This window comes from Pithys albifrons, unplaced genomic scaffold, assembly GCF_047495875.1.
Source record: "Pithys albifrons albifrons isolate INPA30051 unplaced genomic scaffold, PitAlb_v1 scaffold_43, whole genome shotgun sequence".
Lineage (NCBI taxonomy): Eukaryota > Metazoa > Chordata > Aves > Passeriformes > Thamnophilidae > Pithys > Pithys albifrons.
Window position 1 is genome coordinate 277,550 of NW_027286058.1, and position 72,089 is coordinate 349,638.

Below are 72,089 nucleotides of genomic sequence, written 5' to 3' on the forward strand. Positions count from 1 at the left end.
TCTTTCTCCAGCGATTCAAAAAGCAACAGAGAAGCCTAAAAAAGACCTGTTGAACTAATTTCTTTGTAAATTTGGCTTTTATTTAATAGTTATAAAGTGTTCTAAGCTTTTAATAATTTTGAGAAAAGTTTCTATTTTTGTCTCCACAGGTTGAAGTCAGCAATGGATAAGAACAACCAGTTTCCTCTGACTGAATCAAGATCAGTTACCAGAACATTTGAGTGACTGATTAAGCTTTTAATTTAATCCTTCAGATTCAAAATTCATAACACCTAATAGTAATTGATGTGTTTCCATTTGTTAGTATTAAGCATTTTCAAAAACCATCTTTTTAGGAGTGCCAAAGTGAATTAAAACATGTAATGGTTTTAGTTATATAGCATTAGATTGGTTAAGATATGGTCTTTTAAATACATGAATGCATATTTACCACAAATAACACTAGAATTACGAGACTTATTAATGTTAAGATCTGTTTTTATGAAAATAAGACTCAATGCAACATAACTGGTTTATAGAAATAATGTCGTGTAGTGTTGTTATATTTCTGTTAAGGTTTTTAAGTTTTTCTTGATGCATCAATGACAATGCCGGCGAGAATGTTTTTTCATTTGTTTCATTTTTTCATTTGTTATAGATAATGATGTTAAGCAGATAAAATAATATTTTTCTTTTGTTAACATAGTTAAGTTGTTAAGCTAATAAAATAGTATTTTTAATTTGTTAAGCAAATAAGGATTTTAGGTAAAATAGAATAGCCTTTTAAATTGTTAAAAAGTGTCCTAGTTCAGCAGGTGGGACCAGTTATCACTGTGTGGGGGTGATCAAAGCTGTGTATTCTACCCCCTCTATTAATTTACCAAGAACAATGGACCATTTGCAGCAGCTGCCCAGGGAGTCATTAGCACCTTCACACCCAGCCTGGGGGGGTGTGGCTGCTAATGGGCCAGCAACAGTTCAGGGATACCCCATGACTCACAGAGTTAATCACCCATTGTGTGAGTCCTCGCCCTGGGGGAGGGACTGGGTGCTCCCTGAGGGTACATAAGTGGTGGGTAAGAAGACCTCAGGAACCACTTGTCAGATCCAGAGGAGCAGCAGGACCTCGACAGGAGGAGACCACCACTCTTGACCAGACTACAGCCATCACCTGCACCAAGAGGTGTTTTTTTTTCACTTCCTTTTGTTCTGGACTTGGGGGAACCACAGGGGTCTCAGCACAAGGGCTAACAAACCCCTTTGGGTTTGTGCCCCAGAACACTGGGTTATACTGCTGGGTTTTGTGACTTAAAACCAATTTATCCTGGTGCCATTGTATTTATTGTAATATTATTATTAAATTGTAGCTCTGACTTATAATCTCTCTCGTGGTGAGTTCATTTCCCCTGCTGGTTCACCTTTAAACCAGCACATCTTTTGGCGCTCAATGTGAGGCCACAAGAGAGAAGTCAGAATTGCAATTCCATTTTGTGTATTTGGATACAGAAACTCCCTGACTACCATGTTGCTTGATGTATTCAGGTGGATGGTGTTCATATTTCGACATATGGGGAACCATGTGCCTATTTTGATGCTCTCTTTAATACCAGGGAGAAGGATCAAAATTGCTTTATTAATATACTATGTTTATGTTGTCATAACATCAGAAGCAATGAATTTCATTGTGAATGTATATTGTCTGGTTTGCCTGTCCTGGTTTGGGTTGTTACCTCTGGGGCCTCATTAAAAATAGCACCCAGACTGTGGGGAAAACAGGCGGAGATGGTTACTTCCACCTTTTCACCTCTGCTACAACAATCATTGAAAATATTGAGCTTCCTTTTGATGTTAGGGACAGCATAATCTTACTGTTAGTGCTGTTAGTGTTGCTTTGTCTCCTCTGTACTGTATACACCATGTTTAGGGTCAGAACTGGGCTTTCTAAGGAGGCTTGCTGGAGGCCTGCTCTGGGAGTGGATGATGTTGAGTGGCACGGGAAGTGGGAAGATATGGGCCAGTATTTGGAGACCTTCTCTCCTCAAATGATCTGGAAATTCACCCCAGAACAACTGCAGGACCCTGCCAAAATGATAAGCTATGTGAAAGGAAGATGCTCTGACAGCCCCAGAGATGGGCAGCTCACACCAACCTGCTAGGCCCTGGCCACTGCCTACCGCACTGTCTTGGTTTGAGGGGAAAAAACCAAAATGTTTACCAAAAAGTGGGGGAGGGGCCTCCTCCACGATAATCACACCACTCTTTATCAAATTTAAGAAAAGGAATTTTAATTCAAGAAAGATAACTGCTATATATATATATATATATATATATGTAAACAGACTAGTGCAACCCACTTCCCCAACTCCACAAGAGAAAGAAAAAAAACCAAACAACAACAAAACCCAGCAGGTTTTCCTCCGGGAGGAAAAGTTATACTTAAGTGTCAATGTCACAGCCCGGCTGGCTGCAGAGTGAGTTTCAGTCCCTTTCCAGTGAGACGGACAAGCAGTGAGCTTTCAGATGGACTCCGTCTCTTCCCCCTGTGTTCCCCGTCCAAGAGCAGAAAAGCACGAGCAACCAGAAGCAAATCCAAGGCAGGCAGCAGCAGCAACGCGGCCAGAACCAGTCAGGGGCAGGCAGCAGCAACCACATGGCCAGAAAGCAGTCCGGGCACAGCGGCAGCGAGACAGCCAGGAAAGCCCCAGCAGTAACCAGCAGGGCAGCCTGCCTCCTCGGAGCCCCCACTCCCGCGTTCCGCCGAGCCAAGACTGGAAAAGAATATTCAAAAAAAACAAACAAAGAAAAGACAAACCTGCCCCCACCCAAGTGATCAACAGTTAACTACTTCTTTTGTTAACTGCTGGCCTGGGCAGTTAAGTGGCAGGGGAGAGAATTTACATAATAATCCCAAACTACAACACGCACACTGCTTGATGTTGTACAGCACCGTCAGGAGGAGGAGAAAAGGAGCAAATTCACAGGCACCATGTCCACCCAAACCATGGCTGAGCCAGAGAGGAAAAGAGATACATCAACCAGCACCATGCCCACACAAACCACAGCTGAGCCAGAGAGAAAGGGAAACAAATCAACCAGCACCATGTCCACACAAACCATGGAGGAGCCGGGAGGACAACAGAAACCGATAGCAGTTGCCCCTGTCCAGAAAAGAAAATCAAAGACCAAATCAGTTCGTATAGTGAATGACGAGGAAGAGGCAGGACCTTCACCTCAAGCAGAAGAAATGGAGCCAGAAATAATCACCCGGTCCCTATCCCTGGGAGAGCTGCGTGAGCTCCGGAGAGAGTTCACATGACAGGCAAATGAGTCCATCTTGACCTGGCTACTTCGAATCTGGGATGCTGCGGCCAATGATACAATTCTAGATGGGAGTGAGGCGAGGCAGCTGGGATCCCTGTCTCGAGATGTGGTCATTGATTAGGGCATTGGAAAGAGGCAGAAAACTCTCAGCCTCTGGTGGCGACTGTTGTCAAGCGTGAGGGAGAGATATCTTTGTAAGGAGGACCTCCACGTACAGCAAGGACAGTGGAACACGATGGAACAAGGTATCCGGTGCTTAAGGGAATTAGCCATACTGGAGATTATCTTTTCAGAGGACGAGAAATTCCCTAAAAGTCCAGATGGTGTCCAGTGCACATCCCAGATGTGGTTAAAATTTGCACGACTTGGGCCAGAAATGTATTCTCGCTACCTTGCAACATTGCAGTGGAGAGAGGGAGAAGACAAGGTGGGTGCACTGGTCAGCAAACTCAGGATTTATGAAGACACTGTCACTGCTCCATTACGAGCCCACGTCTCAGCTGTGGAAACAAAACTGGCTGAACTGGAAGAGAAGATTAAGGAAGGACTCTCCCATATCTCTCCAGAACAAACGAGAGTCTCTGCCATCAGAAGCAGGCGTCTTCCAGCTAAGGAGAAAGGGTACACTCCACGCGGCAATCTGTGGTTTTACCTCCATGAGCATGGAGAAGATATGAGGAAGTGGGATGGGAAACCCACCTCTTCCTTAGCAGCATGGGTACATGAATTGCAAAGAGGCACAACTACCACAGGGAATTCTTCAAGGTTGAAGGCTGCTCCAGTCTCTGGTGGGCAAGATTCCAGACGGTATAGCAGTGATGATGTCAGGTCTGATCCTCTTGAAGGAACCTCCTGGTCATATTCACAAGGAGAGCGCAGTGAATACCATGACCAGAACTAGGGGGGCCCTGCCTCTAGCCAGGTAGAGGAGAGGGATAATCGGGGTTATTGGACTGTGTGGATTCGGTGGCCTGGCACATCACACCCACAGAAATACAAAGCTTTAGTTGACACTGGCGCACAATTTACTTTGATGCCATCAGGATACGTCGGAGCAGAATCCATCTCTATTTCTAGGGTGACAGGGGGATCCCAACAGCTGACTGTACTGGAAGCTGAAGTCAGCTTGACGGGGAAGGAATGGCATAGACACCCCATTGTGACTGGTCCAGAAGCCCCATATATCCTTGGCACAGACTACCTGAGGAATGGGTATTTCAAAGACCCAAAGGGACTGTGTTGGGCCTTCGGCATAGCTGCTGTGAAGACAGAGGAAATCAGACAGTTGAGCGCCTTGCCTGGCCTCTCAGAGGACCCTTCTGCTGTGGGACTGCTGAAAGTTGAAGAACAATTGGTACTGCTGGCCACAACAACAGTGCACCATCAGCAATACCGCACTGACCGAGACTCTGTGACCCCCATACACAAGATGATTCGTGAGCTGGAGAGCCAAGGGGTGGTCAGCGCACTCACTAACTATGCAATTAGCTTTTGTAGTAACCATTTGCACTTTGCTGGGGACACCCCCTTGTCGTGGGGGAGAAGCTTGCATGCCCTCATGAGGTTGAGAGCTATGCTGGAGGTGGTTTGTGCCGCCGGTAGGGTCTCCCGTGCCAGACAGGTCTCAGCTGAAGGGTCAGACAAAGTGTGTCCACGGGCAGGATGGGCTCGCTAGCCATCTGGCAACCATCCTAGGAGAAGGACAACTCCAACCCCAAACCCGGGCAGATGGAGCTCGCTTAGCCCTGTAAGGCCATCCATCTAAGAGAAGGATACTCTAACCAAACCTACGTCCTGAGGTATTCACTGTCACTGTCCAAGCTCGCTAGGCCGTGACAGATGAACCTTAGGAGTAAAGGGTGGGGCCAGTTCTGCGCACGCTGTGCCTCACCTAAAAAATCCATTGCGCAGGCTCGAAGGGTTCACCCACATTGCAAAGCCCTGTAGCGACAGGCGAGGGTCGAAAATGGCAGGTGATAGGAAGCAGCTGGAAGCCACAGACCCAACCCCGCATGCAGGCGGTTCAGGATATTGGTCATTCGAGACTTGACCCCGGAGATGACAGTCTCATGGGGTTGCATCCGGAACGACCAAGCATCCTTTTCTAAGGACAGCACTGCTTGCTCCACATGGAGAGGGGTCTAGAAAAGGTGGCCTAAACAAAGCTCATCTCCACACCCGGTTGGATAACCGCGGCCAACCGGCATCTTCCATGCAGTCAAACAAAGACAAAGAGAATTGAAAGGCATACACCTGCCTGCAAAGGTGTGTTCAAACTAACACTCGCATGTTGGAACATCAGAACCATGCCTGATACTGGGGATAGTCGACATCCTGAGCGTCGTTCTGCTCTAATTGCCCACAAACTGTCACGACTAAACATCGACATTGTTGCTCTCAGTGAAGTTTGTCTTCATGAGGAAGGCAGCCTTAAAGAACATGGTGCTGGCTACACTATTGATCAGGCAAACCCCAAACCAAAAGACACCTTTCAGGAGTTGGCTTCATGATTAAAAACTCCATTGCCTCCAAACTTGAAAATCTGCCGACAGGTCATTCCGATCGCATTATGTCCTTATGCCTCCCTCTACACAACAAACAACATGTTGTTCTTTTTAGCGTTTATGCCCCAACTCTCCAAGCTGACCCAGCAGAAAAAGACAAATTCTACACCAACTTGCGCCGCCTCACCCAAAAGGTTCCTGCAGATGATAAAATCATAATCCTTGGTGACTTCAATGCCAGAGTAGGTAAGAATTCTGAAGCCTGGAAAGGAGTCCTGGGCGAGCATGGCGTTGGAAACTGCAACAACGGACGCCTCCTGCTAGAATTTTGTGCAGAACAGCAGCTCACCTATCTGGGAAGTATCATTTCCTCAGACCGTAAGATCAACAAAGAGATAGACAACAGACTAGCAAAGGCATACAGAGCCTTTGGAAAACTCCATAAAAGAGTCTGGTCCAATAAACACCTGAAGAAAAGTACAAAGATCAGTCTCTACAGAGCCATTGTACTGTCTACTCTCTTATATGGGTCTGAATCCTGGGTCATCTACCGCCACCACCTGCGGCTTCTTGAACGCTTCCATCAGTGCTGCCTCCGTTCAATCCTAAACATCCACTGGTCTGATTACGTGACCAATGTGTCTGTTCTTGAACAGGCAGGGATCAGCAGTATCGAGGCCATGCTGATGAGAACACAGCTGCGCTGGGCAGGGCACGTCTCCAGGATGGAGGATCACCGCCTCCCGAAGATTGTGCTCTATGATGAACTTGCCACCGGCTGCCGCAAGAGAGGAGCCCCAAAGAAGAGATACAAGGACTCCCTGAAACAACATCTCAGCCTTGGCCATATTGACTGCCACCAATGGTCCACTCTGGCCTCCAATCGGGATTCATGGAGACACACCATTCAGGACGCTGCTGCTTCTTTTGAGACTGCACAGAGAGTCAGTCTTGAGGAGAAAAGACAACGCAGAAAGAACCGTTCCTCACCAATATCACATAAAGAGACGTTCCGCTGTGCCTTTTGTGACCAGACCTGCCTATCCCGTATCGGCCTTTTTATCCACCAGCAGCTTGCAGCAAGTGTGGGTAGTGCCCTTCCCAAATCTTCGTTCGCGAAGCCTGGCCATGATGAACCATTTGCAATATTAGCTAGGTAAAAGAATTTACCTATGTTAAAGAAAGTGGAGGGAATGATGGGAGGGAGGGGAAAGGGGGAGGCCTATGCTTATTTACTTGGGTTTATGATGCTAATTTTGTTTATGCTTATTCTACTTATGCTGATTTTGTTTATGCTTATTTTGTTTATGCTTATTTTCCTAGGACTTATGATGATGCTTATTTTCTTATTTTACTTATATACTTATTGTAGAATTTGCTTAGTAGTATGAAGTTCACTGTATCAAAACTCACACACTGTCCTTTAAAGTGTCATACCAAGAGGCCCAGAGCTTCTTGGACTAATTAAAACAGTCAGGATACCCCACGATAAATCAGAAAACATGTCAAAAGAACAAGACAAGTCCAATTAGACCAGCTACAGTTGCCAACAAGACTGGTTTAAACCAGTTTTGAGCAAAAGATAGAAAGTTCACAGGATGAAGATGTCTTACTTCATCCTCAAAGACCACCTAGGACCCCCGCCCCAAATTCTCAAAAGTGCAGGCGCAAGAAGAAGCAGCATGGGGCGGAGAAACTGGAAATCAGTTCCTGAGACTCATTATAATAACCCTGCCTTCTCTAAGAAAATAATGTTTATGCATGAAAGAAAAATAAATATGTATAACTTACTTGCATATAAACCCATTGTTAGCTCAACTAGGCATGCATGTTTTTGGAGGAGTTATCCCCCATGCGCCCGGGCCTGGAATAAACGTACCTCTCTATAACCTGACTGGATATAGGATTTTTTTATTCCGCAAAACAACTTTACCTTATACAGTTGGTGGGACAAAGGCTTTAAGCAAGTTAGCCCTGAATAACATTGCAGTAGTAGCTGGTAGTCTAAACAAAACTGCAGTAAAATACAAGCCAATCTGATTTAAAGAAATTCCAGATATTGATAGTAAAGCACAATTTTATTATAGCCTGGCCATGGCCAAGGCCATGCCGGAGACCCATGCCCCCAGTACGTGTCCACCGGGTATACAAAATTCAGCCCTTTTAAGCAATTAGCTCTAAATATTATCTGTTACAGGCACTCTGTAGATTTGCGTCATGGAATTATACATTCTGTTGTTTATGTCTTATGTTGTTTACTGTTCTTCACCCCCCCTTATGTCCAGGTTCTGCTTCCCCCCGCCCCTCTGTGTTAGAAAGCACTTCTGATGTGCTTTGAGCTGCTTCTCCATTCAAGCAAGTCCTCTTATCTTGGTTGCACATATTCAAGTTAGCTCTAGTTCTCTTTTTATCTTAATTGTCCACTGCTTGGGCTGGCCCCACTTGCAAACAGTTACATTACATTACATTTTGCAAAGTCCCAGCAAATTCAAAAGCTAGCAACAATATAGTTAAATTTTAAGCCATATTATTTTGCCTTTGTTTCAAATCCTGTTTGAAAGTGAGATACACTAACCCCTACCTATATGTTGTACCTCAGTTCTGACCCATCCCACACAGCAGCAATAACCTCGAGCCCCTTGGGCCTGGCCCAGCCGTGTTTTATCTATAAACTCTACAACAATTCCAACATGCTGGTGTCTGCTCCATACGGTCCTTTCCCTCCTGTATGGGGAGCATGAGATGGAAGGTGCTGGGCCTGGGGCTGCTCAGAAAGCCAAGATCCTGATCAGAGGGAACCTTGGGATGAAAGCACAGTGTGTTAGCTACTGGGCAGCGTGCCCAGGGGGTTGAGAGAGAGGAACCCTTTCCTTCTGTGTTTCATCCTCTTGGCATATCTCACCAGATGCTTCCTCAGATTCCCTGAGTCTCCAGTTAGGAGTTGTTTTCCCTGTTGCATGTTTCTCCAGTAACATACGTTCCAAAGTGGAGGTGTGGGGTTCTTCCCGGGGGAAAGGGTGCCCCAGCACTTACTGACTCCCTCCTTGGCAGTGGCAGGAAGGTGATGAGGTGGGACACTGCTGAGGAATGCTCTGTGGCAGGGCCAACTCCCCATGTCGTGCTGGTGAGCCTGGAAAGACAGGAAAGTCAATGGGCTGGCTTGAGAATGGCTCATGGCAGTCTGCACCCCTTCAGGCGCCTGGTGCAGCATTGGGAATCAACTGCTCGGTCCCTTTTAGCTTGTGACAGAGAAAATAGCACTTCCCTGCTTCTCCCTGTGCTCTGAATAGCTAAATCTGTCACAAGCCTCTTGTTTTCCTTTTGTGAGAAATAAATAAACGGGTTTTTTTCCCAAGCAGGAGAATTAATCAAAAGTTACTAACAAAAACAGGGAAATGCATGCATTTTTAAAGGTTTTTCTCTTTTTATTTAGTAATCTGTAGGCGTACCGTGAAGTTGTAAGGTTCCTGTACATGTCTGGGCAGGTACCAGGGAAACATGCGAATGGGAACAAGGTATTGTGAAATAAATGTAAATAAAGTAAATCCCCCCACCACGTGGCAGCCATAGAGGCTTCCATTTTAATCTAAACTCCACCTCTTGACATAACATAACCAATCAGAGGCGAGGGTACACCCTTTTGGTGACGTGGACGGGGTGGGATTTGGTAGCCTTTAAGAGGGGGAAAATTGAATTTTTGGGTGTGCTTTGGGGATTGGATTTTAGCTAATGCACCCAAACATGTGTTTGTGAGTAAACCTTTCTGACTGTCTATTTTTTGTTTCACGAACTCTGTTATCATTGTAAAAAATTAATAGAGAATTTTTCTCACAATTTGATCCCTGGTTTTTGTGTCTCCCAGGCAGCAGCAGGGACGTGTTTCTGGGGCAGAAGGCTGAGTGTGGGGTTTGGAAGCCTCTGTGAGAGCAGCACCTGAGCTTAAGAGGGGCCACCAGAGATGAAAAGAGGAGGTGAAGGGACTGGAAGATGCCCATCCTCTGGCTCAGCTCAGCTGCAGCAAACTAGGACACTGGCTCTTTCCCCTAGGTGGTGATTAAGGAATAGTTTAGCTCCTTGATGTCCTTTGGAGAGCACACCTGGGGTACAGCTTTGCAGGGCTGGATTTGATGTGAGGAAGGCAGTGCTGGGGGTCTGAGAGCCTGTTTGAGCCCTGGGTGGGGCAAGATAGGCCCTAGGGGGTGAGGTTGTTCCTGAGTGCCAGGCAGGAAGGGAGTGTGGATGTGACCCAGAGCCCCTTCCACGTCCAGGTCTGTGTCTGCTGAGGCTCTGCCCTGCAGGTGCTGATTTTAGAGGGCTCTGACCCAGGTGGGCTTTTAAAAACAAGCCTGGCTGAAGGGTCATGCGCAGTTGAGCAGCTCCCTGCTGCCTGCAGAGGGAGGAGAAGAGTTTTTCCAATCAAAAAACCAGCTCTTTATCCCACTGCCTGGTAGATTTCAAGCTCAAGGAGTGCTTGTGGCCAGCAGGGAAGCTTTCCTGGACTCCTGCCATCACTGACTAGGGAACCCATCATTGTCACCCTGCTGGCTCTCAGACCCTTTCCCAATGTGCTTCCCCATTCTCTCTCTGTCACCCTGTGCTGGCCTTCCTAGTGTGAGAAATGCTCACATTTTACCAATAAAATTTAGAGGGGACAAACTCGTAAAAGCAAAACTAAACTTTTATTTAACAAATTCAGCTGAATCGGGTGTGTCCCCCTGGCCTAGGAGACAGACCCAGAACAAAAAGAAACAGAACTTTTTATACCCTTTCCCCGGCCGAAAGGTCCCTGCCCCCTCTTCCTATTGGCTGGGAATTGGGGACTCACAGCCTAGCCCGGTTCGCCTGCCTGTCCAAGACCCCCCACCCCCCTCCAAAGGCGGGAAAACCCGTTGGAAACTAAATTACCCCCTAACTATTCTCTTACAGTTCCTTTAGCTTCAGCAAAACCCTAATTCTGTTTCTAACACTGGGTTGGGTGCCAACCTTAGTGCCCTTCCCCATCTCTCTGGAGCTACACTTTGTTTTAAAGTTTTGTTTAGATTGTTCGCCTTGATGTTTGTAGTAAGTTGCTTGTTGAATAGAAAGCACTCCTTTAGACACTAGAAAATCCTGTGCAGGGGACTGGTGACAAAGGCAGCATTCCATGGAGAGACATGGCCAGGGCAGAGTGTACAGTGCTGCTTGAGTCATAGAGCTGTGTCAATGATCCAAGAGTGTCTGCCATACCATTCCTGGCTGCATCAGAGGTACGCAGGAAGACTAGTGTTAGTTCTCAAAGTGTAACCTGTCTTCCTGCCCCTTATGAGGGAATTGTCCCCTGGGGCAAAGCTACAACTTAACGTAGTGCTTGTATGACAGTGTCCACAGAGCAAGAATAGTTTAGTTAGCTTTGAAAGAGCAATGTCAAAACAGCCAGAAGATAAGCAAATACTTCTATTTAGGCCTTCGTTTATATACTGATGACAATAACCCTTGTAGACAACCCCCCCCATGCTGTGATCTTCTTTTATATTGTTAAATTGTTGTCTTCCCCAGTTTTATTTAGTTCCAAAGTTTGTAGCCACTAACCAAACAGAGAGAACCCAAAAGGACAACTCGAAGGAGAGAAGAAAAAAGAAAGAAATACAGCTCATCTGCATAAGATGAACTCTGACACCCAAGACCAGTGAGCAAAAAGCTAATCCATGTTGGACAGAACTGCATTAAAGCTTCAGCAAAAAAGGAACATAAAAAGAAGGGGTGAATTTGTTAGAAACAGAATTAGAGTTTTGTTGAAGCCAAAGGAACTGTATTGATAAAGAAGAGAATTGTGGGAGGGGGTTAGTTGAGTTTCCAACTGTTTTTCATGCCTTTGGAGGGGGGATGGGGGTCTTGGGCATGTAGGCAAACTGGGCCAGACTGTGAACCCCAAGTCCTAGCCACTAGGAATGGGGCCAGGGACCTTTTCGCCCGGGAGAGGATATAAAAAGTTCTCTTTCTTTTTGTTCTGTGTCTGTCTCCTAGGCCAGAGGCGATTGGGGGGACTTATGTTTATTTTACTTATATCAATTAATAACATTATCAATTAATAAGCATAACTATCATAGAATTTGCTTAGTAGTATAAAATTCACTGTATAACATACAGCAAAACTCACAAGGTACAGACCTGTCCTTGAAGATGCCATACCAAGAGGCCCCAGAGCCTCTTGGACCAATTAAAACAGCCAGGACACCCTGTGAAACGAAGATAAATCAGAAAACATGTCAAAAGAACAAGATAAGTAGAGAAATTCGCCAATTAGACCAGCTACAGTTGCCAACAAGTCCTGTTTAAAGCAGTTTTGAGCAAAAGGTAAAAAGTTCACGAGAAGAAGAGTACTGACTTCATCCCCAAAGACCACCAGAAACCCCTGCCCCAAATTACCAAGAGGAAAAGCGCAGGCGCAAGAAGGAGTTGCACAGGGCGGAGAAAATGGAAATCAGTTCTTGAAACTCATTATAAAAACCCTGCCCTCTCTAAGAAAATAATGTTTATGCATGAAGAAATAATAAATATGTATAACTTACTTGCATATAAACCAGTTGTTAACTCGACCAGGTGTGCATGTTTTTGGAGGAGCTTCCCCCCTGCACCCAGGCCTGGAATAAATGTACCTCTGTAACCTCGCTGGATAGAGAGTCTTCTTTCTGCAAAACAGAGGGACACACCCGATTCAGCTAAATTTGTTAAATAAAAGTTTAGTTTTGCTTCAACGACTTTGTCCCCTCTAAATTTAATTGGTAAATGTGAGCATTTCTCACACTAGCACCTAGGAAGGGGCTCAATACGGAGTGAAGATCAGGTCACAAAACTGGGTATTACTTGGCCACAGGGTAACGTTTTTGCACACTATTCCCGGCCCCAGCACAGGACTGCAAGCCGCAGTAGTCACAGACAAGCTGATCCAGACAGGCGCGGTGTGGCGCCGAAACCAGGGGACGTCCGAGTTAACCTGGGCTCCAGCCGGCCTCAGGGCCCCAGCGACTCCTGTTCACCAGGAGAGGAGAAGGGCCGGGGCAGGCAGAGCACCTTCGCCAGCCGGGGCGGGAAGCTGAGGCGCCGCTGGAGGCGGGGTCCCGACACTACCTCCTCCACCCCAGCTCAGTCCTGCCGATCTTTCTGCTTCTTCCCTCCTTGGCCGTCTCTGGCTAGAACTCGGCAGCTGCTATTGGCTTAGCGGCCTCATCCGGGCATTCGGCGCAACGCTGTTGCTCAGCTCGATCGTCCCAATATGGCGGAGGTGAGCGGGGAAAGCGGGCTAGGGCGTCGGAATTCGGTTGGTTCCCTGTGGGGTCCTGCTGCTAGTAGCCCCCCTGCGCCCGCCTCACCATCCCCTTAAGGCGCTTCTGGGACGGCTCGGCGGCGCGGGGTGGCCGGCGAAGCGGCCGGCAACGCCTGGGCACTGGGAGCCTACGCGACTAGGCCGCACGGCGGATGCTGCGCAGCGCGGATCCCGAGTTTGCTGCCCGCGGGCGGTCGTCAAGCCGCGGCCGGGCGTGCGGTCGCCGCACCGAGCCACGGGGGGCGGGGGACGGGCCAGTGGCGGCGCCGCCGCAGCGTGGGCGATGGAGAAACGCTCGGCGAGAGAGAGGAGGAGCGAGCCCCGGGTCGGCAGCGGGGAAGAGGCAGCTGGTCCGGCTCCCTCTGCCGCTGTCTGCCCCTGTCATGTCTCGCCGGGGTTGGAAGCAGTGGGAGCACTGGGTCAGGCGCGGCTCCTGGGGAGCTTTTGCCAAGGGATGAAGAAGAAAGGAGAGCGGCAGGCAGGGAGCAAGTGAGAGAAGGAGGGGTGGGAGAGGGTGAACGCGATGGCGGGGCCTGGCAGGGGAAGGGACCAGCCCCGGGGGTGGAGGGGGCGTGAAATGGAGACCCCTACCTGCTGCTGGGTTGGAGGGAGCCCATGTCTCACCTCGCTCTTTCCTCTCCCCCCAGGCTTCCTTTGGGAGTTCGAGCCCAGGTTTGTCTTCGCCCACCTTCTGCCCCAGTACCTAGTCTGCTGCCCCCACGGCTCTGTCTCCTTCGTGCTCCTTCCCAAACTTACCTCCTGTTGCCTTGTAGCTTTCCTAGCGTTTCATGTTCATGTAACTAACCGCTTGCCTGATGTTTAAGAGAAGGAGATGTGCTCTGTGGAATTCTTCCCATACTTCTGGTCACAGTTAGTAATTGGTTGCTCGGAGCCCAAAACGAAAATAAAGTTTTGTAGCACTTTTAAGTCAGCATCTCAGTAAAGCCATGTAGCCTGGAGAGAGATCCCTTCTCCTGTTGCTGATAACTGCAGGATTGTGTAAAGTTTTGATTTTTTGATAATATCAGAAAACGTTTAAAATCATAATGATATGTAATTGTTAAGGATTTAACTGCTGTTAAGGTTCTTTGGAATATTTACACAAGGAAGCGTATTTAACATCAGCAGAGCTATTCATGAAAAATATTTGGGCAATGCGTTTGTTTCTGTGTACTTGCTCTCTGCATTGGCTGAATACTAGTATGTAAGAACTAGAAGGGGAAACGAGAGGTTTCTTTTCTCTATCACGAAAGCCTTAAGAAAGTGAATACTGAAGAACAAAACAACCTTGCATTTCAGTAATTTCCATTGTAGAACACAGATATTGCCATGCAGAATCTTTGCATTTTTAAAACTTGTTGAATCTAATGATAACCTTTTTAACAAATGCACTTAAAATAACAGTATTTTTTGATGACTTATGAGTATACTTTTGGGTAATGAAAAAGTGTCTGTTGGACCACAGAGCTGTCACAATGACTTGTGATCCATTAGAAGTGTTTTGTAATTTCTGGTATATTTCCCTCTATATTTCTTGAAAGTCTGCTATGTTTGTTCTTCCTTTTTTGATCAATTGCTAAGAATTAGTTTTGTTAAAAGATCTCATATGTGAGTAATCTGAAGTGAGTCTCGCTGCTTATTTTGCTATTAGGAAACTTCTTTGCAACCTAAGTTAGCTGTTTATCAGTGAAAAGCTATGCTAGTTACCATATAAATCATATAAATAGAATCTTAGTCTATAAATCAGTGTCTTGCAGCATCTGAAGTCTTGTGACATGGATGTTATACTTTAATGATGATTTCAAGGATCTTTAAAACAGTCTTTTATTCAGTAAAATATTAATTTGAGATTGTAGTTTCTGAAACTTTGTTTCAGTAGTTTAGATACTTTTCCCAAGTACTCTATACTGCAACGGAGAAAACTGCACCTATTACTTACAAATACAAAAAAGGAAGGCCAGCTAAAATAGTTGAATTTGTCAGGTAGTTAAGAATTTGTTTCATTTATTCTATTGAGAGTTCTGACCCTGTATGTAAAAACTTTATTTTTTTTTTGTGATGTAATTTCATATGTTGGTATAGGAAAAAAAATTACTCAAATTAGGGTTTTTTTGATAGTTGGCTCTTTATCGTCTGAGGATCATGACTTTGACCCTTCTGCTGAAATGCTGGTACATGATTATGATGATGAGCGAACTCTTGAAGAAGAGGAGGAAATTATGGAAATAAACAAAAATTTCGGCTCTGAAATTGAAGATTTAGAAAAGGTAAGAGTGACTTGCTCTCTTCTAAATGTCCATATATGTTGTAGCTTTTTAGTGAAAAGATCGCTCAACCTGTTCTTTAGTTTGTATTGTATAATGCAGTTTCCTGCAAAATACCTTCAATGTTTGTTTTTTTTAAAAATATTAAAAAATTGTGTTTGGTTAGGATATAGCAGTGCATCCTCACAAAAAGGCTAACTTTAGATTCTCAAAATTATAAGCGCTATGTTAAGTTCAGATTCTTCTTTTTCATTTAATAATCCTTTCACTTTGGAAGAGAAATTACTGAAGCAGGTTTTAGAGTCCTATCATCTAATATCATTTATCACTTTTAAGTTTTATAAGTTGGAAATAAGTTTAAATTGTATGTTGAGTGACAACTAGCTGTGTTTCATTCTATTGGTCAGATTTTGGTTTTCCAATCTGGAAACAGTCCTGTTTTACACATTTTTCACATTCATTTGCTACATAAATTGTAGTTATACATCTCAGTTTCATCAATTTAGCATTTTCTGGGTGTGCAAAATGACCAGTGTGCTCCTTGGCTTTTCCTATTCCTTGTTACACTCTAATTACATGTTTTTTTCTGTTTATACCTCTTGTTTGCCTGTGTCATTGCATCACCCATTTTAAATGCCCGCTGAATGCTGAATATCCACAAACTGATGCTGTTTGCATTACCATTCAGTGACCCACTTACACCACCCAGCATAACTGCAGATTTTGATCAACAGAGTTCCAGGAAAGTGTAATTTTTTAGTATTAAATAGGAGGCTGTGCTTTTGTAGTCCATTTAAAAACAAATTTTCTAAACTCGTGGTTTTTTGGTTTGGTTTGGTTTTGCCTTGCTACCTTTTGCAATTATATTTCTGCTGATTATGAACTTGCTATTATAATACCGAAGCAGCTTGCCAAGTCTGGTGGTTAAAATGGAGTTGTTACTCCATAAAATGATCTTATTGCTTCTATAAAAGAAAGAAAAAGAACTGAGAGACACTCATCTTAAACGCTTTAGTACTTTATGTCCCAATCCTGGAAAGACTTGGACATGAATTTACATTTACCCATTGTGAAAAGCCTTTGCAGGACTAAGACCTTAATTGATTAAAGAAAACAAGTAATTTAATCAGTGTACAATTTCAACAGGAAATTTTTTAAGGTAATGTAACTTTTAAAGGTATAAATTATTGGAAAATATTTCTAATTATTCAATTACTTGAATCAGGTAACTAAAAAAAATCTCTACAGTTTGTTTTATTAGTTATGTTAGGATTCAAGTGTGATGATATTTAGTAAAATAATTTGATCAAAAGCTGTTGGAAAAAACAAGTTATAAACCAAGCCTTTCTCTTGATTTTTGCTTCTGTACCAATAGCTATTTTTTCACCTATTACTTTCTGTACTGGTCTTGGCTGGGGTAGATTTAATTTTCTTCCTAGTAGCTAGTATGGGGCTATGCTTTGGATTTGTGCTGAAAACAGTGTTGATAACACACAGATGTTTTAGTTATTGCTGAGCAGGGCTTACACAGAGTCAAGGCCTTTTCTGCTTCTCACACTGCTCTGCTGCTCAGAGACTGGCTGGGCGTCGGTTGGTTAGTGGTGAGCAATTGTTTTCATTTGGATCACTTGTTTATCTTGGGCTTTACTTCCCCCTTCTTTTTTTTTTCTTTTCCTTACAATTTAAAAAAAATATTATGTCCTTTTAAATATTAAACTGTCTCTATTTGAACCCACAAGTTTCTTTTCACTTATCCAATTCTCTTCCCCCCATCCCATGAGGGGAGAGGGAGGGAGGGAGTGACTGTATGGTGTTTAGTTGCCATCTGGGATTAAGCCACAACAGTCCTTTTTGGTGCCCAATGTGGGGCACAAAGGATTTGAGATAACAGATTTGACCATAACATATTAGGAGGAATTTATATCTGTTAACAGTTGCTGGTCACAATATTGATTTATCTGCTCTTGATATTAACTTATCTGATCTGTGCCATCCTCTATTTTTTTTGCTGTACATGTTAAAGATTGGTATTGGCTTTTGCAGTTTACTGTGCTCTCTAGTGCTTAGTGGTGTTTTGCCTGGGAGATTTATTATTATTAAAACACTGGCCTTGAGCTTAATCTGGTATTTGGGCTCTGTACTGAAGCCATTGCTATACTTCGGGCACCATCTCATGGAGACAATTAACAATTATACTACTTCTGAGAGATTTTTTGTGGAGGTAATACAGAATGGCACCTTCACCAACTTCTTTTGTCATGTTTTCTCCCTTGTTACAATAACACTTTGGTATCTTGAACATCCTTGAGTAGTCTAAATACTTCTATTTGTATATCTTAGGAATATTGTTTTAGCTTTTTCTAAGGTTAACAAGCTATTTAGGAATATGACCCAGGACCTGTGGCAGTGTGGTTATGGGTGGCAAGGCACGTGGGAGAATATGGGCAGGTATTTAGAAAGGTTTGTACCTCCAGTGGTCTGGAACTTCATTCCTGAAAAAGTGTGGAATCCTGATGAAGTGATAGAATGGGGTGGGGGGGAGGGGAAGATGCCCTGGCTATTTCAAAGAGGCAGAAATAATGGAAGCAGAAGTCAACTTGTTTAGTAAGAGATAAAGAATTTTCTCCTAAGAGGGAACAGGAGAGCAAATCAGAAGAGGCAGCCTGAAAAAGAAATATTAGCAGTATATGAAGGAGTTAAAACTGCTTCAGAAGTAGTTGGTACTGAAACACAGCTCCTTTTGGCACCCCAACTGTCAGTGCTCGGCTGGATGTTCAAAGGGAGGGTCCCCTCTACACATCATGCAACTGATGCTGCATGGAGTAAGTGGGTTGCACTGATCACCCAATGGGTTTGAATGGGAAATCCTGACCGCCCAGGAGTTCTGAAAATGATTGTGAACTGGTTGAAACTTCATAGTGTTGCCAGAGAAGGTGACTTGTGCTCAAGCCCCCACTGTATAATAAACTACCAGAAAATGAAAAGCAATATGCCCTGTTTACAGATGGGTCCTGTTGTATTGTGGGAAAACATCGAATTTGGAAAGCTGCCATATGGAGTCCTACACAACAAGTTGTGGAAACTGCTGAAGGAGAAGGTGAATCGAGTCAGTTTGCAGAGGTGAAACCCATCCAGCTGACTAAAAATATTGCTGAACAAGAAAAATGGCCAGTACTTTAAACTGACTCCTGGATGGTGGCAAATACCCTGTGGGGGTGGTTGCTACAATAGAAGCAGAATAACTGGTAGCGCAGGGGTAAACCTATCTGGGCTGCTGCATTGTGGCAACATATTGCTGCCCTGGTAGAGAACCTGGTTGTGAAGGTACGTCACATAGATGTTCATGTACCCAAGAGTAAGGCCACTGAAGAACATTGAAACAATAAGCAGGTGGACCAGGCTGCTAGAACTGAAGTGGCTCAGGTGGATCTGAACTGGGAACAGAAGGGTGACTTATTTATAACACAATGAACCCATGACACATGAGGACATTTAGGAAGGAACGCAGCATACAAATGGGCTCATGATTCAGGGGTTGACTTTATGCCACTGCATAGGTTATTCATGAATGTTAAATGTGTGCCATAATCAAACAAGCCAAGAGTATAAAGCCTTTTTGGTATAGAAGACAATGGCTGAAATATCAGTATGGGGAAGCCTGGCAGATTGCTTATATATCACACTACTATGAGCCTGCCATGGCAAACACCATGTGCTTACAATGGTGGAAGTTACTACAGGATGCTTGGAAACATACCATGACCCATGCCACTGGCCAGAATTCTATCTTGGGCCTTGAAAATCAAGTTTTATGGCAATACTGCAACCCTGAAAGAATTGAATCAGACAACAGGACTTCTGAAATAGCCTCAGAGATACCTGGGCCAAGGAGCATGGCATTGACTGGCATCCCCTGTCATGCACCAGCCTCCAGGAAAATCAAATGATACAATGGATTGTTAAAAGCTGCACTGAGAGCAATGAATGCTAGGACATTCAAGCATTAGGATACACATTTAACAGTAGTCACTTGGCTAGTTAGCAGTAGAGGATCTGCCAGTCGACCTGGCCCTGCCCAGTCAAAACCCCTGTGCCCTGTGGAAGGAGATAAGATCCCCATAGTACATATAAGGAACTGTCTGGAAAAAAACAGTCTGGGTTATTCCTTCCTCAGGAAAGGGTAAGCCTATTTGTGGGATTGTTTTTGCTCCAGAACCTGGGTGCACTTATGTAATGCAGAAGAATGGGGGAGTCCAATGTGTACCTCAAGGTGATTTAATCCTGGGTGAAAATAATCCGTCATTTGAGTTGTATGATGGCAGTGCTACATGATGCTGTATGTCACCACTGCTGTGACTCACATATCAAAGGTATTATAGCAGGTACCTCTTGCTGCTAGCCAAGCTAGAGGCAAGAGGAGAGAGATTCATTGCAATGTTAAAACTTAAAGTCTAATCCAAAGGGAACAGGGTTGAGGAATATAATGGATATACCTTTTAATTGTTGTAACTCATTATTTGAGTTGCATGTTATAGGAATAATTATAACAGGAACCACCTGAACCTCGAGGACAAACCTCCCAAGCAGCAGATGCAGTGCAGTAGTGGCCTGACCTGAACTGGCTTTAGTGCCCAGTGACTCCATGAAACACACCACCTCTCCTGTCCGGAGTGACCACCAGAACAGATGGAGCCCAAAGTCATGTGTTGGGATTTCATATGCTCTTAGATCTAAAGTGTGAGTTGTGTATTGAACTTGTTTCTGTACTTAGCGTGTTGTAGCTTCAAGGACTAGTTAATGAGGTCAGCAGCTCCTGCCACCCTCTCAACAGATGTGTGTAATCGGCCAATTAGAGCAGGCATTCTCATGCAAACAGCATTGTTAACCAATTATCAGTGCCAAGGTGGCGGAGCTGCGGAGGAATTCAGCTTTTGAAGTGTATAAGTTTTGTGAGTGGATGAATAAAGTGGCCTGTTGCAGTAACTTCTGTGAAGTCGTCTCAGCAGGTCACAAACCCGTCTCCCTCCGTTACAGTCATGGACTAAGTTAATTCAATGAACATTTTATAGGTATTTATGGATATTTTATAGATATTTATGGAAAATTTACAGACATTTAACAGGGGGAAGGAGTGGTTAATTAGGATATATTGCAATAGAGTGGGACCTGAACATGATATAAATGGTATGGAATAAGGGTTGGAGAATGTACTGGTTTTGGCAGGGATAATTTCTTCACAGTAGCTTGTATAGGGATATGTTTGGATTTGTGCTGAAAACAGCATTGATTACATACTGATGTTTTCCTTACTGCTGAGCAGGGCTTACACAGTCAGGGCCTTTTCTTCTCGCATTGCTGCACCAGTGAGTAGGCTGGGGGTGCACTAGAAGTTGGGAGGGAACACAGCTGGGACAGCTGACCCCAACTGACCAAAGGGATATTCCAGACCATATGACATCATGCTCAGCATATGGCAGAAGAGAATGTTGGCAGGGGGGCTGCTGCTTGGGGACTGGCTGAGCATTGGTTGGTTGGTAGTGAGCAATTGTTTTCAATTGCATAATTTGTCTTTCTTGGGCTTTATATTCCTCTTTCATGTTTTGTTTTGTTTTCTTGTGGTCTTTTTTTCTCCTATTTTCCTTGCATTTAAAAAAATTATTTCTTTTTAATTATTAAACTGTCTTTTATTTCAGCCCATGAGTTTCTTTCTCACTTTTGCCATTTCAATTCTCACCTCCATCCCACTGGGGAGGAGTGAGTAAGCATCTGTGTGGTGTTTAGTTGCCAGTTGGGGTTAAACTGCGATACCTCTACAGTCATTATAAAATATATTGTGCAGAAGATGGAAAGGAGGGATAAAAAATTGTTACATTGGTTTACTTTTGTGGTGTTTTGCATGCTTGCAACTGTAACTATATGGGACTAAAGTTTTCCAGTTTTTCTACATTTCTTTCTTGTAAGGGGATTGTTAGTGTTCCTAGTATATCTTCTGTCTTGAAATATGGTAAGTCATGTTCTACAGTATGAATCAGATAAAGAGCAAATTTTTAATAATTGCTCTTTAGTTTCATACACTAAATGATTTTCTTCAATAGTTTAATGGGACTTCATTATATGCCAAGAGACATGCTTATGAATTATTTCAGTCTCATGCCTGAAAATATTTTAGATCTTTAATCAAGATTCCCGCTTTCAATTAAGTTTTTCTTGTTTGTTTTTTACTTTTGTTTTCCAAAATATGTCTTATCCTTTTAGGCCTGAACTGTCTAAAAGTATTTGGCAATATGTTGAAATTTTTGTAATTCTTCTTGTATTAGGAAGGAAACATGCCATTGGAAGATTTACTGGCATTTTATGGCTATGAACCCGCAATTCCAGTTATGGCTGGTTCCAGTGTGGATAGCTCTCCAAGTGAACTTGCAGATGAGCTTCCAGATATGACTCTAGATAAAGTAAGTCAAAACTGTTTTCCCCTGTATTATGGTTTAAAAGTAGAAATCCATGTGATCTTAATTTCACTATCTCTTGATGTTACAAAATACATATCCTTGTCAATTTCAATATACAACTAAGAGTTACTCTACTAGTGGTGGATTTGGCAGTGTGAGGTTTATGGTTAGACTCGATGACCTAAAGGTCTTTTCCAACCTAAATGATTCTGTGATTGTACTCTGAATTAATTCTTTTTCAAGGATATTTAGATTCTGAATCTAATTATAATTATCACACACATGTAGCAACTTTAGTGGCATTATATTACTACAATTGAGAAATTAATAAGGTAATGGTTCTTCTAAAACTAATTCAGAGAACTTTAAATAGATTTCCCTTTTTTCTTTTTTTTTAAGAAGAGAAATATTTTTCTGAAAAGTTCTATATTTTATTTTAATGTATGCAATGTCCAGAAATAATAATTCTGGCTTTGAACAAATATATCATGTATCAAACCTTTGTGGATAGCTTGAAAAGTGCACTACTAAATGCTTTGGAATGTTTCTTTCAAATACACATAATTTGTAAAGGTCTCAACTTTAGGGAGTTAGAGAGATTGTTTTATGTGCAATTACTATATGTATTGCATTGTTGAACATACAAAACCTGAAGTTTCATGTTTCTGATTTGCAGGCTAACTTTGAATTCTGAGAGTAATCTGATTTTTGACTATAAGGCATATGCAGCTAGTAGTTTGTATTATAAAATCTGTGGTAGTAAGTACATGTCTATTTTTTTAATTTTTTTTTTGCTTTCCATAAGTATGATGAAATTATAAACTCCACCGAAAGTAGAGTATAATTATGGCTCTGCACATTTAATTCTCATTAGGAGTCACAATTGTGTTGAGGCTACAGAAATGTATACGGCTTGTTGTCTAATATAGTTCTTTGCCTCTCTAGTCTATACAGAGGGGTTCAAGCATGTCTGGTAGTGGAGGAAGTGTGTTCTTGCTCCCTCTCCCTTTCTTTTGCCCTCCCCTTTGCTCGCTCTTGCTTGCCCCCCCCCTCCTCTTGCTCTGTTATGTATTGTCTATTATCTCTTAATTCTTCTCAGGAAAAGTCTATGCAAGTGCCTGGCTTTTGTTTTGGGTTTTTGTTTGTTCACCCATACCCACTCCCCTGAATTTAAGGGATATCTGTGATGCAAAGAATGACAGAATTTTAAATATTTCCACTCACATTTTTCATTGGAAGCAGTTGGAGGAACATCTGAGATTTGATACATTACTACTTGTACATTTATTTTAATAGAAGAAAAGGAAGAGATAAACCATTGTGTTTAACTCTGAAATGAATGATTATATTTGTTTTGAGAATTAGGAGAGGACTAGCTTTTTAATTAAGAGCGAAGAGTCTGATAAAATTACTTATGGTAAAACAGTTCATTTTAATTAATGAGGCTTACAATATGCTGAATCTAAATGTTCACCAGTCTATACTTGATAGTCAGTCTGAAGTTTTGTTTTTTTTTTATTTTAATGAAACAGGAGGAGATAGCTAAAGACCTTTTGTCAGGTGATGATGAAGAAACACAGTCCTCTGCTGATGACTTGACACCATCAGTTACTTCACATGAGGCTACTGACTTCTTTCCTCGGCCATTAAGATGTAGGAAACCTAATTTTATAATAGTACTCAAAAAGTCTTAGCGTTCTATATAGCTTCCTGGTTTAAAATATCAAAATTGCAGAGTGGGATTGAGAAACAGTGCTTTGCAGGAGGTTGCACATGAATATTGTCTTTGGTTGGTATTATTGATTACCTAAAAGACCTATATTTAGTATGGTGCTCAAAGCACAAGTACAATTTTTCTAAAAATACAGTAGCTCTTCAGAATTAATAGTTAGTGTGTCAAGGAACACTTTTTGTAATTTTCTCTATGTTAGTGAATGACATGAATATGTAACCTGTTCTTTTAAATTAGTGTTTCTCTACTAAAATTTTTGCTGCTGCTTTTAAGCCAGTGACTCTTCTATTCAGTCTGTGGATGTTGAACTGGGATGTGGTTTCTTTGTGATTATTTCCCTTCACACATTCAACAGTTTTCTATAGGACTTCATGAGCCAAGGTGTTTTTATAATGGGATGGGGCCTATGAACCCATGACCACCAAAATTTCACTGCCCATGGAACTATTATGGGAAAGATCCAAGAACTAGTGGTTCAATTATCCAGCCTTGACAAGATATTCCTCATTGCTCCAACTCTAGTACACCAGTGAACAAATGATCTGCAATAGACAATGTGGAGGATTTGATTACAGTTTTAATTTGGCAAGTATCTTGAGCTGTTTCTGGGGGATTTCATCCTTCTAGAGAAAGGGGATGGTAAAGGGCATGTGCTGTCTCAGTCATCAGCAATTGTAGCCCTTTGCGTACTGCTAATTGTATAATGTAAGGCATTTGTATTGAGAGATACAAACCCCTTAAAAATTATAATGCCCTTTTTTAGTTAAGCAAATCCCAACCTTGCCAGCACTTAAACATTGCTTGTGAACTGTTAATGAATATGACACTGAAAGTGGCAGCTTTGTGGAAAGAATTATTAGCCCCTTCATCTTACTCAGGATTAAGAAACGGTCATCTTTGCTTTCAGCTGTTGTGTTTTTTCTATCACAATGTTGTTTTTTCTCTGTTAGAACTTTTGGTTGGGCATTTTAAAATCAAATGTCCACCATTTCAGGGAGGTAAATGTCAGTTTTCTGTGCTGTTGACAGTTTCATCTTTTTTTTTTCTGATCTTTGTCCATTTTGCTATGATAACATTCAATTTTAAGATAAACATGTCTAATAAAATAGCCTATGTGTTAAATTTGGATTAATTGGAAAAAATAATTGCATATTATTATCCAGACATATTGTTGTTTCATGCATTTGTATTAGCTTCTTGCCTGCTACTTCTGTCAGCAAAAAGAGATAGACTGATGATTGTAGTAATCACTACAGAAGAGGAGCCTCAGTCCATAGTCTTGAATATTCTTTGATGTTGATGATTCTATTTAGTTGTGATGAAGCCAAAATTGAAATCCTATTTATGAGCATGTTATTACTGAAAATTGAGAATATGAAATAGCTTTTATCTTATCAGAACTATAGATTCCATTCTGATGGGGATAAAATAAAAAATAGAACTACTTCAGAACCTAGAACCAGAGAGTTCCAAATTCTAAAATATGAGTTAGTCTGTGGAGTACTGTATTTGAATTACTTGGAGTGCTCTGCTGTATTTCTTCCTAAGAAAAAAATATTAAAGAGTAATAAGCAGTATTTTGTTGTCTTTTGCTTATTCTGTTTTCTGTATATTGACTGTATCTTTAGTCCTTGCTGAGGCAGCCTTGTTTAAAGGAATGTTTTGAATGCCAATTAAAACTTCAGATGAAAGGCTTCAGTAGGTAATAAAGACTTGCCTTCAATTTTACCTTCTTTGTGATTAATCCATAGCTAAGTCATAGCCCTGGAAGTGTTCTGTTTTTCTCATACCTTTTCTCTAAGGTATAAGCCTTTATTGAAGAAAATCAATGAAGAAAAATGATCTATTTTCCTTTTGACTGTTAGAAATAGAAATATAGTAGATTGTCTCAGATGCAGTTATGGTAAATGTTTCAGTTCTGCAATATGCAAGTACCAATGCTTTCCGGCTTTGTGCTAGTTTGATAGAAATGTATATCAACAGACTCGTGAAGAGTGTCTCTTGGAATAAAAGCAAGACTCCTTTCAAAAGTAAAGAATATCTTGTAGTTCTATGTTTGAACTGGAAATTCTTCTGAGGTAAAACCAACTTATTTTTGTCTGAAGCAAACACTACGTGTGATGGAGATAAGGAATCAGATGGTGAAGACATAGAGGCAGACAATGGTAATTCATCTGAAGATTTGAGAAAGGTAATAACTATATCTTAAGAAAATGTTAAGAAAAATTTCACTTAAAAAATGCATCAAAATTTATAGTACATATCTAAAATAGAAATTCTCTGCAAAATCCCTTGTTAATGGAATTTGTAATGCATCCATGCACAGAATATTAAGCTAATACCTTTTTCTTATTATTTTTGTTACATCTTCAGGAAATAATGGTTGGTTCACAGTATCAGGCTGAAATTCCACCTTGTCTTGGCAGATGCAGTGATAATGAAAAGGGTAAGTTCTTCTGTTTGACTCAATGGCTTAGTTAAAGTCTCAGGGACCTTAAAAAAACCCCGAAACCAAAACAACCAAAGAAAATAAACCTAGTCAACTGAAGTAACACAACCACATAATTCTATCTCAAATGTGTGATTCTACAACTTTGAGAGGATATTCTCAAGAAGGCATAGGAGGGTGGATTACAGTGTTAATTCTGAAGTATCTAGTAATATTAGGAGATAGCAAACGGTGGGTCAAGAAGGAAATATTTTCATCAGGGTATCATAACTGGGCTATGAACATGTAACTTAGTTTACATTGAAGATCTTCACTGTTTTTCTTTGCTTGTGTTTTTGGCAAGCGTGACAGTGTGGGTTAAAAAATGGATATGAAAAATAAAGAAATGAACTATTTTAATTTGCCATAGCATGAGTAGAAGGTGTGGATCCTGATACATCTTGTCTTTAAAAAAAAAGATGTTTTAAGTATGGTGGTTTTGATGTGTAAATTTAGGTTAAAAACTGAAATTGTGCTAGAGTAGAAGAAACAACTTTATTAAATAGAGTTTTATTTGGTATTTTTAGAAACTCACTGGCTGGAAGCATTAGCAAGTGAACATCTCTTGTGATACTTAAGAGACTTATGGAAGTTTCCTATTTTCTAAGATTCAAGCATGATGCTTACTGGTTGTAATAAATGGAAGAGTAAAAACCAGTTTTATCTGAATAGTCATTTTACTATTTACACATATTGACTTCTCCTTGGCCAATAACCAGGGGATGATCAGGAAGGTGTTAATCTGACAACTTTATCTGGAATGAGCTGGTGCTAGATAGAACCAGTGAGAGTATTGTCCACTGGCATAGCCAGGAGTAAAGAGATAGCTCCCAGATGGGAGAGCCTGAGGAGTTCCTCTTGAGAATATATTCCAGCAAGAAGTGCTGGGTTGTCTTGGTTGATAATGGAGATTGAAGCTGAGCTCAGCAATGCTTGGAGAGGTTGGACCTGGCTATATAGGTGGAGGATTCTGTAAAAGCCTCTTTTGTGCTCCTTGAAGACCTTGTGATGAAACACAAGGGCTTATATTTCTGCTATGAAGTCCCAGCTACTGGAATTGTGCTAGAAGGCAGTTCTGCTCTTCTATAAACCTTGCACTTGTAACATGTTCCTAAGTCACCTTAATTTAATATGGTTTCCTGCAGTTTTATGAGAGATTTGAGAATCTTCTTTATCTCTTCTAATGTAACTGCCATATGTTTGAATTTAATAACACTAATTTGTATTGCCAAGAGAGTACATAAAGCATTATGTGTAAGCACATCTATTGATCAGAGTAAAGGATTTATAGTTTAATCTAGAATTTAAATGTGTGCACAGACAAAGGTTCAGGCCAACTCTTGAATATTTCCAATGTATTTCAAATAAGCTACTTAAGAGGTGCATACACAATTTCAGTATACTATGAAGGAGGACTATACATCATGATTGCTTGTAAAATATGGAATGTACAAGTTTTTAACAGCATTCAGTTAGTGAATGGAAAAAGAAATTACCACATTGAGACCTAGATGTTGTCTATTCTGTTAAATTAGCAAATTTTAGTTGAAAATGACCAGTTAGCTGCTGGCTCTTTTTTTTTTTAATTTTATATGCAATATTTGAAATATTAAAGTGCACTCTTTTACTGTATGTTTGTACGTATGGCTCGGCTTTGGGAAGGGCTCTCCCCGCGTGGGTGTGTGCCCTTCCAGCCTGCACAGTGGATTTTTTAGGTGAGGCACAGCGTGTACAGAACTGGCCCCACCGTTTAAGTCCTAAGGTCCATTTGCCACAGCCAAGCGAGCTTGGACAGTGAGAGGGAAGTCTTCAGGACTAGAACCTACAGCACCCAGTACTGCCAGGAGGTCTCCCATCCAAGTACTGACCAGGACTGACCCTGCTCAGCTTCTGAGATCTGACAGGATTGGGTGTCAGGGAGGCATGTAACTGCCCTAGTCTTTTATTGTAAACTATAGCTTATTTGTTGTAAACAACTGAATAAAACTGTGTGGTTTTCCTAGGCTTTATTATATGAAGATGATGAATACATATGCATAATTGGACTTGAATCATCTAGCTGTCAACAAGCTAGTCCTCTGTAAAGATTGTCTCAAGCCAGTCCCTAATCTCATCCTCATGGAACCTGAATCTCTTCACCATACCACACTGCAGTCTCTCTCTTAACTGAGGCTTTTTAAGGAAAAAGTGAGCTGCAATTTAAAAGTGGCATGACTGTGCTTGATCTGATTACTTCTGTATTCATGTTCTTAGCTTTAAAAATGTCACACCTGCTATTAATGAATTCTGTTTTAACAGCTTATGAAAATGAAGACCATTTACTTTGGAAACCTGATGTGATCTCAGAAAGTAAAGTTAAAGAATACCTTTTTGAAACCTCCTTAAGAGCAGGAAATGAAAATATGATTGGCAGAATTCCTGAAGGACTACATACACGGGACAATGAACAAGTATATTTTATATCCTGTTCTATTTGTGACACATTGCTTTGTAATTAAGGTGTTCTGTTTCTCTGTCTTGTATTATAAAGGCAGCAATATTCTTTGGGGGGTTTTTTAGATGTTATTGGAGTCAGGATCTTATTTGTAATTTTAAGCATGTGCTTAAAATTATGAGTATTTGAATGTTGGCAGTGTTGTGATTTCTGATGTTTCCAATTGACATGCTGTTGACAAATTCAGCTTTTCTAATTATTGCATATAATGTTTTACGTTTGTTTAATTAAACTTTGCCTTAACATTTGGATGGTTTTGCTTTTGGTTGTTTTAAAATTTTCATCCTGTATAAAGATTAATCCTCTTTTTTTTGTATTAGATATGTTCATTGAAAGGCTTGTTTCAGAAATTTAGATAGGATATTTGCACACTTTGATTCTTTCTAAAGACGACTTCTATTTTATAGGCACTATATGAACTTCTCAAAAGTAGCCATAATGTTAAAGAAGCAATTGAGAGATACTGCTCAAATGGAAAGGCATCTCAGGGTAAGAGAGAGTACCTGCTTTTTAAGAAATATGTCTTTGGAGGGGGAGGATAAATAAATGAAAACTTGTGTAGAAAAACCATAAGATTCAAATTGACAAGCACATCCCTTTCCATGATGTCTTTAGCGCAGATTAGTCATAGAATCATAGAATATCCTGAGTTGGAAGGAACCCATAAGGATTGTCAAAGTTCAACTCCTGGCCCTGCACAGGATCATCCCCAAGAGTCACACCCTGTGCCTGAGAGCATTGTCCAAATTCTTCTTGAACTCTGGCAGGCTTGGTGCTGTGACTACTGCCCTGGGGAGCCTGTTCAGTGCTCAACCACCCTCTGGGTGAAGAACCTTTTCCTGATATCCAACCTAAACCTCCCCTGACACAGCTTCATGCCATTCCTTTGGGTCCTGTCACTGGTCACCAGAGGGAAGAGATCAGTGCCTACCCCTCCTCTTCCCTTCACAAGGAAGTTGTAGACTGTGATGAGGTCTCCCCTCAATCTCCTCTTCTCCTGGCTGAACGAGCCAAGTAACCTCAGCTGCTCCTTATATAGCTTCCCCTGAAGGCCCTTCTCTGTCTTCATTGCCCTCCTTTGGATGCTCTCTAATAGCTTATGTTATGGTGCCCAAAGCTGCCCCCAGAACTCGGGGTGAGGCTGCCCCAGTGCAGAGTAGAGCAGGACAGGACAATGCCCTCCCTTGCCTGGCTGGCGATGCTGTTCCTGATGCCCCCCTGGACATGGTTGGCCCTCCTGGCTGCCAGGGCACTGCTGACTCAGGTCCAACTTGCTGTTGACCAGGACCCCCAGGTCCCTTTCCATGGCACTGCTTTCCAGCCTCTCATTCCCCAGTCTGTCCGTACATCTGGGTTTGCCCCATCCCAGGTGCAGAATCCGGCACTTTCCCTTGTTAAACTTCATATGGTTGGTGATTGCCCAGTCCTCTAATTTGTTGAGGTCTCTGCAGGGCATGATTGCCTTCAAGGAAGTCAACAGTTCCTCCCAATTTAGTATCATCAGCAAACTTGCTTAGCATCCCTTCGAGTCCTGGGTCCAAGTTGTTTATGAAGATGTTGAAGAGCACAGGGCCTAAGATGGAGCCCTGTGGAACCCGTGTAGTGACAGGTCACCACTCTGATGTCACCCCATTCATTATTACCCTCTGTGCTCAACCCACGAGCCAATTTCTCAACCCATGAGCCAATTGCTCACCCACTGCATGATGTGTTTATCCAGCTGTGGGCTGGACATTTTGTCCACAAGGATCCTATGAGAGACAGTATCAAAAGCTTTACTGAAATCCAAAAAGATTACATCAACTGGCTTCCCTTGATCAACTAGGTGGGAAACCTTGTCCTAAAAGGAAATGAAGTTTGACAAGCAGGACTTTCCCCTCATGAAGCTGTGCTGGCTGTGACCGATGACTGCATTGTCCTTCAGGTGTTTTTCAATAATTCCCATTAGGTATATAACTCAGATTAGGTATAATCGGACTTTTGACCAGATTTATATTTCTGCTAGAGAAGTTTGCAACTTGTATAAAGGTTGCAGGATCAGATTTTACATGTTTTCTTTCCTCTGTTTCCTTTTCTGTTTTAAGAATGGTACAGGCTGAGGAGAAGGATGGGGGGGAAGTTGTGATTTTGCTCCCATAAGGCAGTTCTCCCCCACATTACGGTACCTTTTGAGATCACAGTCAATTATAATCTGGTGACATTTATACCATAATCAGGCTGATAATATGAGTGAGCCCCACTCTTTATCACTGTGATAACATTGTGCTATGTCAACCCTAAACTGGTTCTTGTATGTATGGCCAAACTTCACGAATGAAGATTTGGGAAGGGCTGTCCCCACGTGGGTGTGCCCTTCCAGCCTGCACAGTGGATTTTTAGGTGAGGCTCAGCATGCGCAGAACTGGCCCCACCGTTTAAGTCCTGAGGTTCATCTGCCACGGCCGAGCGAGCTTGGACAGTGCCAGTGAAGTCCTCAGGGCTAGAACCTACAGCACCCGGCATTTCCCAGGAGGTCTCCCATCCAAGTACTAATCCGTGGCTGACCCTGCTGAGCTTCCGAGATCTGGCGGGATCGGATGTCAGGGAGGCATTTAACTGCCAAACTGGTTCTACTGTATAGTTTTATGGGTCTTTGGGAGAGTGTGGAAATATTTGCTTGAGTTTACAGTGGAAAACAAACTTACATCTTGTTTGTCCCAAACTTTATTACTCCCTTAAATAAAAATCAGTGTGTATCATTTAGCAAAGTCAGTTCTTTGTCCTGTATTTTAACACGTTCCATAAAGCAGAAATGGACTATGAGCCCTTGTATTCTGGTAGATATTCTCTACTCAGAACTGGATCCAAGGGGAATTTGAGTGTTTATGACTTAGGTGCTGTGAAAGCTAAGTATCAAAGGTAAAACTGAAGGGAACAATAAGGAATATCAGAGCAGTATTTCAGGAAGCTCTTTTACAAGAAGAGATTGTGTATCAGAGCCTCAAATTCTGTCCTGAGGACTAGTACTCATACCCTTCCAGGCCCCAAGTCAGATGGGATTTACACCTAAAGTAAACAATTTTCCATGGAGGAAAAGGACTTCACTCAACAAGTCTTTAAGGTTTATGGTGAAAGACCCTTATTACACACTGCACACGGTTTATATAGGGTTAAGGCTACGTTCTATTGGCTAAATTGAACCTCACACCATCAAACTACAAATTCCAATTGGTTATAATCCATATCTCACAAGTCCAATGTTTTGATGAACTCATCCTGGCTGTTTTCAGGTACATCTCTGGTGTCCTGTGAGAAAGTACTGTGTGAACTCTTGGGGAGTGATTTCTCCTTTACCAGTCAACAGTAGCTATGGCCTTGCTTATTCTTAGCTGGTAGCTGCTTCAGTCTTACAGGGTCCATATAGACCTGAATTGCTCACCTTTCATTTTTCTGTACCAACATATGCCCTCATTAAAAATGGTGAAGGAGGATAATACTGTTAATGCTTGTCTCTTAGAGTAACCATTGTGCAATGATCTACTCTACCAGCTGAAGCTCACTGCTATTCCCAATAGGAGTTAAAAATCCACATCTCCCAAGCTAATTTCGTAACAGTGAGACTTTACATGATGCCGAAAGGGTTTTTTTTAATTTTTCAATTTTCATATTTTGTAGATTTTAAGAACACAGTTGATGTAATGCTGTAGATTTTAGTGAATTAATATTCAGCAGCTAGTAGCATAAAGTCCTTCTATCTCTACCCCTGCTCCAGAACAGGCAGCTAAGATCTGCCAGCTATTTAGTCTTATTCTCAAGGTACCAGATAAAAGCATATCAGAAGAGAACATAAACATGGAGCAGTGTGACCCAAAGCCCTGGAGAGCGTCCAAAGAACCTTTGTGTGCTGAAGAAGAGGAGGTGGATGAAGACAGAGGGTCCCAACGACCCCAGCCCCAATTCAACAGGGGTGGGAACTGGGAGGGGACAGAGGTAGAACTGGACATGTGGACAGTAGTGATTGGATAGGTTATATTATAAAAGCTATAGAACTTAGAGCTTGCATGCGCACGTGTCGATGTATTCTTGGATGAGCGGGGTTGCTCATTAAAGTGCCTGCCCATTATCTTATCTCCTACAAAACTTGGCTTGGAGTCTTTTTTACAGACTTTTACGGCAACAACATGGGGATCTTCCCTTTGAAGCTTGAGAATTCTGTAGTAAGGAGGGCAAAATTAATGGCCTTGTAGTGGAATGATTATCACCTTCATCTCGAAGCAGAAAGGTCTTTGTTCCAGTGTCTGCTTCTAGAAATGTTTTGAAATGTGTTAGTTGGTTGTTTTTTGTTCTCCAACCCCATTGGCTTTAAATGACAGCTGAACAGATCACTATTATGAATGTAAGATGCCTGAAATATCCCTCTTTTATTATATATAGATACAAAGCCATAATCAAGATAAGGAAGAAACAATACTTGAGACAAAACTGACTTACTCAAATAGTTTGAGCTACTTTGTTTTAAAACTCTTATTCCTTTTTAGTGTTTTTTGTTTTGTTTTCTTTAATTTGTAAAACTAAAATTCACTTCTGTCTTATAAAAGGGAGAGATTGTTCCTTCACACTTTTTCCAACAGCCACTGTTCATTGTATCTGATGCAAGAAGGAATATTCAGAAAAGTAATCCCACTGATACCACTGATATCTTAGTGATGTTATCAAGTCTTTTTTTTTATGACAAACTTATTAAGAAATAATAAGTCAAGTCTTTTGAATGTCCTTTGCCCTCCAGGGTAAAAGATTTCAGAAATCATACTCTTTTATGAGTCTTCATAAACAGAAATATTAGATTTCAGGTAGGATATCTGTACAGTAGAGGAAAGAACATTGGTCTAAATAACTAAACTGTTGCTTTTTTTTAGAGTGTGCTTGGATATTCTGGCATTAGCAATGCTAATATTTTATTCTCTGTAAAAGGTTAGTGAGCAAAAATAAGTTTATCATGCTGCTTTTGCAATTGTCTAGAAGAGATGACAGCGTGGACAGAAGAAGAATGCAGAAGCTTTGAACATGCACTTCTGATTTATGGAAAAGACTTTCATCTCATCCAGAAAAACAAGGTTAGTATTTTACAGTTAAATGGAAGAATTTGGTAGATGATGTGATGCTGAATATTTGTAAAAGTAATGCATTTTTCAGAAGCTATGCAGAAGAGTGAAATAAGAGACAACATATTAAAACCAGCTTGGTGGTTCTGTGCTAATTTTGCCTCTGATGTCATTGGAAAATCTAGGCAATGCAACGAGTCAATATCTTTGAAATCAACTTATGTTGATATTGCTTCCATATATGCATTGATGTTATAATTTAGATAAAATGTCTGCCTCTACTAGAAGTGTATTATTTTCATACCATGTCTGTGGGAGGGGAAAACACATCTTTAATTATTTTTGTCATTCAGAAAGTGTAATTCTACAGAAACGGGCTTAGCTCTTTGTGTTTTCAGAAAGTATAGTCATCCATCAGTACTCTGGTTTCTGGACAAAAAAGGAGTTCTAATGTTGATTTGAATTGCTTCTGACTGATTCCTCTGTGTCTGAAGAATAGGAATTGGATTTATTTTTTTTATAGAGTATAAAGATGTGCTGGCTTAAAGGTAAACTGGCAGGAGAAATGAACCCAGCACAAAAGAGATTATAAATCAGAGCTACAATTTAATAAAAATATTGCAATAAATGGAATGATACAAAGAGAAATTGGTTTTAACCCACAAAACCCAGAAGTTTAACCCAGCACCCTGGGGCACAAACAGAATGGTGTTTGTTAGCCTCTGTGCTGAGCCCCATGTGGTTCCTCTGAGTCCAAAGTAAGAGGAAGTGAAAAAACCTGTTGGTGCAGATGACGGTCGCAGTCCTGTCAAGGTTCTGGTCCTCTTCTGGATGTGATGGGTGGTACCAGAAGTCTCCAAACCCCAAGAATATATACCCTCTGGTTCAGGTGGGAATGCCCAGTGCCTCCTCCAGGGCAGGGAGTTCCACAGTGGGTGATCTGACTCTGTGAGTCGGGGGGATTTTGGAATCGTTGCTGGCCCATGAGCAGACATGACCCCTCAGGTGGGTGTGGAGGTGCCACCGACTCCCTGGAGGGGAGTTCTCCCAGCTCCTGTCTCCCAGGCTTCTTTCCCAGCCAGCTCCCAGCCTGAGGGGGCAGGTGTGCCCTGGGCAGCTGCTGCAAATGGTCCATTGGTAACAGTTCATGAGAAATGAATAGAGGGTGTAGAATACACAACTTTGGTCACCCCCACACAGTGATAAACTGGCCCCAGCTGCTGAACTGGGACAATATATCATTTGGTACAGTTGCCAGTATGGGTGTTTCCATACTTTCTGTACATCTTCTATATGTTTTGATACCACCTTGAGGTTTTGTACTGGTTTTGACTGGGATAGAGTTAATTTTCTTAATTGTAGCTAGAATGGGCTATGCTTTGGACTTATGCTGGAAACAGTTGATAATACACTAATGTTTTAGTTATTGCTGAACAGGGTTTATGTAGAGTCAAGGCCTTTTCTGCTCCTTAGACTGTCCTGCCAGTGAATAGGCTGGGGGTGCACAAGAAGCTGGGAGGAGGGACAGCTGACTCCAACTGACTGAAGGGATATTCCATTCCATATGACATCATACTCAGTAATAAAATTGGGAGGTGAAGGTTGGTGGGTGGGGACTGCAGTGGCTTGGGGACTGGCTGGGCATCAGCTGGTTGGTGGTGAACAATTGTGGTTTTTTGCATGTTGCTAGTGGGGGTTAAACCACGACAAGTTGGGTTTTTTTAGGAAACTGGTGCTTTTGTTGTATTTCAGGTAATTTTTATAGAGTTGTGGTCCTGTTCAACACTTGGCTTAACTTGTCCTGTGATAAATATTTGGGTGGTTCAATTTTTAAATGGACCTTACCCATAAACAGTAATTCACCCGAGATACAAAGAAATAATTTTAAAATATTTTTTTCAACATACAACAAAGCATATAAATGGATCTATCTGTCACTATGGACCAGAATTTTCCAAGTACCCAGTGTCTTTTCTGCTTCATTTCTCTTGGGTCATTCATTTGCTCAGTGTTTTCTAAGGAGATAATCTGTCTCATAGTTTAAAAAATAACTATGTAGGTTATGAACTGAAGTGCTTCAGATGTAGATACAGTTTCAATCTAGTTTAAAAAAACCCCAAACCTAAACAACAATAATGTATACGATAGCACAGATGTGGTAATTATTTAGAATAGATTAGACTATTTCTGTTGGGAGGGACCTACAACGATCATCTAGTCCAGCTGCCTGACCACTTCAGGGCTGACCAGAAGTTTCATCATGTTATTAAGGGCATTGGCCAAATGCCTTTTAAACACTGACAGGCTTGGGGCATCGACCACCTCTCTAGGAAGCCTGTTCCAGTGTTTGACCACCCTCTCAGTAAAGAAATTTGAAACTGTAAATGTCTTTTTCAGGTCTTCTGATTTAATTGGTTTGTTCCAGATACTAAAACAGTAAAACTAACAATATTGCAGGAATATGGGGACTAGGGAGATGACAAAACATAATGCTTCGCATTTATCTTGTCAATTCTTGCCTTCTTTTAGGTAAGAACCAGAACAGTGGCTGAGTGTGTGGCTTTCTATTACATGTGGAAAAAGTCAGAACGTTATGATTACTTTGCTCAGCAAACAAGATTTGGAAAGAAGAGATATAACCATCATCCTGGAGTTACGTAAGTAAAATGTCCTTGGAATATATTTTCTGTTGCAAATTGTAAATGTAGAAGATTAGTTTTGTCTTCCCACCGTTGCAGTGTAATGCTCCAGTGGCTATGACAACTGAAAATAAATCCATCATCATTTTTGGGCCTTGTTTTCCTGTTAAATAACTCATTATGAATGCCATGTTCTTTAAGGGACTACATGGATCGTTTGGTTGATGAAGCAGAAGCTCTTGGTGGAGCAGTACATACTTCAGCCTTAACATCTAATACTCGAACAGAAACCATTTCTGATCAACAGCTAAGCATTCTGAATTCTGTTACTGCCAATGAGTTTACAGGTAAATCAAGGAAAAACTCAAACAAAACCCACAAACTTTTTGTTGTAATTATATAAATAACTCTTTCATTTACGTTTTATGTTCATTTTTTTTTCCACAGCATTGACAAACAGTGTAGCTACAGTCTGCCACACTTCAAATGTGAACTGCCTTGATGATGCCTTCCCTCCTATGGACAGCTTACCCCGAGCATCAGTTAATCATGTGCCTGTTGGAACAGAAGAATTGCTTAACTTGCCTAGCAATGGTGAAAGTGATTGTTTTAATTTATTTGAGACTGGCTTTTATCCCTCAGAGCTAAACCCAATGAACATGTGCAGTGAGGAGACAGAAAGACCAGCGAAAAGATTGAAAATGGGAATTGCTGTCCCAGAATCTTTCATGAATGATGTCTCAGTAAATAACCTTGGTGTGGACTTTGAGAACCACACACACCATATTACCAGTGCCAAAATGGCTGTTTCAGTGGCTGACTTCAGCAGTCTATCTGCAAATGACACAAATGGTTTTATAAACACCCATGCTCTTCACCAACATACTGCCCTTCAGTCAGAATGACTGGAAAGCTAAACAAATTATGGGTATTTTATGCAGTAATAGTAAACTTGATGGGGGCTATCAGGTTTGCTTAGGCTTTCACTGGAAGTTTGAACTTTGACATCAGTGATGTCTTTTTATGTATAGAACTATATCTTGATTTATCAAGAGTAATTTCTTTTTTCAGTCCATAAATGTGGAAATGTTTGGCAGAGTTTGGAACTAAGAGAACTCTGTGATGCAGCTTTAATCTCTGCTTCAAATTTTTTTAAAGCCTGTAGAGAGAGGCCACCATTTCAAAACCAGCACCTAAGTTTTGAACTGATTGGAGTGGCTTTTTAGTCAAAGTTGCTTTTGCCATAATGGATGCAGTGTAATAACAATGTTTACAGGTACCATTCCTGATCCCTGCTTAATGTAGCATTTTATTTTAATTTTTTTTTATAAAGGCAGGGATGAGTTTCTTTAACTTAAACTGCACAAACATACAAGGATGTTTTTTAAATGGAACCTTCTCTTATGTGATTCTAAACTAGAGCACTTCAGTTTAAAAAAACAGCAATTTCATCTTGGTGGAAGCTAGCACAAGGGACTTAACATGAGTAAAGTATGAAGACCTACACTTGGAGGCTGTTGCAAAATTATAGGCCATGGCTACCTTACGCAGAAGTAATTATGCTGCCAGAGGTACTTTAAACTTACTGGCTTAAACAGATACATTTTAGGCTAATGTATTCAGATGGGTTTTGTCCACAACTTTGAAGATTAATGCACCTGTGTAGCTTAACTTTGCTAAGGCAGCTGATGTATAAAGCTACAGTCTGCACAGCTTAGGATTTACCACTAAGCAGTCTATGTTTTGGAAGACAAATTGTTTGCAGCACTGCAGTTCAAAGTGTTACTGTTTTGAGGGGCTATCTAGTTTATGTAGAAGTAGTGGAACCTTGAAGTATGTATTTGAAAGTTTTTCTTCAGTGTGGATTGCATTTATTTGTTTTGGCAAGTCATTGGCTCAAAAATGGCACTTCACTACTTTAGTCAAATAAAAAAGGATGAGTAAAAATGTCTCCCCTAAAAGCAACTATTTAATTTCAATAAATTTTTATTTTGAACATTGAGTGCAATTTAGCTATCCATGAAGTTTGTCTTGCAAATGTTTGCTCTAATTCTTGTGGGAAAACATTACTTCTGTAGGATTACCCCTTTCCCTCCATACATTTTCCTTGCACTGTTCATATCACAAATTTAATTGTCACAAACTTGTTTTGATTATTGAAGTGGTTAAGCTTGCGTTGTTGATATTTGTGATAGTTGCTTCAAGGTTATGCTGAGTAATTAAAAAGTAGTGACTTTTAATATTTGAAAGGGAAGAGGGTATTTATTATGCATACTGTGAATTGCATTGACATCTTGAGTTATGGATGCAGTGTATGGAGTTTTCTTTACTGCACTGCAATGAAGATTACTATGAAGTATTTATACAATAGCACATTTACCACATTAAAACAAATTAGTTTAGCACAGTGGACAAAAGTAAAGATAATTTTGTAATGAGTTCTTAACTTATACATCTGAAATATGTAATTCTAAAACGTACACAGTAAATAATGGGTAGCCTTGGCCCTATGTTGTACTCTCACATTTTTAGACAAGTTGTCGGCTTCTTGTTGCTCTGTTTTGTGCTGAACTGTGTACCTTGTTTCTTTATGAATCAAAACATTTTATGTAATTTTGTAAAATACTGGTCATAATCCTTCATTGTTATACATTCAAGTTTATGGGTTTACAGTGAGTGGCTGGTCTGTATAGAAATCATTACACAAAGATGACTGAATGCCTATAACAGTTGCATTTAAATGAACATGCCCATTCTCATTAGCTGATGCAGTAATATATTCGATTTATCTATGCATTGCTGGGCTCTTAATGGAGACAGAGAGTCGTCTAAGGTTTGAGTTGTCAGCAAGTTGAATGGACACTTTAGTTATTTAATAAAGACTTTTGACCAAAATTCAGAAAATTATGGGAGAAAAATTAGACTAGCTAGCATTAATAGATTTTTAAATGTTGATCTTATTTAGCTTGTTGGGTAGGTAGCTGGTATCGTTTACTTTTAATTCCTTGTTAAAATGAGGCAATAACTTGCAAGATTTTGTAAATATTTACTTCTTCATATCTTTTTAGATATCTATTTCAATATTTTCTGACTACTTGTGTGTATAATAACATTTTTGTGCATGCTTGATGTGACATTCATAAATTTGTACCATGATGACTTATCCATGTAAAAAAGCTATTTATTGAATTTTTCATTTAGAAGCTGTACTTAATTATTTTTTTCTCAGTTTAAACATTTAAAATGGAGAACTTGTTACTGTTTATTAAAAGAATTGCATTTTGAAAGTCAGCATGAAGATAACTGAATTGCAACCATATGAAGGAATTATATTGCCTTGGTTCTTTGATGGTGAAGCACAATTCTTATAACAAACTGTGATGAATTCTTTGTCCTCTGCCATACTTGTTCTTCATACAAACAAACCAAAAATCCATAATGGGCGATTGTGGTGTTGGTAAATGTATCCTTTTAATGTACAGGAAATCTGAAGAGGATAGCTGATTGATTTAGAGGTGTAACTTGGCGCTGTGATTATAGCAATACTTTTACTTTGGTTACTGGTATGTCATCTTTTCATGTTAGGTTTTTAAAGGTTTAGTTTTCCTCTTGTCACGGTCAAAGTACTAAATTGTGTACTTGTTTCTTGTTTTTAACTTTTAAAACTGAGGATCAAAAATGTATGAAAACTTCAGATCAAGTAGAATATAATGATAGTACTCAATTTAACCAAAGTCTTTAGGTGAGTATTTCAACTTTGAATGTAAACTAATGTATAAACTGACCAATGGGGACACTATTTGCCCAGCACTACAAGCACATTGTCTACAGATGGGGAAACTAAATACAGTAATTTATAAAATAATTACAAGGTTATTATTTTTTTATTCCTATTTTTCATTGGAAGAAGGACAATACTATCAATTGTAAAATACAGAAGTTATGGTTATAGTCATCTTAATAAAACAGATTCCAGTTATTCAAAGTACTTTGTGCATAACAACAAGTTTTGTGACAATCGGGACATGATTTTAACATCAGATGTTCAAGAAGTCGTTGCTATTGTTGCATTGGTTTTAATATTTGTACATAAACACTGATTTTTATTTTTTTTAGCATTATTTTGTATTTGTTGTACTTTAATACCTGGTGTACAATTCCAGAAATAAATGTCTGGAAACCTTTCTTTATTTGTAATGCAGCTATGTGAAAAGCTGGGTTAGCTACTTTCTTTTCAGAAATACATAGCAATACCTCTGAACACATTTTAAGATACTCTGGGTACTACTGAAGTGCAGACTACCACTCTATAAGCAGTTGGGAGAAGTCTCAAAAGCACTAGCCTTTGTTCTTGCAAGGGACTTCAACTTACCAGATGTGGAAATACAATACAGTGGTGTGGAGACAGTGTAGGAGGTGGTGTGGTTTAACCCCAGCCGGCAACTATGTACAGTCAGGAATAACCCTGCCTATTTTCCCCAGCATAGTTTTAGTTGCATTACAGGAACTTTATCCCTTTCTACCGTACATAAAAGATTTGACTGAGCAGGGCCAGCCTGATTGGCAGATCCTCTGGTGTTGACTAACCAGGTGGCTTTTGCTGAATGTGTATCCCAATGTTTGAAGGTCCCACCTGTTATGGCACATCCCACAAGGCAGAAGTAACTTTTGTTTTTTGCTAATTTGCTGGTTTAAAACTAAACCAGCAGGAGAAATGAACCCAACTCAAGAGAGATTACAAGTCAGAGCTACAATTTACTAAAAAGATTGCAATAAATACAATGATTCAGAGAAAACTGGTTTTTAACCCCCAAATACAGATATATAATGAAGCACCCTGGGACAAGAACGGTGTTCATTAGCCCCTGTGCTGAGCACCACGTGGTCCCTCTGAGTGCAAAGTAAAAGGAAAGGAAATCTGTTGGTGAGAATGATGGTCACAGTTCTGTCAAAAGTAATGATCACAGTCTTGTCAAGAGTGAGTTGCAGTCCTGCAGAAGTTCTGGTTCTCCTCTGGATCTGGCGAGTGGCACTGGAAGTCCCAAAACCCCAAGATTATATATGCACAGGTTCAGGTGGGAATACCCAGTACCTCCCCCAGGGCAGGGAGTTTCACAATGAGTGATTTAATTCTGTGAGTCATAGAATATTTTCAGAAACTTTGATGGTCTAGGTAGTTGCAGCTGGCTATTATGCCAGTCCCTAATGGCCCATTAGCAGACATGACCCCTCCAGCTGTGTGTGAAGGTGCTAATGCCTCCCCGGAGGGGAGTTAGCACAGCTGAGGCACTGGTGTGAAGACAAACACTCCCCTGCCTCTCTGGGTGCTTTAACACCCAGCTTGTAGCCTAAGGTGTCATGTGTGCCCTGGGCAGCTGCTGCAAATGATCCATTACTAACAGTTCATCAGAAATGACATAGAGGATGTCAAAGACAGTTTTGGTTATACCCACATAATGATAAACTGGTCCTGGCCCCTGTAAGTAGGACAGCTAATAAATCCCTTGGGGTGGATTAAAGTAAATTGATACTAGATCATCAGTGTTTACAGATATATAGATATTGAGAGAGAGATATGTCTTTATTTCAGATAGTTTAGGAATTTAGGGGACTCTGACTCTTGTAGAGTGTTGTATTTTAATATTTTTAGGTGACTTTTCCTTTATCAGTTTAATATTGTAAAATGAAGATCGAAATCTTGAGCTAATCAAAGAATACTGGGGTAGTGCACCTGGGAGAAATAAATTTACAAAAGTCATACACCTCACAGAATGTAGTCAATAGAGATTGTTTCTGTTAAGTAAATTCAATAGATCACTGTTTAAGTCAAGAGCAACTTAGATTTATATTAACCAGTGAAAAATGAAGGTGTTTTAGTAAGAGCTAGAACAATCAGATAGGAGGTTAGAGGTCAGCAAGAATTATTCACACATGCCAGGAAACCTGCCAAGGTGAGGAAGACTGTGATGAGGAAGATGCAAAGAGCCCCCCAACGCCCCTTCCCCACATTCTTCTACTGAAAAACAGGACGCAAGATGGCAATCTTGCTCCATGAAAGAACAGCAAGAAGTGATTTAAAGAAAAACTAGATATTGATAGTAAAGCACAATTTTATTACGGCCTGGCCATGGCCGGGGCCACGCAGGGGGCCCATGCCCCCAGTACATGTCCACTGGGTATACAAAATTCAGCCCTTTTTAAGGAGTTAGCTCCAAATGTTAACTGTTACAGGCACTCTGTAGATTTACGTCATGGAATTACACATTCTGTTGTTTATGTCTTATGTTGTTTACTGTTCTTCACCCCCCCTTATGTCCAGGTTCTGCTTTCCCCTGCCCCTCTGTGTTAGAAAGCACTTCTCATGTGCTTTGAGCTGCTTCTCCATTCAAGCAAGTCCTCTTATCTTGGTTGCACATATTCAAGTTAGCTCTAGTTCTCTTTTTATCTTAACTGCACACTGCTTGGGCTGGCCCCACTTGCAAACAGTTACATTACATTACATTCTGCAAAGTCCCAGCAAATTCAAAAGCTAGTTAAATTTTAAGCCATATTATTTTGTCTTTGTTTCAATCCTTTTTTTTTATAACTATGTAAATTCTTTTACATCACTTTTGTACAGTCCAGAATATTTGCACCCATGATGCTGTATTCTTAATCTTCCACTACAGCCAAAGGTTGATGATCCTCAGGAAAACAGTTGCCAGTATTGAAATCAAAACCGTGTGGATCAGGAAGTGAAATAGCTGGGACAGGTTTTTTTTTCCATCACTGGTGTTCTGGTTTTGGCCACTTCTGTATGATATTTTTAATCTCTGTGAGGTCATGTTTCACCTGTCACAGCACACAGCGCAAGGCTGCACTCACTTTTCATTCAGGTAGGTCATCCTAAAAACTTAATAATACACTCACTCTCCAAGGGAGGTGTTTGTTAATTTTGACAATTGCATATTAAACATTTTTATACATATTCTTTTACAACTTACATGATTTTTAGGTTTGACTCATTTACAACAAGGCTGGAGTGAAGCTTGGTGCTAATACAAATTTATTTTTACAGATTTTTTACCAATTGTTGTTTTATCAAATGCTTTATTTCTCTTTGACCACCTGCTTGTGGTTAATATAAAGTCCAATCAATTTACATTTTAATAATTTCTCGAGCCTTATTGCTTCAAGTCAGGAAAAGCCTCTGGCTAATTTGAGAAGATATTTGTTAGGATCAATAGGTATTGGTAACCTCTTTTATTTGGCAGTTTCTAAAAATTTTATTTGCCAGTGTTTCTCTTGGAGGTTACTTTGCCAATTGTCCTTATCTTTATGCAAAAGCAAGTTTTTCTTAGTAACCTGGATTATTTTAGTGTACAAATGTCATCTTACTATTTGTCCCTTTAGGTGTTTATGCAATGCATTTGCTATTATGTTTCTGCTTGCATAACTTTCTGCAGTACCTTTTAGGTACTACTCCTTGTCTTTTAAGTATTACATGTTACTTTTGATTTGAGCTAGCTGATCTTCTGTGAACTTTAAATTGTATTTTTAAATATAATTTATTAAAACTTACTTTTACGATTTTGCTATCAGGGATTAGGGATGCAAGTCTTACCCAGCCACTTTCTGCTGCCTTTTCGCCTCTTTATTTGCCAGTCAATTGCCTCTTTCTTGGTCTGTATTACCTTTTGATGTCCTCTGCAATGCATGATTGCAAGCTTCTTTGGTAGTTGGACAGCTTTAAGTAGTTTTAAGCTTTCTTCAGCATGCTTTATCTGTTTTTCTTGCGATGTGAGCAGTCCTCTTTCTTTCCATACTGCTCCATGGGTGTGAACTACACCAAAGGCATACCTTGAGTCCACTAGTATGTTGATGTCTTTCCTTTTTTTTTAATTGCAGAGCTCAGGTAAGTGCAATTATTTCTGCTTTTTGTGCAGACATACCGGCAGGAAGTGCTCGTGCTTCAATGAAATGATCCAGAGTTGTTACTGCATACCCTGCCCTATGGGTTCCATTTTTGGCGTAGCTGCTCCTGTCTGCATACCATGTTTCTCCATCAGGCAGCGGTGCATCTCGACTGGCATACGTTGCCTCAATTGTTTCAATGCAGTTGTGGTGTACTGGTTCCCCCATGGTCACTGAGCTGTTGAGTTAGGACTCCCAAATCAATCGCTTTTTGTGCGAGAAAAAGTCAGAAGGGCTTGATTGCATCTGGGAGGTTTAGTGCAGGTGCTTGCATAAGTTCTTTCTTTAAGTTGATACTAATTGTTTAGTCCCATCTTGTAGAATGTGATACAGGGGTTTAACTATTAGTCCATATTTGTAGATCCAAAGCACCACCCCGTTATTCCTAAGAATGTGCGAAGTTCTCTTGGGGTCTGTGGCATAGGTATTTCACAGATGGCCTTTTTCTTCTCTAGTCTTAGTCGGCGTTGTCCTCCTGAGATCTCATATCTGAGATAGGTTACTTCTTTCTTAATGATTTGGGCTTTGCCCTGGAAACTTTGTACCGTTTTAGTCCTGGAAAGTTTTCAACAAGCTTACAGTCTACTCAAGTGCATTTTCTCAGTCCAGGCAGCAATCAACAGGTTGAGGACCCTGACAGCCCAGTCCATTCTCCGGGATTTTGCAAGTTGATTTTCAGAGACCAGGAGCTATTTTAACTCTGGAGGTCCAAATGAGTTGAGATCGGCGTACAGAGAATGCAGCTGTTTCTCCAGATACCTGAATCTGTATGCACGGCTGGGGTCCCACTGAAATTCACAGCATCGTCTTTGGCCTTTTTCAGCTGTCATTGTCACAGGCTCCAAAGGTGTGCTTGTCACAGAGGCATTCGGTTTGCATCTGAATTTTTCACTAACAGGCGAACAAATTTTATGGTCCAAAGGCAAGCAGAAAAGAGCATCTTTTAAATCTAGAACAAAAACTAAACATAGTTTGGTTAGAAGTGTGTATTGCTAAGTGGAGCTTTTGGTTAACTTACTGGTTTTTTTAACCTTTACTTGTAACTTTTGGGGTCCTGTCAGCTCCAAATCCAAGGCACTTCTCTTGATATTTGTTGCTGGATTAAAACAAAACTTAAAACTTTGATTAGTTCAATTTCTGTGTTTTAATCTACTATTTTACTGTTTTAACTTAATTTTTGTATTTAATTTTTTTACTAAATGTCCTTTTAAAACAATCAAATCCTCTTATACATACTTAAAATCTTACTTAACTTGTAATTTTTATAAACTGTATCTCTTTTTGTTAGCCAGATGCTTTTATAACATTTAAAGATACATTATTTAATTTTTAATTCTTATTTAACACAGAAGGTGTACAAAACCTTAATTTTACATTTGACTTTTCTGGGTTTTTTTGTAAGCAGGGTTTTATGGGGTACAGACCTTCTCTTGGTTCTTTTTAGTCCTGGTTCCATTCTGTCACCAGAGTAGGATTTTGTTTATTAGGATGTCATTCAGGTCTTCCGGAGCCAGGGTCTCCCTTATCTCTTTCAATGTCCGAGAATTGCTTCAGTCGTGTCTGTCTCGCTCTGTTTTTTCACCAGCCACTCTGTCCGTTACTGGCCACTCTCGCAGTTCAGGACTTCACATTCACTGGGTCTCAATTGCACACATTACTTTACACAATACTAGCTTTAAATTATTTATGGGAACTTAATTTTTCAATTATTTACCGATTCAATTTATCTCTAAAGTAAGGAGGCTTTAAAGTAATTTTATCTCTCAATGTCTTGCTGTAACTTTTCAGCCTCATCTTGGGAACAAAAATAATGAGTACAGAACACAAATATATGAAAAAGCAATTCCAGGTTAGCACTTTTGTTTGCTGTCAGTAAAGAGGCTGACAGGCTTTAAGAATAAAAATAGTGGGTTTTTTTTGATTTCTAAACAATATAAACAACACACTCTCCCAGACAAATATAGACTATATCAGGTTTCAGCTTTTCTTAGTATTTCTATTAAATTTATGTTCCACAAATGGATTTAAACATACAATTCACACTTCACACACATACACTCCAGGGATGCCGGCTTACCCTTTAACACACTCGCTCAGGGGTGCTGATTTTTTAACACACAACAAGATTTAGAACTTAAAGCAAATTACAAATAAACAAACAACAAGCTCTAAACTTAGCACAGATATGGTTAGTGCTTTCATTCTTTTGTTAACAAAAGGCAGACATGCCTGGAGTTTGTGGCCTGATTTCTGCAAAAACTAGTTTCTTGCCCATTTATTTATTTATTTATTAATTCATTTATTTTAAAACAACAAAACACATACTCATTTACAACCAATAAAACAGATACACATACCCATCACACTCATCAACACTATTACACACACAAGGGCCCATAAATGCATACACTCACAAACAACACAGTGTTAAAACTAATTCTATTTTGGTCCTTTGCCATAATCTTGCCACTCTCTTTGACACTGGACAAGGACAGTGTCGAAGTCTAACTATTCCAGAACCAAAGTTCCGTTTCTACAATTCACAACTTTCTTTCAGCATATTCTCTAGCTCTATACCACTGCTCCACAAGGGCACACACTTTTGTTCCTCAATTTTAAATTTCCCAGTGCTAGTTTTATTTTTAATCTTAGGTTAACACGCTGAAGTTGCTGGCAATAGATATAAGTTATGAATAAACAAGGAGAACAATTATGACAGTTAAGCACAGACAAGAGTTAGTAGTTTAAGTTGAGGGGTTGATAGCTCTGGCGTGTGAGGCAGTTATCAGCGGCCAGCAGATTTCTGGATCCAGTTCTCTTAAGTAATGTGTCATGGTTATCTTTTTGTTCGATTAATTTTGCAAACAGTAAAACCACTCTTTCCCATAAAAACTTACGCATAGCTTTTACAATACTCACAAACATAGACCAGCAACACATACCCTTAACATACACAAGGGATCCCCGCAGAAGGTTTAAAACAGATCCAAAGGCAATAAATTACCAGACTTCTAATAATCACGATCCTAAATCCAAGTCCAAAATCCAGCCAAAGAGGTAAACCCAGAAACATCTGTCCGTCCTGCCAAATTCTCTTAATCTGAGAAATTTGGTGTGATTTTGGGGGACCCCCTGTCCACCCAAAGCTGCCTTTGGCAGACCCACTGTCTGACCAAAGTTTCCTATACCTCCTGGTGGGTTTCCCCACTTAAGAGGTGCTGCTCCTTTAAGCTGCTAGCAAGTTGGAGCAAAGTGAACCTGCATACGACTTATGGTTTACCAAAAATCCAAAACCAAAACCCTAGGGTCCCTTGGTACCTTCCAAATTCCAAAATAAAATAGTGCTTTACAATTTGTATACCTTTGTGCAGGGCCTTCGTCCACTCCCGTGATGATACAGATGAGCTCGGGGAATTTTACCGGAATGATGTCTCCTGTGGTGCCGAGGGTCCCCGATCTCAAGAGTCCCACAGGCAGTAGACAAAGTCCCATCTGGGTCGCCATATTGATTTAAAGAAAAACTAGATATTGATAGTAAAGCACAATTTTATTACGGCCTGGCCATGGCCGGGGCCACGCAGGGGGCCCATGCCCCCAGTACATGTCCACTGGGTATACAAAATTCAGCCCTTTTTAAGGAGTTAGCTCCAAATGTTAACTGTTACAGGCACTCTGTAGATTTACGTCATGGAATTACACATTCTGTTGTTTATGTCTTATGTTGTTTACTGTTCTTCACCCCCCCTTATGTCCAGGTTCTGCTTTCCCCTGCCCCTCTGTGTTAGAAAGCACTTCTCATGTGCTTTGAGCTGCTTCTCCATTCAAGCAAGTCCTCTTATCTTGGTTGCACATATTCAAGTTAACTCTAGTTCTCTTTTTATCTTAATTGTCCACCGCTTGGGCTGGCCCCACCAGTTACATTACATTACATTTTGCAAAGTCTCAGCAAATTCAAAAGCTAGTAAAAAGATAGTTAAATTTTAAGCCATATTATTTTATCTTTGTTTCAGAAGAAACTTGAAGACACCCATGATGCAATGGGGGGGTGATAAATCTTTTGTTAATATGGCACTATAAAAGCATAAAGATATCACCCAAGAAAATGTGTAAGGGAAAAGAGAGAGAGGGAGAGAGAGAGAGAAAAGATTGAGTTAATGGGAAAAGAGAGGAGGCAAGAGAGAAAAAGTAAGTTTACAGTCACCACTCAGAGGTCTTCAATGAATTTGGTTGTTGTCGCTGTTGTTGCTGTTGTTGCTGATGTCTTGATCCATTGGGGAGTGGTGGGGAAAAGAAGCACACAAAACATAAAGTCCCATGGATTTATATACCCTCAGAAACCCTCAGGGTGCTTCCCCTGTGTGTGGGGAGTGCAGTTTTTGCCAGTCATGCTGTTTTTCAGAGGCTGAATGTGATGGGTTTTGTATAGTCATTTAGGCTTGAGGGGGTGCTTCAGAGGCACTCCTACTAAGAGGCCTTCTGATAGTGAAAAACACCACACAAGAACTGCTAAGAGAAAATTTGAATTCCGTTAGCAGCAGGTATTTATTTCTGCGCAGGGAAGGGAGGCAGTTTGCACTGCACAAACACACTTCGAAGCACATGAGAAAAAGTGGGTTAATTTATATATCTGAATCTAGATGATTGCAACATCTTCTCATACATTATTCATGTAATTGCAACATCTCACTTCTCCGGGGATACCCCCTTGTTGTGGGGGAGAAGCTTGTGTGCCCTCATGAGGTTGTGTGCTATGCTGGTGGTGGTATGTACCTCCGGTAGGGTCTCCCATGCCAGACAGGTCTCAGCTGAAGGGTCAGACAAAGTGTGTCCACAGGCAGGATGGGCTCGCCAGCCCTCTGGCAACAATCCTAGAAGGACAACTCTAACTCCAAACCCGGGCAGATGGAGCTCGCTTAGCCCTGTAAGGCCATCCATCTAACAGAAGGATACTCTAACCAAACCTACGTCCTGAGGTATTCGCTGTCACCGTCCAAGCTCGCTAGGCCAGGGCAGATGAACCTTAGGAGTAAAGGGTGGGGCCAGTTCTGCGCACGCTGTGCCTCACCTAATTAATCCATTGCACAAGCTCGAAGGGTTCACCCACATTGCAAAGCCCTGTAGTGGCAGGCGAGGGTCGAAAACGGCAGGTGATAGGAAGCAGCTGGAAGCCGCAGACCCAACCTTGCATGCAGGTGGTTTAGGATATTGGTCATTCGAGACTTGAGCCCGGAGATGACAGTCTCGTGGAGTAGCATCCTGAATGATCAAGCATCCTTTTCTAAGGACAGCACTGCTTGCTCCTCATGGAGAGGAGCCTAGAAAACATGGCCTAAACAAAGCTCATCTCCACACCCGGTTGGATAACCGTGGCCAACCGGCATCTTCTGATGCGGTCAAAGTCAAAGAGATTTCAAAGGCATACACCTGCCTCCAAAGGTGTGTTCAAATTCACACTCTCATGTTGGAACATCAGAACCAGGCTTGATATTGAGGATAGTGGACGTCCTGAGTGTCGTTCTGCTCTAATTGCCCATGAACTGTCATGACTCAACATCGACATTGCTGCTCTCAGTGAAGTTCATCTTCATGAGGAAGGCAGCCTTAAAGAAGATGGTGCCAGCTACACACTCTACTGGTCAGGCAAACCCAAAACCAAAAGACACCTTTCAGGAGTTGGCTTCATGATTAAAAACTCCATTGCCTCCAAACTTGAAAATTTGCCGAAAGGTCATTCCAATCGCATTATGTCCTTATGCCTCCCTCTACACAACAAACAACATGTTGTTCTTTTTAGCGTTTATGCCCCAACTCTCCAAGCTGACCCAGCAGAAAAAGACAAATTCTACACCGACCTGCTCCGCCTCACCCAAAAGGTTCCTGCAGATTATAAGATCATAATCCTTGGTGACTTCAACACCAGAGTAGGTAAGAACTCTGAAGCCTGGAGAGGAGTACTGGGCAAGCATGGTATTGGAAACTGCGATGACAATGGACACCTCCTGCTAGAGTTTTATGCAGAACAGCAGCTCACCGTCACCAACACTATCTTTCAAGAGAAAGACAGCCTGAAAACAACCTGGATGCATCCTCGATCCAAGCACTGGTACCTCACTGACTATGTCTTAGTGCAACAGAGAAATGTTCACAGTGTCTGTCATACCCAAGTGATGCCTAGTGCAGAATGTCAAACAGACCATCGCCTTGTGCATTGCAGACTTAACCTCCACTTTAAGCCCAAATCTAAGAGAGGCGCATTCCAAGGAGGAGGCTCCATGTTTACAATTTTCAAACAGCTACAGTGAGAGACAGCTTTCAGGTGAACCTTCAAACCAGACTTAAAGATAATCCCATAGATCCCTCTCCTGAAGCACTTTGGCAACATATTAAAAATTGCATCCTGCAGTCCTCTGAAGAGTCCTTAGGGTTCTCCTCCAAGAAAAACAAAGACTGGTTTGATGAAAATAATCAAGAGATCCAGGAATTGTTGAAGAAGAAAACTGCTCACCAAGCACGCTGTCATAGGTTTAGTTAAGTGGGCCTAAATTTAGGCTTTAAATCTAGAAGTGGGCCTGGAGGTGTCAGCTGACTGGAGTCAGGCTGGGCTAGCAGCTGACAGCTTCTAGCCAGTAGTATTGTATTCTATACCATATTACGACATCCTTTCCAAAGAGGATAAGAACCAGTGTAGGAGTGGCTTGGGGCAGTTGCTTCACAGCTGTTGTTCCTGAGACGGTGTGCTGTGCTGTGCTGTGCTGTGCTAAGAGAGATGGGGGAGGCCCAGGCCCACAGTATCGGCTCACCACCATCCAACCCTAGGGAAGTAAAATGTTTGTTCTTGAGTCTGTCTTTCTGGAGATTAAGTCTTTAAAAGTGATTTGGGGTTTAAATTGTAGGATTTGTAGTCCACTGGAAGGTGAAAGATTGTTTCTTGCTGTTTTTTAACTTGTGTAAGTGTGTATCTGTACTTCTTTCTAGTTCTCTCTTTCTTTTCTGTAAAATATATGTAGTTTTAGCATAAATGTATTTTGGAGGTTTTTTTCCCCCTTCCCTCTTCTCTTTTTTTTCCTCGGCGGGCAGAAGAAAGCTTTTCTCTCTGTACTTGGGGGAGTTAGCAGTTTGCTGGCTCAAACCAAGACACACGCCTTGCTCAGTCATCTTGCCATGTAAGAAAAGTCGCCTTTCGTCCTGCATGCAGTAAGCTCCAACAGAAACTTTGAGACATCCAGAACAAATGGGGGCTAAACCTAGCAGAAAAAACTCAACTATGTGCAGATTTAGGTGACCACAGAGGATTCTATGAAGCCCTGAAAGCAGTGTACAGACCCACACACCAGGTTCAAAGTCCCCTGCTCAGTGCAGATGGTCAAATGCTTCTCACAGATAAAACCTCCATCCTGAATCGATGGCCTGAACATTTTCAGACTCTCTTCAGTGCCAACTCTGTAGTCCAAGGCTCAGCAATTCAGCACATTACACAACAACTGGTGAAAACCGAATTGGATATAGCCCCTACTATGGGTGAGACACTTAAGGCCATACAGCAGGTGAAAACTGGCAAGGTAGGGTTGATGGAATTCCACCCAAAATCTGGAAGCATGGAGGTCAAGCACTCCATGCTAAATTTCACGAGCTTGTTGTGCCTTGCTGGGAACAAGAACTACCACCAGACCTCCGTGACGCAGTCATCAGCACCCTGTACAAGAAGAAAGGAGAAAAATCAGACTGCTCAAATTACCGAGATATTACTTTGCTCTCCATTGCTGGTGAAATCCTTGCAAGAATATTTCTGAACAGATTAGTTTCCACCATTGCAGAAGAACTTCTACCTGAAAGCCAGTGTGGTTTCAGAGCCAATGGGAGCACCATAGACATGTTGTTTGTTCTCAGACAACTGCAAGAGAAGTGTAGGGAGCAGAACAAAGGTCTCTATGTAACCTTCATTGACCTCACCAAAGCTTTTGACACTGTGAGCAGAAAAGGCCTGTGGCAGATCTTGGAATGTTTAGGATGTCCCCCCAAGTTCCTCAAAATGATCATCCTGCTACATGAGGATCAGCGTGGACAAGTCAGATATGGCGATGCCCTCTCTGAGCCCTTTCCAATAACCAATGGTGTGTAACAAGGTTACGTTCTTGCACCAACTCTATTCACAATCTTCTTCAGCATGATGCTCCAAAGAGCCACAGCAGACCTCGATGAAGAAAACGGCATCTACATCCGATATCGTACCAATGGAAGCCCATTCAACCTGAGGCGACTGAAGGCCCAGACCAAGACCCTGAATCACCTTGTCCGTGAGCTGCTTTTTGCTGATGATGCCGCCCTCGTTGCTCACACAGAAGCAGCTCTGCAGCACTTTACATCCTGCTTTGCAGAGGCTGCTGAGCTTTTTGGGCTGGAAGTCAGCCTGAAGAAGACAGAAGTTCTCTACCAACCTGCACCTCAGGAAGTCTTCCATCATCCCCACATCACCATAGGCAATTCAGAGCTTAAGTCAGTCCAGCAGTTCACCTATCTGGGAAGCATCATTTCCTCAGATGGTAAGACTGGCGAAGAAATAGACAAGAGGCTAGCAAAGATATACAGATCCTTCAGAAAACTCCATAAAAGAGTCTGGTCCAATAAACACCTAAAGAAAAGTACAAAGATCAGTGTCTACAGAGCCGTTGTACTGTCTACTCTTTTATATGGGTCTGAATCATGGGTCATCTATCGCCACTGTCACGTGAAAGGGAGGAAGGACAGAAATGCAAAGATTTCTAGTCTTAACTGTATTAATATAAAGTTAATAGCTATAATCGCCCTCAGGATAATCAAAACTTTATGAGCCCAGCACTGCCTATCGAAACCAGGATAGAAGACAGGCTGGAAAGATTTTTGACTCCCTATGAAGACCTCACTTAAGCCAAAGAGAACTCATCAGCTACAGAAGCGCCTCCAGAAAAATTAGAGCCTTATGAAACCAACACTGCCGAACCACACGGCCAGCAAACAGGTTGGAAGGACTTCTAACCTCTGCTATTGAGGCAACACTTTATAGCAAAAAAAAGAAAAGAACTTTCCTCATGATAGCTCCCGAAATAACATTTATTTATACAGGTACGTGACAATGACTATATGGATTACTTAGTTGGTGATAACATTTAGCTGCAGGATTGTACAAAATATCCCAAAAGACACTGGCACAACACACATTTTACAGGCCACCCCATCAGTATACCACTCCCATGACAACTAACATAAGATTACTAAACAGAAACACAACAGTTCAACACCACATGTAAACACACTCAGTAACCCAAAAGAAAAGCAACAGGAAAAATATAGCTGCTTCCCATTAACACGTATACACCCAGAGAGCTATAACAAATTATAATTAGTAAGGCATAAGAAAATAAAGTAAGAATTTAGTTGCTTACCCCTGCAATGTTGATGGAATGAAGGAGACAGGGTAGCTCGAAGGTTGCCCTCCAAGAGGTGGAAGTTTTTCTCCCCAAGTTGCAGTTAAACTGCACTTCCTTTTGTACCTTTTTTTTCTTCAGATGGTTGTGTGACTAAAGTCAATCTTTTGGGGGGTGATGCAGATGCCAGAGGGGGGGTGAGCTCCTTGAGTTTTCAGAGGCCTGGGTGTGGCAAAGAAAGGCCATGTTAATAACATTGCATTCCTTGGTAACACCCACCACTTATCATTTTGCCTTGCTTTTGTCCCCTCCAGGGGGCTAAAGCGTTTCCCTCAACCCATCAGGGCTTATCAGCCCATCACCCCACACTTAAAAACAGAGGTTTTTACTGTTGTATAAGTGCACAAAATGGATTCCTTTGTTCTTTTTTGCAAAGTCACCCTTCTCCTTCTCCAAATCCCCTGAGATAATTGTTATCTCACCCCTTAGGAATGTATGGAGACTTCTGGAAGGAAGTTTCAAGAAGTTTACTCATTGGTTCTTATTTACTCCTTTCTGTTGGTTGTTAAACCTGTATTCATATTGGCAAAGGTCGAAATCCCCCTTTGCTCTCTATTGGTGGTATTTGGATCCCCCCTAAACCCTTATAAACCCTTACCTTTGAGCAATAAACTCTTGTTCCTCACCTGTGGTCTCTGTGTGGTGCTTTTTGGGCTCCCTGGGGGACACGTGGTGAGGGACTACGGGGAGCAAATCCCCTCTAGGTAACGGGTTATCTCCTGGGACCTAGAGCCCCTCTCAGCTGTTGCATGTGGCAATCTATGGTTTTACCTCCATGAGCATGGAGAAGATATGAGGAAGTGGGATGGAAAATCTACCTCCTCCTTAGCAGCATAGGTACGTGAATTGAAAAGAGAAGTACCACAAGAAACTCTTCAAGGATAAATGCTGCTCCAGTCTCTCGTGAGCAAGACTACAGATAGTATGGAAGTGATGATGTCATGTCTGATCCTCTTGAACGGACCTCCATGTCATATTTACAACAAGAGCGTAGTGAGTACCATGACCAGAACTAGGGGGGCCCTGCCTCTGGCCGGGTAGAGGAGAGGGACTGTGGGGATTGACAGGAGGTCTGTGGATCCTCTAATGTCTCAGGTAATGGATGAGGAAATTGATCTTGAACAGTTCAAAGTATATCCCTGAAAAGAAGAGCAGTTTGGAGTGCACCCTTAAGGAGGAGGGAGCCACCTGAAAAATGCAGCAGACCTGTGGCCAGTAGAATGTTTCCATCTGTGCTTAGAGAGCTGACTAACCAATTATATGATGACATGGTATAGAAAGTAGTAGATAAAAATAGAGCTGTATCTAAAAATAAAGCCTTCTGTTTTGGCTGCTGCTTGAGTCTGTCTTGAACTCTTCTGACTGCCATTGCTCACCCTGCCCCCCCAAGGGATAATCGGGTGTTATGGACAGGTCCAAAGGAGATCACACACCAATATGGTGTTCAGGCAAATCCCAACTTTATTCAAATTAGACAACATATATATCCCGAGGTAACCCCGCCCCAGGCACAGCACATCTGACTCCAATAGGCTGAGGTTAGAAACATGTACTTATAAGGTAAAGTCCAAAGCCCCTTCCGGGTGAGATGCTGGGCTTGTAGTTGTTTGACCTCTAAGTCCGGTGTCACGTGGTTCTTCTGGACCCACTGGAGTCAGTGGGCGGCAACATCTCCCCCTCTCGTTTCAAAAAACAAAACAAAAATGCAAATAACATAATGCACATAATAACACAGTAATTCTAAGTCTCAGCTCCTTAGCCATTTATCCAATGGGGAAATTGTTACTGTTAAGATCCAAAAAATTGCACAGATTTTCTGAAAAATGGGAAAAAATTTTGAAAGATCTTAGATTTTGCTAAGTCAAGACATAACAGGGCATTTTGCGGGTTACACATTCCTACCTCCTCCTCTCTTTTCAAAATAGACTTTTTGAAGAGGGTACAGTAACCTTTGTAAAGTGACACAAACCAATACATGATCAAGACATGTAGGCTTGGGATTTACAAACTTACAACCAGTGCAAAACAAGAAACTTTTCTCTCACGCGTGAGGTTGTGGTCTTTCTGTGTAGTCGTCACTACATAAACCACTGTAAACAAAACAACAAATTCTTTAACAATGTCCATTTTGTGCAAAGTGTCCATGAATGTAGAGTGACTTCACTTAGCAAAGAAGCAGCTCCAGTTCAGCTGAGCTAATTCTCTTATGCAATATTTCAAGGTCAATTCTCAAAACTTCTGTGTGGCCATCACAGAGTTTACTGAGTGTAGCCTTGATTCTCAGTCACTTTAGACACTCTTGGTACTGCAGTAATGCTGTGTGGAAACAAGTGTGAATTCACTGAGAGAATTCACAGAGGCTAAACATACCTAACACTGAAAGAGAGTAAGTACTGATTATCTTACACTCTCCAGAAAATGTTCAGCAGCTGAGGGGGGCAGGTGTCCTTACCCCTGCAGCCTGCTGGGCAACTTGGCAGTGCAATAAGCTTAAAACTGCACTTAGCTGAAAATTAGCAGGATTTACTTGACAAACTTTCAGACACTTTCGTGCTTTTAGGATTTGTTTGCAACTTGGCGACTTGGAGATACAGGCTAAACAACATGCCAACTTGTACTGGACTGTTCTTATCTGATTGGACAGTCAACAACAAGTCCTAGGCTAGCACTGCTTGTGGTTGTGGTTCCCATATGGGGAAGGCAGCCTGGCTCCAGTTTCCATGGGGTACTTGATTGGCCGCGCTCCATGGCCCACAGCCCTTCTGGTTTCCCGGAGGCCCAGCTGCCCCCCCCCATATTTGTTAGAGGAGTGCCATCCTTTTTATATCTAGAATGACATTCCTTAGCCCTGTGACCAAGCCTATTACAACGTGTACATTCCTCAGTGAAATTTTGGGTCCCATTATATCTTTGTTGTGTTGGGCAGGATTTTGTTATATGCCCTTTTTTTCCACAATTAAAGCAAGCTCCAGGGCTTTAACTCCCCTTTGGTTGAGTTGATTGTTTATTAAGAGCTGTGGCTAGAGCAGAGGCTTGTAGTTTTGCTTTTTCCTCCTCTTCCACCCAAGGTAGTCTGGCACAAGCCTCAATCAGCTGTACCAATGTTGCTGTAGCAGGAAGGGAGGCAATCAGCTGCCTATACTGAGCATTGGTGTCTTGGTTTGAGATAAGCAACTGCCAACCCCCCCAAGCACAGAGAGAAAAGCCTCCCTCCTAACACCAGGGAAAGGGAGGAAAAGAGAGGGGAAAGAAAAAAACCACTTCAAATGGCATTTATACTAAAACTACATATATTTTTCACAGAAAGAAAGAGACAATTAGAAGACAGTACAAATATACACTCACACAAGTCTGCAACAACAAGTTCCCCACCTCAACTTCTTAACGAACACACAAATTCTCCTGTCCTAACTACACATTACTCAAGAAAATACTTATTCCCCAGGGAGACAAACTCAAGCAGAAAGGAGAGACCCAGAACAACACAATTTACTTTCCTGAGATACCCTGTGAGCCAGTGGTGGGCCTGGTCCTCTCCATCCCCCCTGGGACAGCATCGTGCGTCCTCCCAAGAGGAGGGCTGAGAAGCGACTGCCTTAACCACTCCCACACTGGTTTCTACTTCCCTGGAGATGATGTCATAATGTGGTATGGAATATAAAATTACTGGCTAGAAGAGGTCAGCTGTTAGCTCAGCCCAGCTCAAGTCAGCTGACCGCTTCGGCCTAGTCCAGACTTCAGAGCCCAAATCTAGGCCCACCTAGGTGAACCCATAACAATTGGCATTATTAGTTACCAGATCCTTCAATAAGATAGGTTTCATGTCAGGGGTAACATTTGGAGCAGCGTCAAGGGCCTCTGTTACCTTATCTACAAACTCCATGAATGTCTGCCCAGGTTTTTGCATGATCTGCATATAGGGTAGGGAAGGCTTCCCTATTCTAGGAAGGTTAGAAAAAGCAGCCAGGGCAGCACTCTTGGACTGTTGTAGAACTCGAGTGTGTAGTGCAGCTTGCGTTTGTGGGTCTTGGTAGTCACCTCCACCCATTAATTGGTCTAGAGATGCTACTCTTAATGGATCTCCCACTGCCAGGTGTATGTTTTTTGCTTGTTCTTCAGTTAACTGCTCTTGCCACTTTTGCAAGAATAACATGTAAGCAGCAGGGGGCAAAATAAACTCCATTAATACCTTTACATCAGCAGGAACCAAATTGTTATACTTCATAAAAGCAGCAATTTGGTTCTTAACCGAGGCATTATCATAACCATATTGCATTACCAGAGATCGTATATTTTGCACGAGCTTCCAATCTAGTGCCTCCCATTTCGGGCCCTGGGCAGTGGTGATAACTGGTGAAGATATCGGGAGCTGAATAGAAAATATACCCCAATCAATTGCCTTTTCGGTTAAACCTTTACATCTCTGTTGGCTATTAAAAGTAAGGTCACGAGGTGGCTATGTGGCTCCATTGGCAGGGTCTGCTGGCACCTGTAGGGAAGACAGCTCGAAAAAAGAATTATTTTCAGATCGGGGGGTTAGCTCTCTCCCCAAAACACTTGGTTCCCTTTGTACTACACTTTGAACTCCTCCTCCCCCCATGCCGTCCCTCACAGCCAGGATGTCTGCTGTCAGCAGCTGGTGTCTTCTGGACTCGGCGCAGGCAGTGGGCGTAGCCATCAGCGTGAGAACCGGTGGGGGTGGCGTGGGAACTGCGTTTGATTGACAGCTGGATCCGCCCCTGGCGTAGATCTCCTTCTCCCGCCAGGCAGGCGCGGGGCCGGTCCCCGTCTCGGTAGGCTGTGGGGGCCCCGTGTCCCACGCATGCGCCTTGATCAGCGTGCAGTAGGGAGGGGGGGTTGGGAGGTCCCGGGGCCGTGCAGCTGGATGCGCGCGCAGGCTCTTTGTCTGGGAGCCAGGTCTCGACCGCATGGCGAGCCAATTGCACAATGTTTTTCGCGGGCTTCCCGACCACGTGGTCGAGTCCGCCCTCCGCGGCGGGGTTTTCAACCCTTTGTTCTCGTGCCCACGCGGTAACGGCCCATGGTTCCGCCATAGAAAGCGCTTCTCCTCGCGTTTTCTCAGACTCAGGATATAATAAAAGTTCACTCACGCTCTGGTATGGCTGGATATTTTTGGCGACGTCTCTCGTGGGGATGCTTTGGTTCCAGGGTGGCTGTTGTGGTCCCGCCGTTCCTCTTGCCGCGGCTGCGACCAGCGGCACAGGCAGGTACGATGTAGGAGGCAGCGGCAAGGACGCAGCAAGGGGAGCGCCGGTCCCTCGTTTCGGCTCCGGGCTCAGTGGCGGTGCAAAGACGGCCCCTTGGTACTCATAGGGCGGTGGGGTGGCTCCGGCGAGTGGTGAGCTCAGCAGCGGTGCAGAGGGCAGCGGTGGGCACTGTGGGGGTAAGCTGCTCCACGGAGAAAAACTCCCTCCCCACGTTTGTCTTGGCTGGAGACTTTCGCAAGCCCCGGTGGCTCCTGTATTGCCGTGAAGCTGAGACAGCATCATTCTAACGGCTTTATATGTCGGAACTAATTCCAAGGCATCTCTGGAAGCAGCTTGGATTGCCTCCCACAGATCTGCCCCTATTTTTTCCCATGCCTCCATACAATATGCATGGCTGGCATCGGTTAAGTGCCTGTGATTCTGACACCAGAATAAAAGTCTCTCTAGTGCCGGCTTATCTATCTTATGCCCGGTAATATGGGATATTTTCTTGAAGCCATTTAGCAACGTGGGCTTCTTTACCGATTCGGTATTTCCCATGTTTTTTTCCCAACTCAGCGGTCAGAGTTCTTTTAGTCATCCAACGGGCGTTGTTTACAACGCTACAGCCTTTAGGCTGCCACCGACTCTTGGTCAGATTACCGCGATGACTCACTTCAAGTTTTCCGTGGCCACGGTCTTCCAGCGGCTCTCAGGGGCTGCTACACAAAACAAGCACCTGAAGTTCTCAGGGCCCAGCAACTCTCAGGGGTTGCTACACACAAGTGCCCGAAATTCGGCACAACAGCAACTCTCAGGGGTTGCTGCTAAGGGTTTTGGATCTGTCCACAGCTGGATTTTGTCCAAGAAGATCATGTCCTGGTTCACCAAATGTTATGGTCGGGTCCAAAGGAGATCACACACACCAATATGGTGTTCAGGCAAATCCCAACTTTATTCAAATTAGACAACATATATAACCCGAGGTAACCCCGCCCCAGGCACAGCACATCTGACTCCAATAGGCTGAGGTTAGAAACATGTACTTATAAGGTAAAGTCCGAAGCCCATTCTGGGTGAGATGCTGAACTTGTAGTTGTTTGACCTCTAAGTCCGGTGTCACGTGGTTCTTCTGGACCTACTGGAGTCAGTGGGCGGCAACAATCGGGTCTATTGGACAGTGTGGATTCGGTGGCCTGGCACCTCAGACCCACAAAGATACAAGGCTTTAGTTGACACTGGCACACAATGTACTTTGATGCCATCGAGATATGTAAGGGCAGAATCCATCTCTATTTCTGGGGTGACAGGGGGATCCCAACAGCTGACTGTACTGGAAGCTTAAGTGAGCCTGACTGGGAACAAATGGCAAAAACACCCCATTGTGACTGGTCCAGAGGCCCTGTGTATCCTTGGCATAGATTACCTGAGGAGTAGGTATTTCAAAGATCCAAAAGTATTTTGTTGGGCTTTTGGCATAGCTATTGTGGATACAGAGGAAATTAGACAGTTGAACATCTTTCCTGGCCTCTCAGAGGACCCTTCTGCATGTGGGACTGCTAAGGGTTGAAGAACAATTGGTACCAATGGCCACAGCAACCTTACAGTATCGGCAATACCACACCCACCGAGACTCTGTGACTCTTGTACGTAAGATGATCCATGAATTGGAGAGTCAGGGGGTGGTCAGCAAGACTCGCTCACCCTTTAATAGCCCCATATGGCCAGTGCGGAAGTCCAGTGGAGAGTGGAGGCTGATGGTGGATTACTGTGGCCTCAGTGAAGTCACACCCCCCCTGAGTGCTGCTGTGCCGGACATGCTGGAGCTTCAGTATGAGCTGGAGTCCAAGGCAGCCAAGTGGTGCCACCATCGACATTGCCAATGCCTTTTTCTCCATTCCATTGGCAGCAGAGTGTAAGCCACAGTTTGCTTTCACCTGGAGGGGTGTGCAGTACACCTGAAATTGACTGCCCCAGGGGTGGAAACACAGTCCCACCATTTGCCATGGACTGATCCAGACTGCACTGGAAAAGGCTGAGGCTCCAGAACATCTACAGTACATCGATGACATCATTGTATGGGGGAACACAGCAGGGGAAGTTTTCAAGAAAGGAGAGAAGATAATCCAGATTCTCCTAAGAGCTGGTTTTGCCATTAAACAAAGTGAGGTCAAGGGACCTGCTCAGGAAATTCAGTTCCTAGGAGTGAAGTGGCAAGACGGACATCACCAGATTCCAACAGAGGTGATCAACAAAATAGCAGCTATGTCCCCATCGACCAGCAAGAAGGAAACACAGGCTTTCCTAGAGGCTGTGGGCTTTTGGAGGATGCATATCCCTGAGTACAGTCAGATTGTAAGTCCTCTCTATCTTGTGAAACAGAAGAAAAATGATTTCCAGTGGGGCCCTGAAAAACAACAAGCCTTTCAGCAGATTAAACAGGAGATTACCCATGCAGTAGCCCTTGGGCCAGTCAGGACAGGACAGGATGTGAAGAATGTGCTCTACACTGCAGCCGGGGAGAATGGCCCATCCTGGAGCCTCTGGCAGGATGCCTCCCCCAGTACCTGGGGAGACCCGAGGACAACCGCTGGGATTCTGGAGTCGGGGATACAAAGGATCTGAAGCCAGCTATACCCCAACTGAGAAAGAGATCCTGGCAGCTTATGAGGGAGTTCGAGCTGCCTCAGAAGTGATTGGCACTGAGGCACAGCTCATCCTGGCACCCCAACTACCAGTGCTGGGCTGGATGTTCAAAGGAAAAGCTCCTTCTACCCATCATGCCACTGATGCCACATGGAGTAAGTGGATTGCTCAAATCACACAGCAAACCTGGATAGGAAATCCTAATCGCCCTGGGATTTTGGAAATCATCACCAACTGGCCCAAAGGTGAGAGTTTCGGATTATCCTCTGAAGAAGAAGAGGAGCAGGTGACATGGGCTGAGGAGACTCCAGCATATAACCATCTACCAGAAGAAGAAAAGCTATATGCTCTCTTCATGGATTGCTCCTGTCCCATTTTAGAGACAAACTGGAAATGGAAAGCAGCTGTATGGAGTCCTACACGTCGAGTTGCAGAAGCGACCAAAAGACAAGGTGGATCAAGTCAGGTTGCAGAGCTTAAAGTCGCTCAGCTGGCTTTGGATATTGCTGAACGAGAGAAGTGGCCAAGACTCTACCTCTAAAGAGAGGTAGCTCGATGGGCCCATGATGCCTCTGGTCATCAGAGGAGAGATGCGACATACAGATGGGCTCGGGTCCAAGGGGTGGATCTAACCATGGACAGCATCTCACAGGTTATCCATGACTGTGACACGTGCTGCCATCAAGCAGGCCAAGCGGGTGAAGCCTCTATGGTATGGTGGATGGTGGTCGAAATATGGGTATGGGGAAGCCTGGCAAGTTGACTATGTCACTGTTATGGTTTGAGCTGGCAAAATGCTAACTGCCTAGTACAGATTCAAAGGGTCCCCTCCCAGGGAAAGGGAGTGAGGGAAAAAAACCAGAAATGGAGCTTTGAAATGGTAAGGTTTTTATATTTACACAGAAGAGAAGAAAATTTAAAGCAGAATATGATATAACACATATTGAAAAGAAATAACAACACCTCCACCGAGTCACCCAGTTAATAACCCAGATTCCAACCACCCAAACCCCAGAAAACCTCCCAAAAACTCTTCCTGAGAAACCTCCCAGCAAGAGAGAGAAAAATTAACAAGAAAATGTTCACCTCCCTAGATAAACAACAGCGCGGACAGCCTAATTTCAGCAGTCAGTGCAGCACATCCTCCCACGTCAGGGGCTGGGACTGAAAGAGACAGAAACTCCTCCCCCCTTTCTTATTATACCCCTTGATACTTCTTGATGATGTCAGAAGATATGAAATACCTCCTTGGTTGCTTAAGTCAGGTGATGTTTGTCCCTTCTCATCTATGTCACATCCTTTGAGGCCTGCTAAAAACTGAGGCCTAAATAAGGCCTAAACTGAAACTAAAGCTGAAACTACTACAACCTCCACCCCTTATTTCATATCATATGACATTAAAAGCCCATATCCCATATTAATTAATTTCCCGTGCTTAAACAGTCCTTGTTCTTTTTTGGAGCTGTCTTCCACCCCTCCGTATTGCAGGCAATAGTCCATTAGGATGGGGTAGACACGTTGGGCTGGAAAAGCAGTTCATCACTGGACACCAACACTGGTTCAGCTCAGGTCTTCTTCACCTGATGGTTCATGTGCTACAAAACACAACCCAGAAAGCAAGTTACTTTTTCCCCAGAGTTAAATCTCCTTGAGGCACACACTGGGTTGTCCCATCTTCCTGGAGACATGGCACTCAGAGACAATAGAGTCTGACAATGGCACCCACTTCAAGAACGACCTCATAGACACCTGGGCCAGAGAGCACAGCATTGAGTGGGTTTATCATATCCTCCACCATGCATCAGCTGCTGGATTAGTTGAGCGGTGCAATGGACTGCTGAAAACCACCTTGAAGGCACTGGACGGGGGAGCTTTCAAACCTTGGGAGGTGTGTTTAACAAAGGCCACCTGGTTGGTCATTACTCAAGGCTCCATAAATCAAGCTGGCCCTGCCCAATCAGAACCGTTGCATACTATAGATGGAGATGAAGTCCCCATGGTGCATATGAGAGGTATGTTAGAAAAGACTGTTTGATTAGTCCCACCTCAAACAAAGGCAAACCCATCCGAGGGATTGTTTTTGCTCAAGGACCTCGTTTCACTTGGTGGGTAATGCGAAAAGATAGGGAAACACATTGTGTACCTCAAGGGGACCTAATTTTGAGTGAGAACTGTCTGTAATGTTTCATTGTATATAGATGTATATAGTTAAAAATGTATTAATTTGGGCATGACCTAGGTGGCATAGAATAAGGGGTGGATAATGTCCTAGTTATGGTGGCCAGGACCAGCTTATCACTGTGTGGGTGTAACCAAATCTGTGCATTCTACCCTCTATGTCATTTCTGATGAACTGTTAATAATGGATCATTTGGAGCAGTTGCCCAGGGCACACCTGACACATCAGGCTACAAGCTGGGTGTTAAAGAAGCCTGTGAGATAGGGAAGTGTTCCTGTCTTCACAGAAATGACTCAGCTGCGATAACTCCCCTCCAGGGAGGCATTATCACCTTCACACCCAGCCTGAGGGGTCATGTCTGCTAACGGGCCATCAAGGATTCCAAAAATATCCCATGGCTCACAGAGTTAAATTATCCACTATGAAAATCCCTGCCCTGGGGGGCGGTACCGGGCATTCCCACCTGAACCTGAGCATATACAATCTTGGGATTTGGGGACTTCTGGTATCACTCATTGGATCCAGAGGAGGACCAGAACCTCAACAGGACTGCGACTGCCACTCTTAACCAGACTGCGACCATCATTCTCACAAACAGGTTTTCATTTCCTTTTACTTTGGACTCAGGGGGACCACGTGGTGCTCAGGACAGGGACTAACGAACAACATCCTGTTCATGCCCCAGGGTGCCGGATTATACATCTGTTTTTTGTGGTTTAAAACCAATTTTTCTCTGTATCATTGCATTTATTGCAATTTTTTAAAGTAAATTGGAACTCTGACTTGTAATCTCTCTTGAGTTGTGTTCATTTCTCCTGCCAGTTTACCTTTAAACCAGCATATCTATTCATGTCCCCTTTGCAGTCATTGCTTGTCCTTTCTTTTGTTTTAGGAAGGGGGACTTCATATCTTTCCAGTTTTATTTTATTTTGTTAAGATTGTTTAGTTCACTTGTTAATATTTCTGAAAAAGGTAGCCAAATCATCATAAATTTAAAGCCTTCCAAGGCAGAACTGGGAAGGTTGATGCATATCCCTTGATTTGTATGATTCCAAATATGCATCAAGCCTTGTACCAGGTCCCAGGCTAAATTTGGTTGTTTTTTGATACTCAATTTGTTGAGACAAAATTATATATGCATAAAATAACAATAAGAACTCTCCCCACATTGGTTTTTCAATAAAAAGCCAAATTTGGTTGAATTTCCTGATTTTCAACTGGTTGAGAGAAAATTATATATGCATAAGATACCAAAAAATTTTTTCCCCACATAATTTTTTTCAGTAAAAAGGCAAACTTTGCAAAACTCATACTAAGAATACATAAAATGGTTTGTCTAAAATTTGGTCTCACAACAAATCACTTGCAGTGAAAACACAAATAGATCACAGAATTAATAAACTGGAAACACAAATAAATCACAAATATAATAAACTGGAAACATGAACAAATCACAAAATTAATAAATGGAAACACAGACAATAAAAAATCTCATTAGTTCCATGCAGCTTGGTCTCATCTGTGGTAGGTTCCTGTGAAAAGAAAAGAGAAGATATAGCCTACTGCAGACTGGTTATTTAAAAGAAGGAAAGATCCATCGGGTGTTGATTCGATGGTCCTTTCCATGGGCATCAGTTGCTACCCATGCACAATGGTTGACTGGTGTTTTTAGAGTGAGTGGCACCTGTCCCACAGAGGGTAGGTTCACTAATGCAGGTTGGTCTGGGTAATGGAGTGGGTTTACAGGATTTTATCTTTCTTTTTGCCCCATAGAGTAGTGGGAGGTTCAGGGCAGAATGCTGTAGTTCTGGGGCAACCACTGACTCCCCACCAACAACTAATTTTGGTTACTTCATCAGAAACTCTGGAGGCCCATCCAGGGTTATGAGGCTTTATGCTTCCCTTTGTAGCCCAGTGGTGGTCCACAATACCGTTTGCTTGTGGATAACACAGAGTATGGAAGGTCCACTGAATTCCTTCCTCCTGGGCCCATTCCTGTACCACCCCAGCAGTGAAATGGCTTCCATTGTCTGATGTAAGAGTCTAATAACTAGCCGATCCCAGATATGGGATGAAAACTGGAATGCCTTTATTGAACACACAACGCTCAATTTAAGGGTCTTGGGGCAGCACATGCTAATAGGGAGGAAGGGTTATGGTAATCCAGGCAGGGCCTATGTTAACTAGAGAATTACACAAGACTTTGCTAAGTTGCACTATTACTGTTTCTCATACCAGGGATTTACATGAGGGGAAGGGAACAAAGGATCACAACATGGTCTGATAACATTCATTCCAGAGTCCTTTTTTATCTCAAGGCAGGAGACAGCTTTATCTTCAAGTTGAGCATTAATAGGCCTCCTCTGTTCTTGGTGACAGAATTTCTCTCAGCCTTTGTTGACCAAAGCTTGCTGTTTAAGCTCCCCAGCTCTTTCTCTGCTAGCAGCTAAATTTGATTCCTACAGTCTGATTGGATAGACTTCAGTCTGGGCAGGCAATTGAACCATAACTTTAGGGGTTTTACAGTATTTTCTTCCACAGCTCATTTCACAGCTTCAGCCAGAGTTAGTCCTGATATTACTTCAACCCCAACCAGTACATATTGTTTTCCATTAGAAATTCAAAAGGGACCGATGTAATCTACCTGCCAGGTATCCAGGTATCCCACAATCCTTTGTTATCTCTCAGGTGCAGTGGTGGATCCTTCAGTGGATCATGATCTCTGAGCCAAGTGCAGCACAGGCTACAAGCAGAAATCTCTGTGTTGCAGAGTTCCCTGGTTACTGGCCACCCCCATTGACTGCTTCTTTAAACAGATCTCTGTTTCCTGAATGGCCCTTTTTTTACATGTAACCACTCTATCAGGTGTTCCCACTTTTCTTCTTTTCCACCTCGTTCTCTTAGCTAATTGTGTCAGTGAATCTACTTGGTTATTCAACGGGTACGTGGGATTGTTCCCTGTTTGGTGTGCAGCAACCCACCGCACAAGGAAGGTTTTTTGTTTGGCAGTATTCAGGATTTCTTCCCATTTTTCTCATTGTCACACTGGCACTCTATTTGCTTCCCATTGGTTTTGTTCCCAAAAGGGGAGCCACTTTGTACATCCTTTGAATACTGCATAGGAGTCTGGGTAAATGTACGTGTCTTCTTCAGTGCCTAATTCCTTGGTAAATAGACTCCATACTGCTCTTAACTCTCCTACCCAGATACTCCCTTCTCCTTCCATTACCACCCTGTCCCCTGAATCAACATGTAGAGAAACTGCTACATACTTCCATACCTTTCCCTCTCATCTGGTGGATGCACCTGTAAACTAGACATTCTTTAAGTGGGATTCAAAAGGAGTTGCAGGCTTTATACAGGAAGGAGGAGGATCCAGGTCAGGTTGTTTGGCAGATTGTTCTTGTATTTGGAGCATTTTTGAGGCTCCTTCAGTTACTTGGTGAGAGTGACAATAATTCTCATTTGTGTGTACCATGTCCAGACCATTTCCCTCTGAGCTACCCCTGCAGGGTGAGGAGCTCCAGACAGCACTGGGTTTAACACCTTAAAAGGCCCTTGCAGAATAATTGATTGGTGTTGAATTGTTTCTTCTGTTTCTTTCAGGGCTAATCTGACCATAAATTGGCCTTTTTCCCACGCAGAAAATTACTTTTCAGCATCTTTAAAGCTGCAAGAATAAAACCCAATGGGACAAATGGGACCCTCAGGTCCTCACTGCCACGTATGTATAGACAAGCCATGGATTGCAAATCCCCATTCAGTCTGGAGTGGGTCTGTGGCATGCATTGACCCCAAAGTTTGATGCATGCTGGCTTCAAAGATTAGTAGTTTTAGTGCTTCTTCATGCCTGGGGGTCCATTCCCAAGCTGCTCTTTTCCATGTTAGATCATACATGGGGCGAGCAATAATTGAGAAGTCTGGAACATGTTTTCTCCAAAAAACCAATACACCTAAAGTGTGCCGGAGATCCTTTTTGCTCTCAAGCATCTTTACTTCTTCTAGGGTGGTCAGGGTTTCAGGAGGGATACACACTGTTCCTCCTTTCAATCATATACCTAGAAATTTGACCTTGGAGGAGGGAAATTGTACCTTTTCCATGGGAATTTGAAGTCCCAGACTTTCCAAGTAGGTGATGATATTTGGCTGAGTCTGGCCAACTGTGGTGACATCAGAGCTGCCAATCAATACATCATCAATGTATTGATATACCTTAGTCCCTTCTTCAGGGGTAATCTGGGCCAACTCCTGTGAGAGTGCGTGATGGGCTAAAGTAGGAGAGTGTTGGTATCCTTGAGGTGATAGGAGAAATAGAAACTTTACTCACAGTATCCTGGAATGCCAAAATAAGGAACAATATAATCTTAGAGAAGTCCTAGAGAATTAGATAAGGGATGTAACTCAAACAAACAGGATGTAAACTAAGCTCTCTGTATCCAAACAAGATAAAGAACAAATGTTACAGTTTTTGGTGGTGAAACACCATGACGCTGTGCCTGCTCAAGAACTGAGGTTAAGAAAATGAAGACGACCCGGAAGGACCAAAAAAGGACTTCCAATAGGAGTGTGACTACGTAAAGCAAATGAATGAATATGTATTAAGTGAGAATATGTAATGAATATGTAAGCAGTATATGTAATAAAAAGTCCTGTCTATCTGTCATTTGGCACGTTTGATTAGAGGATCTATCCTCTGAACATCCAGCATGCTGAATAACGAATGCCCTTTGTAACACCTACAGATTGGTGTTAAGAAGTTTCTGAAAGCTCCAATATTCACACCGGTAATCAGAAGACTAAATCATGGACTTTCACACAAGAAAGGAGGTTTATTTCAGGAACACTACACAGCTGCCGGAACTCACAGCTGTTGTGGTTTGGCCTTGGCAAAATGTCAAGTATACACCACAGCAATGCAGTCTCCCTCCCAAGGGAAAGGGAGAAAGGAAAAAAGCCTGAAACTTAAAACAGAAAGGGTTTATGTATTTACACAGAAAAGGGAAAATTAAAAGCAAAATGCAATATAACACATACACACAAAAATAAAAGATAACAACAACTCCTCACTCTCCACCGAGTGGCAAAACTGCACCACTCTGACCACCCCAATAAGGCTCACTTCTTGAGAGATACCTGAACCGAGAAAAAGAGAAGCTAACAATAAAATATTTACTTCCCCGAGATAAAGTAGCGGTGAGGCCCAGTGCTCTGATACAGTCACAGCATGTCCTCCAGAAGGGTGGCCATGAGAAAAAGAGAGAGAAGCTCCTCCTACACTCCTTTTTATACTTGAGTTTATGTCATCTGGTATGAAATCTTTCTTTGGTTGCTTAAGTCGAGTGACAACCTGTGTCCCTTCTAATCTACGTAACACTATCAGGGCCTACTAAAACTGAGGATTAGTCTAGGCCTAACTACCACAGTGGTAAAAAATCACTATCTATATATATCAAGGGCCTTTTTGACCTGTGCAGTGTGTTTTGCTGAGTCATTCCCTTTCCTTCGTCCTCTTCCCTTCCCCCACTTGTGAGCAAAGGAATGCTTCTTATTTATCTTAGCTGAGTGTTATAGTTTGAGCTGGCAAAATGCCAACTGCCTGGTACCCAGTCAAAAAGTCCACTCCCAGAGCAGGAGAGTGAGGGAAAACAGCAGAAATGAGGCTTTAAACACAGTGAGGTTTTTATATTTATACAGAGAAGAGGAGAGCTTAACACAGAATATGAAATAGCACATAGTGACAGGAAACAACAACAGGCTCACCGAGGTCGCCCCAGCTAACAGGTGAAACTCCAAACCAACCAAACCCCCTCCCCAAAGGAAACCTCCCAGCAAGAGGGAAAGAGGAATTAACAGGAATGTGCTCACGTCCCCGGCTAAGCAGACGTGCCGACCGGCAGGAGGGCCTGATATCAGCAGTCAGGGAGCGGGAACCGTCCTGGTCAGAAGCATGGACCGAAGAGCCCAGAGACTCCTCCCACCTTGCTTGTTATACTCCCCAACACTTCCTGATGATGTCAGATGATATGAAATACCTCTATGGCTGCTTAAGTCAGATGATACCTGTCCCCTCTAACTGTGTCACAACCTTTGAGGCCTGCTAAAAACTGAGGCCTAAATGGGGACCTATGCTGACTAAAGCCAAAACTACTACACTGAGAAACAGCTTCTGAGGGAAAGACAAGGAGTGGTTGTTCTCACATATTCTCTCAAAGAATGTTTCTGTTAGCCACAACAGCTTTCTTAAGCAAAGAGAAGTTTCCAAACCATTTATCTCCTCGACCATTTCTTGCGCAGGACCCCTTCAACTCCCACAGTTTCTGCCACATTTCAGTATCATTTTTGTTCCCCCAGATGGGATACCTCTGCCTGATCTCCCACGGATCCAAGGAATCTCTGGATCTTCATACTGACACCAGGACTTTCCTGGAGAAGACCACAGATCCCTGGACCAGTCTGGGATGCAGGTAAGATCCCATTCAGTAAAAAGACATTATCTTTGTTTTGTGAAATAAAAACCCTATAATCCAGTGAGGTTATAGAGTGGTACGTTTATTCTGGTCCAGGGCACATGGGGGATAACTCCTCCAAAACACGCGCCCCTGGTTGAGTTAACAATGGGTTTATATGCAAGTAAGTTATACATATTTATTTTTCTTTCATGCACAAAGATTATTTTCTTAGAGAAGGCAGGGTTATTATAATGAGTCTCAAGAACTGATTTCCATTTTCTCTGCCTCAAGCCACTCCTTCTTGCACCTGCGCTGTTCCTCCTGGTAATTTAGGGTAGTGGTCTTTGGGGGTCTTTGAAGATGAAGTAAGGCGTCTTCCTCCTGTGAACTTTTTACCTTTTGCTCAGAACTGGTTCAAACCAGTCTTGTTGGTAACTTTTGCTGGTCTAATTGGACTTATCTTGTTCTTTTGACATGTTTTCTGATTTATCATGGGGTATCCTAGCTGTTTTAATTAGCCTGAGCCTCTTGGTATTGTACCTTCAAGGACAGTGAGTGGGTTTTGCTACATGTTACACAGTGAGCTAAGCAAATTCCATGATAAGTATAAAAGCATAAGTAAAATAAGAAAATAAGTATTATCATTAGTCCTAGATAAATAAGCATAAGTAAAATAGGCATAAACAAAATAAGCATCATAAGCCCTAAGTAAAATAAACATAGGCTCCCCTTCCCCTCCCCCTATCATTCCCTCCTCTTTTTTAACATAGGTAAATTCTTTTACCTAACTAATATTGCAAATGGTTACTACAAAAGCTAATTGCATAGTTAGTGAGCTACATTTACTAAAACTTTTAATGTTATTATTTTATAATGTTACAAAAACTACTAAAGACTAATATTACTAATGTAAATGTCTAAGATGTGACAGCATCTTCTTGCTGTAATGGATATTAATTATTTCTGTAATACAGGTGCCGGGCCTCTGACATGACATTATTAAAGCGTGTAGTGATACATCGCGTAACACAGGGGGGTGCTAAGAACAGAACAATGAGTATCATTGCAGGACCAGCAACTGCCCAAAACAAAGTAGTTAGCCAGGGAGACCAACTGAACCATGATTGGAATAAACTTTTATTGCGGACAGGTCCAATGGAGATCGCAACACACCAATGTGGTGTTCAGGCAAATCCCAACTTTATTCAAATTAGACAACATTTATAACTTGAGATGACCACGCCCGGGCACAGCACATCTGACTCCAAGCTGCTGTTACAGTAGCTGGAGTGGCTCTATTGGCAGCATCTGCTGGCACCTGTAGGGGATACAACTCAAAAAAAGCATTATTTTCAGATCGGGGGGTTACCTCACTCCCCAAAACTTTTGGTTCCCCTTTAATTACACTTGGAACTCCTCCCCCCATGCTGTCCCTCACAGCCAGCATGTCCTCTGCTGTCTGCGGTTGGTACTCAGCGCAGGCAGTGGGCGTTGCCACAAGCATGAGAGCTGGTGGGTGTGGCGTGGGAACTGCGTTTGATTGACAGCTGGATCCGCCCTCGGCTTGAATCTCGTCCCGCCAGGCCGGCGCGGGGCTGATCCCTCTCTCGGCAGGCTGCGGGGGATCCGTGTTCCACGCATGCGCCTCAATTGGTGTGCAGTAGGCAGGGGGGTTGGGGAGTCCTGTGCTCACACAGTTGAATGCGCACGCAGCCTCTTTGTTTGTCTCTACCGCGTGGTGATTTTTCGCGGGCTTTGCGATGACATGGTGTCCTAGTTCAGCAGGAGGGACCAGCTAACCCTGTGTGGGGGTGATCAAAGCTGTGTATTCTACCCCCTCTATCATTCCCCAAGGACAATGGGCCATTAGCAGCAGCTGCCCAGGGAGCCATTATCACCTTCACACCCAGCCTGAGGGGGGCGGAGCTGCTAATGGGCCA

General features: G+C 42.3%; 1 protein-coding gene and 1 long non-coding RNA gene across 4 annotated transcripts; one reads left to right on the forward strand and one right to left on the reverse strand.

The window, feature by feature from the left end:
- Positions 1–7,788: 7,788 nt before the first annotated feature.
- LOC139685188 (uncharacterized) lies at positions 7,789–13,095 on the reverse strand. Of its 2 annotated transcripts, none has more exons than XR_011700052.1 (5): positions 12,912–13,095; positions 12,353–12,472; positions 11,952–12,019; positions 8,707–8,934; positions 7,789–8,603 (listed from the first exon to the last, which is right to left on the reverse strand). It is a non-coding gene; the product is annotated as an uncharacterized lncRNA (long non-coding RNA). The 2 variants fall into 2 exon arrangements; XR_011700053.1 differs by lacking the exon at positions 12,912–13,095 and adding an exon at positions 12,648–12,846.
- On the forward strand, positions 13,019–40,440 carry LOC139685187 (mesoderm induction early response protein 3-like). Of its 2 annotated transcripts, none has more exons than XM_071581820.1 (13): positions 13,019–13,065; positions 13,755–13,779; positions 15,226–15,374; positions 21,689–21,823; positions 23,353–23,473; positions 25,658–25,743; positions 25,926–25,998; positions 28,339–28,490; positions 28,942–29,023; positions 33,533–33,627; positions 36,145–36,272; positions 36,456–36,601; positions 36,702–40,440. In XM_071581820.1, the coding sequence occupies exons 1-13, from the start codon at positions 13,057–13,059 to the stop codon at positions 37,157–37,159; spliced, it is 1,659 nt and encodes a 552-aa protein (XP_071437921.1). In that variant the 5' UTR covers positions 13,019–13,056; the 3' UTR covers positions 37,160–40,440. The 2 variants fall into 2 exon arrangements, with proteins under 2 accessions (XP_071437921.1, XP_071437922.1); XM_071581821.1 differs by having other exon boundaries at positions 33,536–33,627.
- Positions 40,441–72,089: the final 31,649 nt, after the last annotated feature.

Coding starts and splice junctions, on each gene's coding strand:
- LOC139685187 (XM_071581820.1), top strand. Junction 15,375..21,688: donor AAATTGAAGATTTAGAAAAG/GTAAGAGTGACT, acceptor TTCTTGTATTAG/GAAGGAAACATGCCATTGGA. Junction 25,999..28,338: donor ATGCAGTGATAATGAAAAGG/GTAAGTTCTTCT, acceptor CTGTTTTAACAG/CTTATGAAAATGAAGACCAT.